We start from the raw sequence: 72,089 nt of genomic DNA, 5'->3' as shown, positions 1-72,089 counted from the left end.
TTTCCATCACTCAAAAAGGTTGGCATGTTCTTCCCTTGGATGACTTAGGCACTGCATGACAACATTTCTGTTCCTTAGAATTTTTGTTCTTTTGTTCCGAGAAATAAAAAAAGAACAGAAACCCGTTTGCTAATGCCAAGTTGTTTTTCTATTTCCGGGAATAAAAAGTTAGCCCGGGAATAGATTTGGAGTAGAAATGAAAAGCAAAAAAAAGTTGTATCATGTTTCCGAGAACAATTTCTAAAAATAAGCTAATTTTCTTTTTTATTTTTCTTTTATTTCTCTCTCGTGCTGCAGGCACCTTCAACCGCTCAAAGCCACCGCCCACCGCTGGCCACCGCCGCCGCCATCACCACCGCCGGGTCACCGACCGCCACCACCAATCACCAATCGCCGTCTGCATACGGTCGCCGCTGATTAGTCGCTGCCTGCCGCTACCAGCCACTACTGCCGCCGCTCGCCACCACGCGCCTCCGCCACTGCACGATTGCCAGCTGCCAACCGCCGGCCATCAACCACCACTGCACAGCCCATCGACCACCCCCTCCTGACGGCCAACGGCCAACCGTCGTTGGTGGCCGATGGGCTATGCAGCGGCGATCGACGGTGACGGTTGGCGGCCGTGGTCGTGCAACAGCGGCGACGGACAGCGGACAGCGGCGGCAATCCGTGAGCAAGAATAAAAATGAATAAATATAAAAAGAAACTGTTGCGTTACCAAACGCATTTCTATTCTTTTTTTTATTCTAAGAGTAGAAATTTTGTGTAGTTACCAAACGGATTATTCTACTAAAAATTGTTCCCAAAATAGAAATATAAAAGAACTATTTCTAAAAAAAAAACTCTTCCCTAGCCAAGAAGCGTTATCATTTGCACCCTTAGCATGATTTGGTGAACATGTGATTGGATTGAAAAAGAAATTCCAGATTGGCGGGGCTCCAAAATGGGAAGCCTAAACTTGCTCGCTTGGAAGACAAACCCTTGCCAATGGAGGCTCCTGGACCTCGTGATTGCTGGAGGGGGAGGCGAGGATGGTAGGGCGGTGGCGGTGGCTGCGGTGGCGGCAGCGACTACCATGAAAGAGGGGAATGGAGTAGAGGAGGAGGAGGAGGAGGAGGAGGAGGAGGAGGAGGAGCACCGGACGAAGAAGCACTTGGGACGAGAGGGAGCAGCCAAGCTGAATAGGGAGAGAGAAAGAGTTCGACAAGAAGGAGCCGCGTGGGTTCCTGACTGTTGCGATCAAGCGAGCAATCGAACAAAATATAAATAGAAAAAGAAAATAAATCGGACACCAGATTTACGTGGTTCAGTCGTAAAGACATACATCCACGGGGAGAGTATCAACGAATTTCACTATAGATCAAGCGATATAAGGAAATTACACACTCAAGTCACTCAAATACTTTCTCGGTATTTCTCAAGCCCCAATTACACCCAATACGCCAATCTTTTTTGGATGTAAATCACGAATAAGCTTTGCCGCACGAGATACATGAAGACCCCCTATCAAGCACCCAGCGCCTACGGACGTCTCTCACAAACAGAGAATACCCATGGCACTCAGAGTAAACAGCGCTTCAATATTTGGCTTCGCTCGGCTAGCGGCTTCGTAGGATTTTTCTCTCTTTCATGGCAAGCTTCATTTCTCTCGAGAACATGCGGCAACAATACACCGAAAAGAAGAAACCCTTGAAGACGAAGACCTGCAAAAATATTTGCCTTTTATACGTGTACCCATCAAGGGCCCACCTGCTCCTTGCTTCACGTACAGAAGCCCACTCCTGAAATACGTGTGTGTGTGCCCAAAGTCAACACTTTGACTCTGGGCGCACCTATTTTCCATTCACGTGTAGAGGCTTCACACCAAAGGATTTCGGTAGCGCATGGGGCTTCGATAGCTTCGTTCCAAAGAGAAAAATTCCACATTTAATTATTTCTTCTTTTGTGCAATTTTAAGGAATCCAGCGAATCGTGTTTTATAAATGCTCAAACTTGAGACATAATTTAACAATTCTCCACATTGGCTCGACGTTTGAGCCAAATTACAATCGCTTCGTAAAAATTCAAATTCTGCCGCTACTCTTCCGTAGCCCCCAATGGGCTCAATCGCCATAGATATTATCCAAGTCCAAGCCTCATTTGAACTTCACCATAACCGAGGATTTCATCAGAATACCAACTCCACATGCACCTTTAACTGCTCTGCAAGAATTTTTTGACATAACCTCCTCAACCACAGATAAAGTAAAACCATTATTGCATCCATATTTGTTTGGAGATCGAATACATACCTTGTTAATTTCAGCAGTTACAGCAACCGTTGGCTCTATAAGCTCCACCTTGTTACGAGCACCATCTATGCTGATTACTTTGCAAGTACTCATACTCATTACCTCAGGAGTTTCTAGTCACAACTCTACCTCAAGCTGAACACCGTCCAGATCCATATTAATATTGCCACAAACACTCCTAGCCAGAAGTATCGAAGACTTGTCAAGGGTAACTTCTCTATTGTCAACAAGTGAATTTATATATGGGCACCACAACTAATCGCCCCACTCATCTTATGCATAGACATGGAATATGCACATTGCCCTCCAATCGAGCTTACCATCATTCACTCAAAAATAATACGAGCAACCAAACATTCTAAGAATAGAATAATTAGCAACGTTACCTGACTACACTTCTTCAAGAATTTGCCATTTAATAGCAATTGATGGGGATCTATTCACCAGGCAGCTTACCGTACTAAGCACATCAGCTAGGATTCTCTTAGCAATACCAGCACTAGAGATAATTTTTCGGGTCGTCTCTAGTAATGTTCTGCTCATCAATTCTGCAAATTGTTATGATTTGCCGACACTAGTGCGATGTTTCACTATGCCCTCTTTCATGTAGAATTTATTTGGTAGCTCCGAGTAGAACTCCATGCTATTATCAGTCCGCACATGCTTGATCGACTTACCAGTCTCTGTCTCGATCAAAGCTCCTAACCGTGAGATCCTGACATCAGCATCAAATTTGTTCCTTGACACAAACACCCAGGTCTTCCTCAAACAGTCAATAAACTCTCGAACAGATGCATCTGACGTCTCTGCAGGAAAATTTGTCACTGTCTCACCTTAAAGTTTATACAAGCCTCCATGCTTGATTCATTTGTAATCACCAAGGCACCTCGAACAACCTTCAGAACTCTACCTTTTGAAGAATAGCTGCAACCAGCTAAATCTATGGCACCCAAGGAAATTAAGTTCTTTTTCAATTCTAGAACATGTCTTACTCCAGTCAATGTCCTCATAATACAATCATGCATTCTGATTTTAACATCACCAGCACCCACAACATCGCACTCAGCGTTGTTCCCTAATTGAACTTTACCACTACCTATGCACTAATAAGTGATAAACCAGTTTCTATTTGGTGTGATATGAAAAGAACAACTAGAATCCATAATTGATCCATCAAACAATGAATCATTAGCGACAAACAAGATATAATCGACACTATCTGCTACAGTTGCAACATTATCTGCAAAATCAACCATAATTCACTTACCCTTCTCATTCTTCAACTTAAGACAATCCCTTCTAAGATGCCCCTTCTTGTCACAGCTCCAACAGACAACATTGCCAGTCCTAGATTGACTACACTTGTTTATATTAGTACTACTATTACCCACACGAGTTATAGATATTCCTTTATTTTCACCTACTAGAGCAATAGATACAAATTCGCCAAATTCTCTTCTACAAATATCATCGCTCAAAATTAAATCTCAAACCCCATCAAACGTCAAACTTGTTGATCCAGAGGAATTACTAACAACAGTAACAGTAGTATTCCAACTATTAGGTAATGAGGATAGCAGAATCAAAGCACATACCTCATCTTCAAAGTCAATCTCAATTGAACTCAATTGACTAACAATCACATTGAATTCATTAATATGATTTACAACTGACGCACATTCACTCATCTTCAAATTAAACAAACGTCACATCAAACAGACCTTGTTGATCGCAAAGGGCTTCTCGTACATATCCACTAGGGCTTGCATCAAATCAGCAGTGGTCTTCTCCTTCAAGATGTTAAACGCGACGTTAATAGCAAATGTCAGCCGAATAACACCCATAGCTTGTCTATCCAGTAAATCCCAATCAGCTTGCTTCATTGTCTCTGGATTCTCCCCAGATAAGGGCAAGTACAGTTTCATTTGGTAGAGATAATTTTCAATCTACATCTTCCAGAAACTAAAATCCTTCCCATCAAATCTGTCAATTCTCACTTTTACTTCTTCTGTCGCCATCGATTTGCTTCAACTTAGTCAAGCCTAGCTCTGATACCACTTGTTGCAATTAAGCAAGTGATTGAACAATAATATAGAAAGATGAAAAAAATAAATCGGACACCAGATTTACGTGATTCAGTCGTAAAGACCTACATCAATGGGGAGAGCAGCAACGAATTTAACTATAGATCAAGCGATACAAGGAGATTACACGCTCAAGTCACTCAAATACTTTCTCGGTGTTTCCCAAACCCCAATTACACCTAATACACCAATCTTTTTTGGATGTAAATCACGAATAAGCTTTGCCGCACGAGATACACGAAGACCTGCTATCAAGCACCAAGCGCCTACAAACGTCTCTCACAAACAGAGAACACTCATGGCACTCAGAGTAAATGACACTTCAATATGTGGCTTCACTCGGCTAGCGGCTTCAACGAACGTGTGCGGCTTCGTAGGATTTTTCTCTCTTTCATGGCAAGCTTCGTTTCTCTCGAGAACCTACGGCAGCAATACACCGAAAAGAAGAAACCCTCAAAGACGAAGACCTGCAAAAATATTTGCCTTTTATACGTGTGCCCATCAAGGGCCCACCTGCTCCTTGCTTCACGTACAGAAGCCCACGCGTGAAATACGTGTGTGTGTGCCCAGAGTCAACACTTTGACTCTAGGCCCACCTATTTTCCATTCATGTGCAGAGGCTTCACACCAAAGGATTTCGGCAGCGCATGGGGCTTCGGCGGCTTCGTTTTAAAGAAAAAAAATTCTTCATTTACTTATTTCTTCTTTTGTGTAATTTTAAGGAATCCAGCAAATTGCGTTTTATAAATGCTCAAACTCAAGATATAATTTAACACCAAAAAAGAGAGGGCTTGCTCGTCGGAGAAAATATTAGTTAGGTGGATTCATGTAGGGTTGCAACGTTGACATCCCTCGGTACTTTCTATGCCTGATATCCCTACAGATCATGAGGGACTCTGTGACGACCGTGACGGGCATATCCTACGAGTGCGAGAGCATCGAGAAGTGGCTGTCCAATGCCCCATAACCAACCAGTCACTGCCGAGGGCTTCTGGCCTCACCCCGAACCACACGCTCCTCTGGCTCATCTAGGCATGGTGCGCCAGCAACGTGAAGAACCTGTCGCGACCTCTTTTTTTTCTCGACGCCCGCAATCGGGTACGAGCGCCTAAAGGAGGTTAATGGCTCGGCTAATTATGCCCGGACTTTCCCAAGTCCACCAATTCACGACTTTAATAGTTTGAGTTTTTAACCTATAAATCAATTTTTAAAATGGAGTCGCCACTAATCGATTTGGAGTGGGTCGATTAGAAACCCAAGCGAAGTATCGGGAGAAATACTCGCTCCTGTGCAACCAGAGAAATTAGGATCGGAGACTTGATTACACTAGTTAATCACTAATGCCCTTTCGGTACCTAATCTTGTTTAAACCCTAAGGCTTTTTGGATGTTTAAGAGATTTTCCATGCATTTTTGGAGGAAAACATTTTTTTTGAGTCATTTTCTAATTTTGGACGCAAAAGGGATTTTTTGGGATTTTTTTTTGGAAAAACACAAGTCTTTTTGGCTTTTTTGAATTTTTTTGGCTTTTTCATGAATTTTTGGCTTTTTTGGGTTTTTGGCATATTTTTTGATTTTTTTGGAAAATAAAATATTTTTTAATATTTTTGAAAATATTTTGGGAAATAAATTATTTTTTATTTTTCTCGATTTTTTAGAAAATAAAACATTTTTCGACATTTTTTTAAAATATTTTTCGATTTTCTGGAAATTAAAACATATTTTAATATTTTTTCGAAAATAAATTATTTTCGATTTTTTTTAAAATAAAATTTATTATTTATCATTAAAAATATTATAAAAAACTGACCTCGGGTCGGATCCGCGGGTTGATCCGACCCGGTCGGCGACCCGCACGCGGCCCGACTCGATTTTTCTCCCTTTTTTCTTTTTTTTTTTAAGCCCATGAACTAACCAAGGCCCATTTATGCACAAAAACAGCCCACACAACCGGGCCCGACCTGAATGGGAGAAAACCCTACCCGGATGGGGGTTTCTCCGACCCGATTTTGACCCTAAGCAGCGCCTCTCTCCCTTCTTTTGTCTTCGCGGCGCCGATGAAGGATGACCGGAACGTCACAGGGCGGTGACACGGCGACGGTGGCGTCGCGGCAGGTGACGGCACGGTGACAGTGTGAGGTGCGACGGCGGCCGAACACCACAGGGGTCTCGGCGAATCGTCGGGACCGCGTCGGGGTGGAGAGCGCCACAACGACGATGCAGCAGGTCGTTGCTGGTTTGGGGACAACATCGGGGAGGATCGCAAAGACGGCTCGGCAGCGATCCGGTGTAGCGACGGTGGGTGCAAATGACGGCAACGAAACCCCTACCTTCCGAACCCATTCACTCGATCTAGACGGCGTCGGGCACGCCGGGGTGGCGGTGGTGGCTTGAGTGCCTCCTTTCTCCTCGTATCCGGCCTCGCTCCTCCTCGCATCCGGGCTTCCTCTTCGCCGTACTCTCTCCCTTCGGCCAGATCCGAGCCTCCACCGGCCGGATCGACCGCCTCGGACTCACTGGCCGGCAACCTCCCCAAAGTCTCTCGGGGAGGTCAGCCCGAACTCGCGACCCGAGTTCTCTCTCACTCGCCTTCCTCTCGCTCGCTCTTCAACCTCCTCCGAAGTCTCTCAGGAGGAAGCTTCCAAGCTCGCAATTTTCTGGCGTGTCCCTTCGACAACGGAAACGGGGGCCTATTTATAGGCGAGGGAGCAGCCGGTCGACGGAGCTTCGACCGCCGGTCCCTGTGCGCCAACCGGCGTCCCATCCGGCGCCAGCTGCCCCTCCCACGTTCTGATCCGATGCCAGCCGCCCCCTGCTCCACGTGCGCCATTGTTGCTTCTCCCCTCCGCTCCGACTTCGCCCTCGCGCGTGCGCCGCAACCGCGTGAGGAAGAAGAAGAAGTGGGGGTCAAGGAGATGAAATGGGCCGAGGGCCCATACAAAAGCTGCTCTTTTTTGTTTTTCTTTTGCTTTGCTTTGCTGTTTTTATTTTGAAAAAGAGACAAGATAAATAAAATAAAAACTTAATTAATAAGATAAAATAAACTTAATTAAAATTTGAGGCGTCAACCTGCCCTCTTTGAAGGTGAGTTCGTAGAGGTTGCATTCAAAGATGATCGATGCCTAAATTTTATCTACGCGTACGTAGCAGATTATATTTTATTTAGGACCTATTACTCTATGCAGAAAAGAGCAATATAACTTTACACATACTAAGACAGATAAGAAGATACCTGTAGTTACTTACCGGGAGTGAGTGAGATAGGGTGTGAACCCCGAGTTTTGGCAAGTATCAAGGCGTCATCTTACCTGGTGATATGAGGAGGTTGCTTTTCCAGGGCTCGAACCATTCTTCGGTCACCTATTAAAACAATCAATGATTTGTCTAGGACCCGAACCTTTTTTTCGGTCGCCTTGACGGAGATCGCTCTTCCAGACCCGAACCATTCTTCGGTCGCCTGCTGGAGTAATCGGTGGTTTGTCTCGGACCCGAACCATTCTTCGGTCGCCGTGACGGGAGACTGCTCTTCCAGGATCCAAACCATTCTTCGGTCGCCTATTGGAGTAATCAGATTTGTCTAGGACCCGAACCTTTCTTCGGTCGCCTTGACGGGAGATTGCTCCTTCAAGACCCGAACCATTCTTCGGTCGCCTATTAAAACAATCCAAGATTTGTCTAGGACCCGAACCTTTCTTCGGTCGCCTTGACGAGAGATGTACTGACCTTTCTCAGGGCATCTCATTTGTGGGTGCCTGATTTGTATCAAGGACACCGGTTGGTACCCGACCTTTCTCAGGAGATGCGCCGATCTTTATCAGGGCATCGATTTGTTGGGTGTCTGACTTCTATCGAAGACACCAGTTGGTACCCAACCTTTCTCAGGAGATGCGCCGACCTTTCTCAAGGCATCGATTCATGGGGTGTCTGACTTCTGTCGAAGACACCAGTTGGAACCCGACCTTTCTCGAGAGGATGCGCCGACCTTTATCAGGGCATCGATTTGTTGGATGTTTGACTTCTATCGAAAACACCAGTTGGTACCTGACCTTTCTCGGGAGATGCGCCGACCTTTCTCAGGGCATCGATTCATGGGGTGTCTGACTTCTGTCGAAGACACCAGTTGGAACCCGACCTTTCTCGGGCGGATGCGCTGACCTTTCTCAAGGCATCAATTCTAGAATATACCTGGGCATTCACAAGCATATCAAAGAGTACCTGGATATTCACAAGTACTAACATGAAGGATATTTGGGCCTTTGCAGGCGTCGAAATGGGTATTTTGTTGATCATAGGCAATGGACGGGTACTTGGATGATCACAAGTGCGAACTCTTGGAGGATACCTGGACGTTTGCAAGTATCGAAGGGGTACCTAGACGATCATAGGTACAAACTCTTTGGAGATATCTGGATGATCACAAGTATCGAAGGGGTACCTGGACGATCACAGGTACAAACTATTTGGGGATACCTGGATGATCACAAGTATCGAAGGGGTACCTGGACGATCATAGGTACAAACTTTGAAGGAAGAATCAAAGCATACCTGAGATATTTGTGTGGAAATATCGAGGATGGGTCTTGCATATACGTGAAGGTTTCTCACCTCCTGGTAGTGGGAATATCGAGGATGTACATAAGATATTCGTGAATGTCTCTCACCTCCTGGTAATTGGGAATATCAAGGGTGTACCCGTGATATCTGTGAAGGTCTCTTACCTCCTGGTAAAGGGGAATATCGAGGACGTACCTTGGATATTCATGAAGGTCTCTCACCTCCTGGTAATTGGGAATATCAAGGGTGTACCTGTGATATTTGTGAAGGTCTCTCACCTCCTGGTAACATAAACTTGAACGTAGCACTAGGCTTACCTGGATGGCCGTAGGTACTTAAAAGGGGTGGAACATCTGGATAGCCACAGGTGTACAAAGTACTGGAATACTTGGATGAACACAAGTATTTAATGATACAACCTGGGACCACTCAGTTGGTCCAAGTGTAAGGAAGCATACCTGGGTAGGTGCTGGCACACAAAGCAGTGGAGTGCTTGAACAACTACTATATCATTTGGGGACAACTCGGGCAAGTTGAGTGTCATGAAAAGGGGGTATCCGAACAATGGCCGGTACTCAAAGACAAGAGGATACTTGGACAGTCACAAGCATCCAAACTCAAGGGACGACTCGAATAAGTCGAGCGTCAGAAAAAGGGAGTATCCGAACGGTGGCCGGTACTCTAAGACAATAGGGATACCTAGACAGCAGTAAGCACCCAAACTCAAAGGATGACCCAAATAGGTTGAGTGTCAAGAAGAGAGTACCTGGACAGTGATAGGTACCTTAAGACAAATGGGGATAGAGATATGCTTACCTGGCAATATCTCTGATCTCTAAGAGTATGTCTGCTATTTACACACAAGATGCACACATGATTGTATATGCTGTAAATTCATGAGTTCAAATGAGATTCATGCATGATAATTTTGTCATTCCGCATCTTTTGATTTCCACTGGGAAGATTTTGAAAGACAACCTTCATTTAGAATGTAGATGTCTTGAGCATGCCAGATGAGGGACTTTCAGTCTAAAAGGACTTTCCGCTCACTCTCATGGAAAAGGCTATCTTGACCATTGATGCAGGATTCATAAGGACCACACTATCTCACTGTCATCATGTCAGCAGGGGTCCGAGTATTCTCGCAAACAGTACGACTTTACCAATGTGAGAGGTCTTTGTTGAAACTATGATGAAGTCTTGGCCAGTGGCTCATCGAAGGGGACCGTCGAGGTCAAGGCTCATGAACAAAGTGCCGCACGATCATCTCCGGGTTTGCAAGTCAAGAGTCCTGCGAAAAGAGATAGAATAGTCTTGCTCGTACTTCTTCGAGCGATGCTTATAGACATATGAAATCCTACGTTAATTGAAGTGCCCCTAGTCTGAAGAGACTTTTGCAATGGGATGCAATGTAGGCTTGATTCATGTGTAAAAAGGTAAGAGCTGGTGATTGTCTTGGCATTTGTCACCAGTCTTTCTTCTCACTGTCAAATGGAGGTTCTATGGACCACAACAGTAACATTTTCTTGGCTGCATTTTTGACTGGGGGACATTGGCCTTACTTTTACCAGGCACACTACTTTTTTCATGCCCCTATTTTTATTCCAGTTCTTCATTTATGGGCATTGACCTTGCTTTTACCAGGTACACTGCTTTTTTATGCCCATGTTTTTTCATTCTTTGTTGCTTGAGAGCTGATCTTGACAAGTTCAAGCAAACGCCTTTGTTAGACTATTGAGTCTTCATCTTTTGCCGGCGCTTTTGATTATGCTACTCAAACGGCAGTAGTTTCTGCTTTGCCTCCATGTGAGGGTGAATTTACAGACTCAATTGAGTTGTACAATAGATACAAGTGCGTAAAGAAAGAATTGCTCTTCATGACTCTAGGGCACTTAAATTAACGCGAGTGTTCATATGCAATAAAGATACTCGAAGATTGATGCAAGTGCAAGCAAGAAAATTTATGTCCCCTTTCTCACCTTGTGATGCTGACTTGCTTTCGACTTGCCCCAGTGTGGGGTGGTTCTTTGACGGGAGTATAGCATAAATTTGTCAGTGTATGAGGCTCAATGGGGTGAGCGGTGGAATGCCCCTCACTATTTTGGTTATCGTACCATTCGCGAGAGAACTCTTTACCCTGCAGCCATGGAATCTTCTGCACTCATCTCACAAGTGTATAGATGGGGGACTGTGTGTAGGATATGGCTTGCCTTCCATCATTCTGACGCGCCTCATCCAGCATGCTTGATTAATCTTGTATTCTTCATTTAGCTATCTATTCTAATAATCCTTAGTGGAATCAGTGACTTAGACAGACAAAATCATCATGCAGAATTCATTTGGAAACGACATGCAACATTTTGAATATGATGGAGTTTGAACTCTTCAAAACAAGTGAATGGTTTTGACTCGAAAAGACCTTGTTGACAACTTTAGGAGTTAACATAATGGTGCTTCCAAATATGTTAAATTTTGAACATCAAAAGAGTTATTCGCAAATGGGTGTCGATGGTTGTCCCTATTGATTAGGAATATGACACATGAATGATCAGTCGGGGTTGGGAATCTGATCGGGCATCTCTGCTTTTGCCCCTGCAGAAGAGAAGATGTACAAGTAGATCAATTAGTCTGGCCAAAATCAAATGTGAGTTGAGGCCTGAAGATTTTCTGTCATTTGCTTTGGCGATTACTCAAGACGCCATTTCGCTTAGGAGAGTTTGTCATGCCTCTCATTGATTTGTTATCTTTGCTTTTGACAGTCAGTTAATCCTACAACAAACAAGACATGCTTCTCATTGATTCGTTATCCTTGCTTTTGACAAATGGTGATCCCGCAACAAACAAGAGGGAATGTGTTAGTCATGAACTCTTTCAAGAGTCAAATAACTGGAATCGATACAACTTTACCCTTCACTGGTTTGCAGATGATTGGGTGAACCTGAAGTGAGAGGGGGACATGAAGTCCTATGTCCCTTGCTTCATTAGGTCAATTATTCTCTCGAATTAGCTCCCGGATGACATGTCTTTTTACACGAAAACCAGTGTGAATTTGACGTGGGTCATTTCCACGTACTAGCTTGGCCAATATTGATTTGCCTAACCATTAAGTTTGGTTCTTGAGTTGTGATGCTCCCCGTCAATAGGGGAATATGTCAAAAGTGAATTCAAAGAAGGGGGAGTATTGGAAACGATACCAAATGACTCTTCTCCAAAGTTTGTATTTGCTGACTCCTGATGATGTTTGAATGTCGATGACAGCCTTTTCATCTTGGCATAGTTTGACATTTCTTTCGATTGGCCTTCCTCACTTGTGACCATGTATGCATGATTGATGGTCGTTGATTCATCTTCAACGCCTTCCTTCTGTGGAATTTCTCCTTCGTCTTTAACTATAGCATCATTGGGCAAAGGTCATGTACCTCAAGCTTCTATGGAATCTGAGATGGACAATCAAAACCTCTAATTCTCTGATGGCAATTAGTTCTTGCGAGAACATGCGTCTGAATAGGAAGTCGGGTTTCTAGGTCCTCATTTTGAATACGGGCTAGAGACCGCTTCAACTGTCTGGATTTCTTCCCTGTTGACAGTAGCCAATTCAAAGAGAGAGAAAAGATCCCCTCCTTGTGCTTCTGGACTTGTCGAAGCTAGAAGTCCTGTTGATGGACTCACGACATCCTGCCTAGAGTTATCATGCTATGCATGCTTCAAGTTTGATAATATGCATGTGCCTATTACATCCCATCCTTCGTCTCCTGTAGATGGAAGAGAGAGGATGTCATTTTCGATATTATGTTCGGGGAATAGGACTTACCATTTTGAAGCGTGATGATCCTTTCTGTTTGCCCTCACTTTCTTGGAAGAGTGCTTTTTAACTTGGCGAGTTCACATGATGTGCCAGGTTCAAATGTCCCTTGGTCACACTAAGTCAAAGGGGGTGAGAATGATCTTTTGAGACATGAAGTGAGAGGGTTAGAAAGACAAATGTGCTTAAATTTATCATCTTGTTTTGACAAAAGCTTTTCGGTGATGAAATATTGTTTTTATTTTCAAAGTGCATCTTCGGGGGGAGGAAAGCATGAGGAAGCCCAACCCTCAGTATTCTCCTTGGATGATATTTTTTTTTTTTTTATGGTTGGATAGCATCACCGAGCTGGTTTGGAGTACCGCCTCATGTTCTTAAAACAAAATATTACAACTGTACAATAGAGTACTTGAAATGGAAAATACAACCGTAGCATACTAGATAAGATGAGAAACATGAAATTATAAAAACAAGTAAAACCCATGAAAACTCCTGTGTAAAGGAGCGCTTTGATAGTGCTGGTCTTGAAGCTAAGCGTCTTTGAAATCCTCGCCTCCAGTAGACTCGAAGTATTCGCATGCGGTGACTATCTTGTTGAAGTTACGGAAGTGTAACCCATGCAGCCAACAGCGCTGCTTGCAGGACAAAACCTCTATGAACTGCTTCATTAACTCCTCTTCAGCCAGTTGAGGGTGGGTTTGCATCATGAAAGCCCTCCACCTCCCCGCGCGTATGATCGGAAATCTTCCATTGGTTTTCTTGTGAAGTGAGCCAAGCTCTCACAAGGCGTTCGGTCCGATCTGGCTTTGGTACTGATGCAAGAATGTGGAAGTCAGCTCATTCCAATCCTTTAGAAGATAAATGTTTGCTGTGATAAACCATTGCAATGCAAACCCCGTAAGAGTTTCTTGGAATGCCTGAGTTGTGAACGACATCGGGCCATAGTATCGACTCATTTCTGCATGGAGATACTGCAAGTGGGCCACGGGACAAGCTGTGCCGTTATACTTGCGGAGATTGGGTATCCACATTTCTATGGGGCTCATGATCCTACAAGGGCCAGACGGGCTTGATGTATCTTGGTTAGGCCAATGGTTTTCCCACTGCATATCTGTTGTAGTGGTGAATTTTTCTATTTCAGGAAAGTTGGATTCTACCGAGATTATCCCATTACTTTCTTCTTGGTCAAGATTTCCGAATGAGGATGAAGTATTGAAACTATTCTCATGGCCAGAGGATGAGCTCAATACTTCATTAGGATAGTAGCGGATAAAGACGTATGATTCTTCTCCTGACGGGCCTTCATCCCCGGATGAGAGTAGGAAACAGTTATACGATGAATCGTCGGCTTCATTGTTGAAATAACGTTGGAAGTCCTTGGGATTGTATTCTAGGGCCAGGAAGTCTTCAGGGTTGTACTCTTGGGAACGCTCGAAGCTTTGGTGCGGTGGCTCGTCAGTAGATGCTGTATTGATCTGCTTAGGCTTCCTTTTCTGGGCCCCTGGTCCAGATCTTTTGAGTAAAGCCCTTCGTTTTGCCAGCTCAATTCTGTCAAAGGAAGTGAGAGACATTGGAGTTTCACTATCTGATTCACTTCCCAAGTTGATAGGGGTTGGTATTCTTTGGACCTTAGCTCTTGGAGTAAGCTTGGGGAGTTGTCTTGTCGTGCCCCGGTCTTGAACAGGCTCTGTGTCTTTGATCCCGTACAAAGGCTCCTTGCCTTTCCTAGTGGGAAATTTTCCAGTAACAGGGTGTTGTTCAGCTGCCCATTTATCATGCAAGGCTTCATTGACATGCTCTTCTCCTATCTCAGCGACTAACGGTTCCTTGTGCTCCGCGATCATCGACTCTTCGTAGGGTAGGATGATGTCAAGATTATACTCTTGGTAAAAAACATGAATTAGTTCCCTCCAGGTTTTAAGGGGACTAATCTTTCTGACAATGTACCATCGCAAGGCAGGGCCAGTCAAGCTCGATTGGTACGATTGAATCATCCTTCGAACCAGGTAGGCCTGTAAGTAAGTCTCTGGACCGGGGGTATCAGCATACCTTTCGCATTCGGGTACTTTGAGTTTTTCGGGGATCTCAATGCCGGCGTAATTGGACAGGTCCATGGGATTCTGCCCCTGCAGCTGACTTAACTTTTTAATGATCTTTTCAAACTGTCTATGGTACCGCTATTTTCGGCAAATTTGCAGTGTCATGACGGTGTTTGAGGCAACTATAGAGTTGGGCTCAGCTTGAGTGGATTTCATTTGTCTCGAGAGTTGTTGAAGGACAATGGACATCTGTCCTACGCCGTCTTCAATGTTAATGAGGCGATTTTGTACATCATTCTGATCGGGCCCAATTGTATGAGGCCATTCGCGAGTGATTGGTGGCTGGCGATTCATAGTTACCTGTTTGTTGCGAAAACAATGAATGAGCATGAAAGTAAACAAAGATTGACCCATGGCAATGGTCTAACTGCTTTTTTATTTATCAAAAGAGGATTTTATAGACTGCAGACTTCTGACATCTAAAACTTGAAATTGAAATAACATAATGAAATACTAGATATTAAACAAAAGTCCCTAAACAATGGGACGAAACTTTCACACTATTAATACTAAGGGGCACATGATTGCCAATTTATATGTGATGGGGAGCCTTGTTCTTGTGAGGACGCCTGCTTCCTTGGGCTAGCTCTGAGGTGTGCATCCAATCCATTCCCAAATCCCTCTCCATGAGCTCTACTTGCTCGTGTTGGCTGCTCTCGCTGATCGAGTGAGGGACTAATGGCTTCCATCTTTTCGGGATGCGATGGTTATGGATGTAGGACATGGAGGCGTGGTGGGCTTTTTCTTCTCCCTCAAGCCCTTTAGGTACCACAATCCTTTTGCGATGGCACTTGTCCCAAGCTTCCTGAGCGGTAGAAACTTCGAATGCGTAGTCACTGCTTGTGTTGAAAAGAACTGAAGAGATCTTCCTGATGAAAGGTGGTGGGATTTCCTGAAGGGCTCCATATTGTCGTGCCACTCGATAAGGGTGATAGAGGATGGCGCCGGTGAGGCCGAGCAACGGAATTGAAAGACAGCGCTTGTAAGCGAAGCGAGCTCTCTTTTCATGGAACCAACCAGCACACCATTGGAATGCCTCAGGAGTCGGGTCTCTTAGGAAGCTTACCCAATTTAAACAGCTTTGATTGGGAATGTATGGTCCTAAAACCATAAATTTTTGTAATGGGTTTTTCGAAAGCATTCGTTTCAGATGATCGCATGAAGTCTCGAAATTCGCTTAGGTGAGAAAAGAACCAGACTTGTAAAATTTCAGGAGATGCTCGCATGATTTTTTCCGAGTTGTCTTTAAAACGATAAAAAGACAAGAATGTTTCAGTTAAAATCATGTTGACATAATTCCCTCCTCTCAAGATTTGATCAACTATCCATGCCATCTCAGGACTTATGGCATTTCTTTGATGGGGAAAAACGATGAGCCCGAAAAAGGCCAGGAGGAAAATCTCACTTTTTCGGGTCATAGGCTGGTTTTGAAAACATGCATTCACGAATTCTAAAGGGCATACATTATGGTTGTTTTCAAGAATTTGCTTCATGACATGGATTTCAGTTCCTAAAAGTCGCGCCAACCCGCGCCACGGGAGCGCGCCGGTTGATGGCTTGACGAGCTTTTTCTCAAGAGGCATTCCAGTGATGATGCTGTATTCTTCCAGGGTTGGGGTTAGCTCAAACCTACCGAATATAAAAGTAACCGTCTTCGGGCACCAGAAATGTGCCATGGCTTGTATGACTTTAGGGCAAACAGTGATTCGGATCAACGATAGGAGATGACCAACTTTGGCCTTCACACACTCTTGGGCAAACTGATCTAATTGACCCCACCATCTGAAGAGCTCCGCCTTGGGAGTAGGAATGAACTGGATATCGTCTTTCCCTATCGCATATAAACTGGGACTTGAAAATTTTATCCTAAATTGCCATGGGCCAAAATAAAAAGACTGAGTAAAAGTAAAGAAATCACTTTGCTTTTAAAGAAAAATGGCAAGCACAAAGGATATCCGCCCGTCGTAGTCTCGCGTTAGCAGCATACCCTCCTAACCTCGGCTAAGAAATTCAGGGAAAAGAAAGGCAACCTCTACATCACAGTCTCGCGTTCGAGGTCGTATCTTTCTTAACACCATCCTAGAAGTCCTATGGCGGCCCAGGTCCGGCGGCCGGGTTGTGTGTGTTATGTGTAGTGTTTAAAACAGTAAAGCATGCACAACAGTTTATGATCACAAAAACATTTTATTTTAACAGAATAAAAAAAACTTTAAGCTATTACCCTGCATAAAAGAAAGAAAACCAAGTCAGCAAAGCATTTAAACAAAGATAAAATGGCCTAAGTCCTCAAAGTCCCCAGCGGAGTCGCCAAGCTGTCGCGACCTCTTTTTTTCTCGACGCCCGCAATCGGGTACGAGCGCCTAAAGGAGGTTAATGGCTCGGCTAATTATGCCCGGACTCTCCCAAGTCCACCAATTCACGACTTTAATAGTTTGAGTTTTTAACCTATAAATCAATTTTTAAAATGGAGTCGCCACTAATCGATTTGGAGTGGGTCGATTAGAAACCCAAGCGAAGTATCGGGAGAAATACTCGCTCCTACGCAACCAGAGAAATTAGGATCGGAGACTTGATTACACTAGTTAATCACTAATGCCCTTTCGGTACCTAATCTTGTTTAAACCCTAAGACTTTTTTGGATGTTTGAGAGATTTTCCATGCATTTTTTGGAGGAAAAACATTTTTTTTGAGTCATTTTCTAATTTTTGGACGCAAAAGGGATTTTTTGGGATTTTTTTTGGAAAAACACAAGTCTTTTTGGCTTTTCTGAATTTTTTTGGCTTTTTCATGAATTTTTGGCTTTTTTGGGTTTTTGGCATATTTTTTGATTTTTTTTTTTGGAAAATAAAATATTTTTTAATATTTTTCAAAATATTTTGGAAAATAAATTATTTTTGATTTTTCTCGATTTTTTAGAAAATAAAACATTTTTCGACATTTTTTAAATATTTTTCGATTTTCTAGAAATTAAAACATATTTTAATATTTTTCGAAAATAAATTATTTTCGATTTTTTTAAAATAAAATTTATTATTTATCATTAAAAATATTATAAAAACTGACCCGGGTCGGATCCGCGGGTTGGATCCGACCCGGGTCGGCGACCCGCACGCGGGCCCGACTCAGATTTTTCTCCCTTTTTTTCTTTTTTTAAGCCCATGAACTAACCAAGGCCCATTTATGCACAAAAACAGCCCACACAACCGGGCCCAGAAGACCTGAATGGGAGAAAAACCCTACCCGGATGGGGGTTTCTCCGGACCCGGTTCTGACCCGGCAGGCGCCTCTCTCCCTTCTTTTGTCTTCACGGCGCCGATGAAGGATGATCGGAACGTCACAGGGCGGTGACACAGCAACGGTGGCGTCGTGGCAGGCGACGGTGGCGTCGCGGCAGGCGACGGCACGGTGATAGTGTGAGGTGCGACGGCGGCCGAACACCACAGGGGTCTCGGCGAATCGTCGGGGACCGCGTCGGGGGTGGAGAGCGTCACAGCGACGATGCAGCAGGGTCGTTGCTGGTTTGGGGACAACGTCGGGGGAGGACTGCAGCACGGCTTGGCAGCAGTCCGGTGCAGCGACGGTGGGTGCAGCGACGGCAACGGAACCCCTACCTTCCAAAACCCATTCACTCAGATCTAGACGGCATCGGGGCACAGCTCAGGGTGGCGGCGGTGGCTTGGAGTGCCTCCTTTCTCCTCGTATCCGGCCCTCGCTCCTCCTCAGATCTGGGCTTCCTCTTCGCTCGTACTCTCTCCCCTCGGGCCAGATCCGAGCCTCCACCGGCCGGATCTGACCGCCTCGGACTCGCTCGCCAGCAACCTCCCCCGAAGTCTCTCGGTGGGAGGTCAGCCGAACTCGCGACCCGAGTTCTCTCTCACTCGCCTTCCTCTCGCTCGCTCTTCAACCTCCTCCGAAGTCTCTCAGGAGGAAGCTTCCAAGCTCGCGATTTTCTGGCGTGTCCCTTCGACAACGGAAACGGGGGCCTATTTATAGGCGAGGGAGCAGCCGGTCGACGGAGCTTCGACCGCCGGTCCCTGTGCGCCAAGCGGCCTCCGCCGGCCGAACCGGCGGCCCATCCGACGCCAGCTGGCCCTCCCACGTTCTTATCCGATGCCAGCCGCCCCCTGCTCCACGTGCGCCATTGTTGCTTCTCCCCTCCGCTCAGGCGTCGCGCCCTCTATGCGTGCGCTGCAACTGCGCGAGGAAGAAGAAGAAGTGGGGGGGCTGGGCTGAGACGAAATGGGCCGAGGGCCCATACAAAGGCTGCTCTTTTTTGTTTTTCTTTTGCTTTGCTTTGCTGTTTTTATTTCGGAAAAAGAGACAAGATAAATAAAATAAAAACTTAATTAATAAGATAAAATAAACTTAATTAAAATTTGAGGCGTCAACAGAACCGCATCAACTGGATCCCGACGTTGAAGTTGCCCCTCGATAGGGGTCACATCCTGAAGCTGGTGAAGGAGCTTGCGGCCGATTACTCGATCGTTGAGGCGATCAAGGAGTTGGAAGAACTGGCGGAGGAGAACAAGCGAAATCGGGCATGCATGGTTGAGGCTATAACATCGTCAAATCGAAGACCCAACGAGTAATGAGTGAGCACCGGAGTAGAGAGCGAAGAAGTGACACCCGAGCATCGAAGAGATCGAGGATGAGGGAACTAAGAGAGACAAAGCATCAATCTTCCTCCTTCAAAAGGAGAAAAAAGAGGAGAGAGAAAGGGAAATGACTCACCGCGTTTGGCACAGCAGTGCGACCCTATTATTAGGAGAAAAAATTTTAAATAAAAAAGAAGAAATGCCTATTTTCCAATTGTAACTTATACGCTAACCGGTGCTCTAGGATCACTTAATATTTTCTCTGCTGGTCGAGTCTCGCTAGAAATCTAGACCCATTTAAAACACACATTTAATTGGGATTTATAATTTAAACCCATAACAATCCATTTTTTGAAATTCAGCTAATCCAAAGGTAGGCCTAACCCATTTTGACCCCTTTAATTGCATACGGAGGTGTAGATTTCAACCATATTAAGGTTAAATGAATTAATTAGTAGTGCGGTTCAAATACAAATTATTGATCAAATCATATCATTATGTGAAGCAATCGAGATCACAATATCAATAGTTGTGCATTAGAAAAATGGATCCGTTAGGTGACCTAACGCTATAAAATCAATAATCTGACAAGAAGCCTTGGACGCTAACTACATGAATGAATCTTGAGTCGTGCTTCCAAATGAATGACTAACGTAATATGGATGCGCACTTTTATGATTTGCAAATGCAACATCGAGTACTTAATTGTGGTAATAAACTACATTCAATCACTTGGAGTGGAATGGCAAATGTCAATATAATGATCAACCTAAATACAAATCCTTTTAGTAAGATTTCCGACACATCGAAACGAAAAATTAATCAGATTATGTATGTTGGATATAGAATCGGGCAAGTGAATATGGATTGATTTTAAGGACATGCATGGAAAATTTCTATTTTTCATTAAAAATGATTATGTTTAGGGCACTACGTTTTATCTTGTCCTATATATATTGAATATTGAATTATACTATATATATATATATATATATATATATATATATATATATGTTTATGTATATTGAATTGGATTGTTATTGCTATTGTAGGCAATAATTGAAGATAGCGTATAATCAATATTTATAATATATTTGTGTGTGTGTGTGTGTAATCAATAGTTAGACGTGACAAAAGTGGTTTATTAAAACTGAATTAAAATAAAAGTTCTTAGATGTCCAAATATCATATTTAGTTAGAAAACATTTTTATACATAAAATAACGTATATGGATTTACTGTCTATAAAAAGAAAATAAAAATAAACGAAACAAAATGTCCACTTACTAATCATGGAAATATATTCAAAAGATCTATTGATACCTATTTTTGCTATTCCTTTTAATCATTTATCAAATAAGAAAATTAAGTGTCGAACACTGCCCCTAAACAAAATTTCATTGACACGATCACATTTGTATTACAAGCACTAAAAACATTTTCATTTAATAATAACATGTCCACATAAATTTCATTTGAGTCGGTCCTACCGTAAATTTCCTAGGAATTATCTCAAAGTGTTGCTTGGGTTTGAGGAGAGAGGCCCAAATTTTGTTCGAATTCTCAAGAGCAAGAGCAAGCTCGTTTAATTTCAGGATTGATGATATTCGGCCAAAGCCCATTGATACCCTTTGAGCTAACCGAATTCCGTGAACTAAGAAAGTGGGTTCTCTTATCAAATTTGGAAAGGAAGAAGGCATATCCTTCGCGATTTTCGGACAATAAATGGGGTTTCGCTTTTGCTTGCTTTAAGCTTTCTAGGTTCTTTAATCTTTTCAGTAATTTATTTAGTGTTTTAATTATTGTCACATTATTGTTTGCTGCCCACATGATCATCTCTCACGTGTTAAGGGTTTAGGATTAAAAGACCCATTAAACTTATGAAATAAATTTCTCATTGATGTATTGTTTCATGAAGATCTAATCCAACTCACGATGTCATATCGACAACGATTGCACACAAAACATTTTCAAATTAGAGGAAGTATATCAAAATGGCATTAGATTAATCCAACGTAATTAAATCCTAATAAAATGTATTTTTGCATTTTACTTATGTGTCTAATTGAACTATAAATAATTAGTGATGACTCCAAGGCATATTAAATTAAGTTACGATTGGTATTAACTTGAGAGAATCCACGTTAGGTGATGGCAGTGGCACCATCTCTTTAATGATCTATTTGCGCTTGCTAGTAATCTCGTAGCTTTCCTTCGATAATTCATCTCGAGAAAAGTTATGACCAGATAAATATAAGAAAAGAACCATGTATATTATTGAAGATTTCCCGCAACAATACTGGGACGGTTTTTGGACTTTCGTGGAAGACAAGCTTGCCGGCTACGTAAAAAATTTAAAATTTCTTAGAACTTTGACTTTGAATGAGGAAATATTAAATTGATTGAACATCGTATGTAGAATCCTTGTACTATTATAACTGCTAATTTTATTGGTCTAACTCAGTGCGGAAATAAACATACGAGAAATTATAAGATAAATACGCATGGGGAATCAATGTTATAATATTGTATTTTCCAGGCCTAATCCTCAATTTGGACCGGAATATGGACCGTACCTTCGCGCGGTAGCCTGCAATCGAATGTCATTTCTTTTACAAGTTAGCAAATTTCATCTTTAAGACGAGATTTGAGATGACCAATGCTGACGATTATAGACAGATATTATTAGTGCGGCATGCGTGGAGTGGCGAAATTAGCGTTTGGCATGACTTCGTAATCAAAGCGGTGGTTCCAAAAGCTTTCCATCATGCATTTGTCTCTGAGGAATTTTCCCAAACACCTGAGGGTTCCCGAAGTAAAGAAAGCATAGGCTCACCAGCCGAGACTAATTATTTATACGTCAGAAAGAGAGTTTGTGTGTGTTCAAGAGTTTATTTGGACCACTTACATTCTACCAAGTTCAGTTGCCCGAATTCCGGGGACAAATCTGGGCCCTCAAAGGGTTCTTCATCACGACTGTGAACTCCAGCTTCTCCGACAGGTCCACCTCCTCGCCCGCCACCGCCCGCCATTGGAACAGCCACACCAAGTTCGCCACGAAGTACTCCAGATGCAGCATCGCGAGCCCGGACGCAGGGCAGATCCTCCTCCCCGCCCCAAACGGCATCATCTTAATCTCCCTGCTCCCCGTGACGTCAAAACCGCCCGCTTCTCTGCCGCCATCACCGCAATTTAAGAACCTCTCGGGCTTGAACGCCATCGGGTCCTCCCAGACTTTCGGGTCCCAACCCATCTCCGCCACCATGAAGTTTATGGTCCCTTTCTTCGGAATCACGTATCCGCCCAGCTCCGTGTCTTCCGTCACCGTGTGCGGCAGCACGAAGTGCCCCGGCGGGTGGCGGCGTAGCCCCTCCAGCACTACCGCCTTCAGGTAGCCCATCCTCTGCAAGTCCTCCTCCTGCACCAGCTCCGCCCCTTGTCCCACGACTGATTTGATTTCATCGTAGAGTCTCTCTTGGATTTCTGGGTACTTGACCAGGTTGGCCATGATCCATTGCAGCGCTGTGGACGTCGTGTCGGTGCCGGCGTCGAGGAACTCCGAGCAGAGGCTCACCATTTCATCCTCCTCCAGCTTCCTCTTCTCCCCCGGCAACTCCAGTTCCAGGAGCGTGTCCACGTACGACACGATCCAATCGCCACGATTCTCGTCCTCCTTGGCTTAGTTCAGTTGCTTTCGCTTGGCCTTGGATCGAGCCCTGATGAGCGGGACAAGGATGCGATTCCGATATTCGATGAGCTCGTAGAACTCCTTCCACCGCTTGCGGAGCACGATCTTGGTCACCCGCGGCCAGAAATCGAGCACGCTGAACCGTTGGAAACCCAACAGCAACCGTCGCTGAACCTCCTCAATCTGCTTAATCTGCTTCTCCTCGAGCCTGTCTCCGAAGCACATGAGGACCAGCAAGCAGAACATGGCGTACTGGAAGTGGTCGACGACGCGGACCACGCCACCTGGCTGGGACTTGAGCTCTGCCACGAGGATGTCAAGGACCCACGCGCGGGCGCGGGAGTAGGAGCGCAGGCGGGAGGGATGGAGGATCTCCGCCGTGAGGTTCCGGCGGAAGAGGCGCCAGGTGGGGCCGTAGGAGAAGGAGCTGACCTTGTGCTGGTTGGCGGAGAGGACACGGTCGGCGGTGAGGGGCGGCGGGCGGTCGGCAAAGACCTCGCCGTGGCGGACGAGTGCCTCGTGGGCGAGGGCCTGGGAGGCTACGAAGATGGTGGGGCGGGGGCCCATGTGGAGGGTGACCATGGGGCCGTGGCGGGCGTGGAGGGAGCGGAGGGTGGGCTCCATGTCCGCGAATGACTTGCGGAGCCATAGGAAGTTGCCGACGACCGGGAAGGCGGGAGGGCCCGGCGGGAGGTTCTTTCTCTTGGCGGTGGAGGAGAGGAGGTTGAGGGTGGCTCTGAGGAGGGCGGCGACGGAGAGGGTGACGAAGACGAGGAACCAGAGATCCATCTTTTGCCAAAACGACTTTGAGTTTTTGAGTTGGAACAAATGGAGGATTTGCAGAGGGGAGGTGGCGAATTTTTTCGTTTAATATAAGATTGGAGATTGGATGATGACCTACCCAGATGAAAACGTGATGCAAGTCAGCAGAGGATTTTCTCCGGGAAATGATATTTCCGCGATTTATCCAATTTTACTTTTTCATTGGACTAATTTTTCTGAAAAGCTCATCCTTGATTTCTATAAAAACATAAAGGCAATTGTACCCTTTGCCAAATTATGTAAATAATCAGAAAAGTCTAACTTACCTCTTCCGTTTCTGCCATTTCCCATTTTTCATGTTTTCATTACATTACAATATTCAAGTGAAAGGATTTCCTTCATATATCAATGTCATATCTTAATGACTAGCGATTACTTTTCGTTGGATGTTGAATATAATTCATGATATGCAATTATTGAAGAAAATAAGATGAACTAAGGAATCACAATATCGATTTGAAATTTTGAAAATGTCATTTTATTAAATTTTCTCAAAGGTTTTTGTCTAGTTGCATGTGATAGGATTGTCTCTATTTATATTCCGATCATGTGAACTTGTAGTTCATTTTTGGGATGAAGCATCTGGGTTGGAAAACAGTAGTTAATTCTTCTTTATACTATTTTATTCCATTTTTTTGTCATTAAGCTATGTTAGATCACATGCCAGCATGTGGATAGAAAGTCTTCATTGACTAGCATAGCGATATCTCTATAGATGAGCTAATGCTATAAAGTTGACATTTTCACCGAAACCTTGGACCCTAATTTCGAGGACATGATTCCAAATTAATTACTAAAGTAAAGAGGACGGCTATTTCTATGATTTGCATATGCACCATAAAAAATAGGTAATCGTGGCACGAAATGTCGATTGTTGAAGTAACGCCCGATATAAATGTGAATTAATTTAATAAGCTTTCATACACATCCTAAGGACAAATTAATTAGATTACAATAAATCATGCATAAATTAACCTAGAGTACATAAATGATACATTTCTACTTTTCATAATTACAAAAGGGTAAAAAGCCACCAAAAATCATAAATTTTGCCTACTGTGATACATTTATCCTAATTTTTTTATACAAAAAAAACTCTTAAACTTATACTAATGTGGCATATTTACCCAAAACTTGTATAATATGACATATTTGCCTCAAATTTATTTTTTGTGACACCAAAAACTCCAAACTTTTTTTCGGTGACACATTTACCACATTATAATATAAGTTAAAACTCTACTAAGCAGAATCCATAGAAAACCTTAACCGTTGAGATGCAAAGGACGTATGGGAGCTGCCAATGGGGCTTTGATAGGCGATAGCGGGGCTCGGGAGACGATGGTGTCGACGACGTCGATGGTGTTGGCATTCACGAGCGGGGGCACTTTGCGGAGAAAAGAAAGAGAGAACAGTCTGAGGTAACGAGGATGAGGGAAAAACGCAATGGTGGGTCGGGGAGGCGCCGGCGGAGGCAGAGGCACGTTGGCATTGACGTAGGCAATCTCTAACAAATTCAACACTTTGTGGAGGGGAAAGAGAGCAGATTGATTCAACGCTGAGGTGTGGTGGCTCGAGAGGCGATGGCAGAGGCAGAAGCACGTCGATGTCGTGGTTCGCTAGCAGATTGCCTCGACACAGTGGCTCGGGAGACAACGATAGAGACAACTGATGGAGGCGCGTCAGCGTCATGGTTCATTGGCAAATTCAGCACTTCACGGAGGAGAGAGAGAGAGAGAGAGAGAGAGCAAATTACTTCAGTGTAGAGCCGGAGGTAGAGCCGTTGGCGTGGCAACTGGGGACGGCGGAGGTGGAGGCATGGTGGTTCACTAGCAGTTTCAAAGATCGGGGGAGTGGATTAATAAAGCGCAGAGTGAGGGGCAGAGAGAGCGCGGAACCATTTTGAATGAAGGAAATTTTTTTTCACTCCGTAACAGAACGGAGTTTTTTCGACCAAAAAAACAGAACGGAGTTTAACGAGAAGAGGGGAGAGAGAAGATAGAGAGGGTTTGCAGAGGAGAGAGGGCGTCAAGTCAGAGTAGCTGCAATGATGGGCCAGAGCTTTTGAAGAGAGAGACAGAGGAGAGAGAAGATCAAGAGGAGAGAGACGCGACTTTGAACTGAGATGATGTGGACCCGCCGAGACATGTGTCAATCGCCGAATGGTTTAAAATAGGGATGACGTGGAATTGTTAAGATACCCAATATTTTCTTTGAAATTTTGAATTCACAAGAGAAAAGAAGGGAGAAAGCATTGGTCTTCCTCATTAAGAAGGAGAAAATGGACGAAAGCGAAAGGGAAATAGAAATAGAAAATACGTCGTTCTCTCAATGCAATTTTGTGCTGAGTTAGAAATAGAAAATACTTCGTTCTTTTCCTCCATAGTGTATCACCAACAACTTGGTTCTCTAGATTCTTCCTTAGATTTTGAGGATTCCTTTTCTAGTCATAGCAATGCATTTTATTTTATTTTTTGTCAATTTCATCGAGAATAGTCATGTCTTGCAAGTTTTGTGCCTACGGTCGAGTAACCTATAGTAATCTTGATGTTTTTAATAGTTGTTCTTCTTATGGTTGAGTTCATTGTGGGGGCTAATACTGTCTTGGCTTGGGTTCGAAAGCAAGAAGCAAGGCATTGAGCAACTTGTGCGATCAATCCCTTCATTCATTCCTGCCCTTCATTCAATAGATCGCTGTCCAACGATGATGTGTTAAGCATATTAACCTTAATCCAAACTCTCCAGTCCACATCTTTCTTGCTTCAGCCCATTTTGTGTAGTACTCTGTGGCTGTGAGAATGAATATCGGTCTATCATTCATTCATTTGTTTACCCTCTCCTTTTGATTCAATAGCATCTCCTTTCAAAAAATATTGGGGAAGCTATAGCCATTGGGAGAAAGAGGAAGAGGGGCTATGTCTTACTATCACCCAGAATAGGCCAAGAGAGAGTCCTCAACCTACATTTCTGCATATGTAAGCACCAGTCCGTAGGCCGCATCTATCTAATAAGACTTGTTAGGCCAAACCTGCAATCTTCAAGTCATGAGCATGATGAGTTAACCATTCCTCTACCCCATTTCTTCCCCTTCTCTTTCTTTCATTATTCCCACCACATCGTGAGCTTTAATGCACTTGTCGTCGAATCCCCCTTCAAGTAGAACATCCAGTAGATTCAATCAAATTGGATGAGGTCGAAGCTTCTCTTCTTATGATCTACTTAAATTGTGATCCATTTGGACAGTCTATGGAAAATTGCATATTTAAGTCTGGGGATCGTAGTCTCAATCCTAATCTCATAGCTTTTAAAAGCTTAGTCCTTACAATTTTAAGGGTAAAGGGAAGAATCAACAAAATGTTATAATAACACTATGAGAGAAGAGGGATGACAGCTTCTTCCCCCAAAAGCAAGAGTGGGAGTACTCAAGCAACGACAACATTCACAACAGATGAAATAACTTCATATTATTTCACAAGAACCATGGCATGAGGTATCCAAATCCTGCGAGTAAGAACTCGTCTCTTTCTTCTGGTATGTTGATGTCCAAGTAATCAATATGTATAGGACATCTTGAATCACTTGAGCCTTGATACTACTAAGCTACTTGTAGTCCACGTGTCCTTTATGCCCAGTCGACGAGGATTTTTATTTAAAGCCTACCCTATCACTATATCTTTATAACGAACTAATATCCTAAACAATGGGCGTGGAGAAGAGCATGCCTATTTCCTACTTTGAGGAGAAAGCTCTGGTCAAGCACTACGATGACAAGTAGTCATTTTCCCATACGGTTTTGAGTAATCATACCATCTTTGTCTAAAAATAATTACTCTTTTCTTAGAAGGAAAGATAAAGACTACAAGGGGATAAAGCTACTTACTAGTCTGGATCTCCTATGCGTCAAATTATAAGGAAGGCAAATGGAAGAAGGTTCGAAAGACCAATGAGTTCGCCCAAGAGCTACAACAAGGACAAAAAACTACTTCCTAGGAAAGGGATAGTCTTACCTAAGAAAGGAACTAGTGGGGTGGAAGATGAAAAGCTAGATGCCGTTAGCTTTATGAGTGAAACTAAGAGAATGAGACAAGTAGGGAGCTAGTTGAAGTGTAGGAAAGTCTATAATAGGGTTGGCGGCTAGGAGTTCTACTCAAGGATGATGTTGATGCTGGACCAGCTTCTTTACCTAATGATCCAAAGAGATTCCAAAAAAAACTAGGACCTGAGAGAGTTCCCCTGTTGGAAGGCAAATGAGAGATCCGGTTTTTTCTACTTGTGGTGCGGATGACCCAAACAAGGAGATGTCTAGCCAATCAGAGGAGTTGTTGCACAACGTCCAGGGGCTTCCACTCTAGGAAAGAGAATCACTCAACAATTGCAGTACCACGTCTCGCCCTTATTTTCTTTTCTTGCTTGCTTTTCCAACAAAATAGCAGATCTCATAAGGGAAAAGATTCAAGACAGATATTGAATTCATGGAGGTAAAGAAGGTAGACACATCTAAATAACACGCTCATACATCTCTATTGATAATCTTCTTTCACCCTTAGGTGAGCTAAGAGGTGTAGCTTTGGCCAAGACATTCCGCAATGGAGAGTATCAGCCTCATAGGGACAACTCGTGTCCATCTTTTTTTCTTTTTTCTTTTGTCTAGTTTTCTTTCTTTTGTGCTCTACCTCGCATTGGATCTTCTTTTGTAATTCTTGCTTCCTTCGCTTACTGCCTTAGAAAGGAATAAGCTTAACTCATACAAGCCTCCTTGCACTGGGAGCTCCATTCATCACCCCTAGCATATTATTGTAATGAATGAAAGGTTTGGAAAGTAGGGGCTAATTCTCGGACTCTTTCTTCCACTGAGTCTATTATTAACTTGAGCTGTGGAACTTATTCTCATCTCTTAGCCACTCATCCCAAAGCTTTCCCTAGTAGCTCATATCTGCCTACTTCTACTTGATTTCCTTAATCCCGGGCAAAAGCTTAAGCCATTCTTCATGGCCTGAGCTAGATTCCATTGGGGATAGCACCCAGTGCCAAATTTTTTCTGGAAAAGAAATGGAATCATCATGTTTTCCGGCAGAGGTCCTCATATCCTACCAACTCCCTTTCCATGTGCAAGGATCCAGAAAAATGTTTTAGCTCGGCTGTTACCTGTCTGGATTGTGTTCTAGTCTACTTCATGACTCTTCCTTCCCTCGCCTTTATGTGAAGGCTACATTCAATTTGGAATTGAGAAAAGGCTAAAGCCCTAATTTCACTATATCAAGAATCAAATTGAAAAAGATTTGGAACCCAAACTCTAAAGGAAGGGCATTTTCAGGGACTAGCTTGCTTCCACTTTCTACCGGCGGGGAATGAAACAAATCTTATCTTTTATGTATATTCTCAATGTATGCATCCCAATCCAAGGAAAGGGGAAGTGAGCTCAACCAGCGCTACACGGCTTCATACGCAGACTGCTTTTACACGAGCTACTTTAGAGGACTTGCCTTAGACGAACTGCCTTTATACGGCTTCAGGCTTCTATTCCTAGTGGTGCAGTCATTCATCACGTTGTAGTGAATTCATTTTGCAAATGTTCTATAATTCTCCACTTCTTGAAATGGTTCATTTGATCTACGCAGAGGAAATAACCAAAGAAAAAGGCTCAGTGAAAAAGGTGCAAACAATTTATCCGAGAACATCTATACCAGGACAAGTGGCAGAAGCAAAAGCAAAAATACTAGCATTGAGAAGTGGTTGTCCAAGTCCTCAGGCGACAGTGCCACGGCCACATGCCCCATCACCAACCAGTCGCTACCAAGGGCTTTCGGCCTCTCCCCAAACCACATGCTCCTCCGACTCATCCAGGCATGGTGCGTTAGCAACACGAAGAACCGCATTGACTAGATCCCGACCCCAAAGTCGGCCCTTGATAGGGGTCGCATCCTGAAGTTGGTAAAGGATCTTGAGGCGATCACTCGATTGTCAAGGCGATCAAGGAGTTGGAAGAACTGGCAGAGGAGAATGAGCGGAATCGGGTGTGCATGGTTGAGGCTATAACGGCATCAGATTGAAGACCCAACGAGCAACAAGCGAGCGTCGGAGCAGAGAGTGAAGCGACACCCAAGCGAGCGCTGGAGCAGAGAACGAGCACCGAAGAGAGCGAAGATGAGGAAACCTAAAATTTTGAATTCACGAGAGGAAGGGAGAGAGAAAGCATCGGCCTTCCTCCTTCAAAAGGAGAAAAAGAAGGAAAGAGAAATGGAAATGACTCACTACAGCAGGTCTAGTGCGGTAGTGCAAGCCTATTACTGGGGGAAAATTTTTAATAAAAAAGAAGAATTTCATATTTTATGACTGTAACTTATACATTGACCGGTACTCCGGGATCACCTAATATTTTCTCTGCTAGTGAAGTCTAGACCCATTTAAAACACACATTTAATTGGGCTTTACAATTCAAACCCATAACAATCCATTTTTTGAAATTCAGCTAATTCAAGGTCTATGATCCATTTTGACCCCTCTAATTACATACGGAGGCATAGATTTCAACAATATTAAGGTTAATTAAATTAATTAGTAGGGCGGTTCAAATACAGATCATTGATCAAATCAGATCATTATAAGAAGCAATCAAGATCACAATATCAATAGTCGTGCACAAGAAACATGGATCTATTGGGTGACCTAATGCTATAAAATTAACAATCTGACAATAAGCCTTGCACGCTAAGTACATGAATGAATCTTGGAGTCCCCCTTCCAAATGAATGACTAACATAATATGGATGCATACTTTTATGATTTACATATGCAACATCGAGTACATAATTGTGGTAAGAAACTACACTTAATCACTTGGAGGGGAATGGCGAATGTCGATATAATGATTGACCTAAATACAAATACTTTAAGTAAGATTTCTAACACGTCAAAACGAAAAATTAATAGTTAGACATGATGAGTTAAATCATTATGAGTGGAAGGATGCTGAGATGTAAAAGAGCTAAGCAGCTAGAAAGCTACACGCCTATAAAAAATCAATAGTTAGACATGACAAAAGTGGTTTAATAAAACCAAATTAAAATAGTTCTTAGATGTCCAAATATCATATTTAGCTGGAAAACATTTACATACATAAATTAACGTATATGAATTTACTATCTTAGGGATAAGTGCATTAGAAGTCCTAAAATTTATCATGAAAATGCAATTGAGTAATAAAACTTTCAAAAAGTGCAATTAAGTCCTATAACTTGTCACGAAAATTCAATCAAGTCTTAAAACTTTCAAAAGGTTCAATAAAGTCCTAAAACTTATCTTGAAAGTGCAACTGAGTCCTAAAAATTTCAAAAAGTGTAATGAATGGAAGGACTTAGATTAAACCACTCTAACAAGTTTTAGGACTTGATTGCGCTTTTTGAAAGTTTTAGGACTTAATTGCACTTTGTAACAAGTTTTAGGACTTAATTGTACTCTTTGAAAGTTTTAGGACTTAATTGCATTTTCATGACAAATTTTAGAACTTTTAATGCACTTATCCCAAGAAAATAAAAATAAACGTAACAAAATGTCCACTTACTAATCATGGAAACATATTCAAAAGATCTATTGACACCTATTTTCACTATTCCATTTAATCATTTATCGCATAAGAAAATTAAGTGTCCAACACTGCCCCTAAACAAAAATTTCATTGACACAATCACATTTGTATTACAAGCACTAAAAACATTTTAATTTAATAATAACATGTCCACATAAATTTCATTCGAGTCGGTCCTATCGTAAATTCCCTAAGAATTATCTCAGAGTGTTGCTTGGGTTTGAGGAGAGGCCCAAATTTTGTTCGAATTCTCAAGAGCAAGCCCGTTTAGTTTCGGGATTGATGATATTCGGCAAAAGCCCATTGATACCCTTTGAGCTAGCCGAATTCTGTGAACTAAGAAAGTGGGTTCTCTGATCAAATTTGGAAAGGAAGAAGGCATATCCTTTGCGATTTTCGGACAATAAATGGGGTTTCACTTTTGCTTGCTTATGCCTTCTAGGTTATTTAATCTTTTCAGTAATTTATTTAGTGTTTTAATTATTGTCAATTATTGTTCGCCACCCACGTGATCATCTCTCACCCGTTAAGGGTTTAGGATTAAAATCGACAAAGATTGCATGCAAAACATTTTCGAATTAGAGGAAATATATCAAAATGGCATTAGATTAATCTAAAGTAATTAAATTCTAGTAAAATGTTTTTTTGCATTTCACTTATGTGCCCAATTGAACTATAATAATTAGTGACGACTCTAAGGTATATTAAATTAAGTTGTGATCGGTATTAACTTGAGAGAATCGACGGTAGGTGATGGCACCATCTCTTTAATGACCTATTTGTGCTTACTAGTAATCTAGTAGCTTTTCTTTGATAATTCATCTCGAGAAAATTTATGACTAGATAAATATAAGAAAAGAACCATGTAGATTATTGAAGATTTCCCGCAACAATACTGGGGTGGTTTTTGGACTTCCGTGGAGGACAAGCTTTGCTGGCTACGTAAAAAATATAAAATTTCTTATAACTTTTGACTTTGAATGAGGAAATATTAAATTGATTGAACATCGTATGGAGAATCCTTGTACTATTATTATAACTGTTAATTTTATTCGTCTAACTCAGTGCGGAAATCAACATACGAGAAACTAGAAGATAAAATACGCATGGGGAGTCAATGTGATGGTATTGTATTTTCCAGGCCTAATCCTCAGTTTGGACCGGAATATGCACCGTACCTTCGCCCGGTAGCCTGCAATCGAATGTCATTTCTTTTACAAGTTAGCAAATTTCATCTTTAAGACAGGATTTGAGATGACCAATGCTGACGATTATAGACAGATATTATTAGTGCGGCATGCGTGGAGTGGTGAAATTATCGTTTAGCATGACTTCGTAATCAAAGCGGTGGTTCCAAAAGCTTTCCATCATGCATTTGTCTCTGAGGAATTTTCCCAAACACCTCGAGGGTTCCCGAAGTAAAGAAAGCATAGGCTCACCAGCCGAGACTAATTATTTATACATCAGACAGAGAGTTTGTGTGTATTCAAGTGTTTATTTGGACCACTTACGTTCTACCAAGTTCAGTTGCCCGAATTCCGGGGACAAATCTGGGCCCTCAAAGGGTTCTTCATCACGACTGTGAACTCCAGCTTCTCCGACAGGTCCACCTCCTCGCCCGCCACCGCCCGCCATTGGAACAGCCACACCAAATTCGCCACGAAGTACTCCAAATGAAGCATCGCGAGCCCGGACGCAGGGCAGATCCTCCTCCCCGCCCCAAACGGCATCATCTTAATCTCCCTGCTCCCCGTGATGTCAAAACCGCTCGCTTCTCCCCCAACATCACCGCAATTCAAGAACCTCTCGGGCTTGAATGCCATTGGGTCCTCCCAGACTTTCGGGTCCCAACCCATCTCTGCCACCATGAAGTTGATGGTCCCATTCTTTGGAATCACGTATCCGCCCAGCTCCGTGTCTTCCGTCACCGTGTGCGGCAGCACGAAGTGCCCTGGCGGGTGGCGGCGCAGCCCCTCCAGCACCACCGCCTTCAGGTAGCCCATCCTCTGCAAGTCCTCCTCCTGCACCTGCTCCGCCCCTTGTCCCACGACTGATTTGATTTCATCGCAGAGCCTCTCTTGGATTTCTGGGTACTTTACCAGGTTGGCCATGATCCACTGCAGCGCTGTGGACGTCGTGTCGGTGCCGGCGTCGAGGAACTCCGAGCAGAGGCTCACCATTTCGTCCTCCTCCAGCTTCCTCTTCTCCCCCGGCAACTCCAGTTCCAGGAGCGTGTCCACGTACGACACGATCCAATCGCCACGATTCTCGTCCTCCTTGGCTTTGTTCAGTTGCTCTCGCTTGGCCTTGGATCGAACCCTGATGAGCGGGACAAGGATGCGATTCCGATATTCGATGAGCTGGTAGAACTCCTTCCACCGCTTCCGGAGCACGATCTTGGTCACCCGCGGCCAGAAATTGAGCACGTTGAACCGCTGGAAACCCAACAGCAACCGTCGCTGAGCCTCCTCAATCTGCTTAATCTGCTTCTCCTCGAGCCTGTCTCCGATGCACATGAGGACCAACAAGCAGAACATGGCGTACTGGAAGTGGTCAACGACGCGGACCACGCCACCTGGCTGGGACTTGAGCTCTGCCACGAGGATGTCAAGGACCCACGCGCGGGCGCGGGAGTAGGAGCGCAGGCGGGAGGGATGGAGGATCTCCGCCGTGAGGTTCCGGCGGAAGAGGCGCCAGGTGGGGCCGTAGGAGGAGGAGCTGACCTCGTGCTGGTTGGCGGAGAGGACACGGTCGGTGACGAGGGGCGGCGGGCGGTCGGCGAAGACGGCGCCACGGTGGACGAGGGCCTCGTGGGCGAGGGCCTGGGAGGCGACGAAGATGGCGGGGCGGGGGCCCACGTGGAGGGTGACCATGGGGCCGTGGCGGGCGTGGAGGGAGCGGAGGACAGACTCGATCTCCGCGAAGGACGTGCGGAGCCATAGGAAGTTGCCGACGACCGGGAAGGCGAGAGGGCCCGGCGGGAGGCTCTTCCTCTTGGCGGCGGAAGAGGTAAGGAGGTTGAGGGTGGCTCTGAGGAGGCCGGCGACGGAGAGGGTGACGAGGACGAGGAACCAGAGATCCATCTTTTGCCAAAACGACTTGGAGTTTTTGAATTGGAACAGATGGAGGATTTGCAGAGAAGAGGTAGCGAATTTTTTTCGTTTAATAGAAGATTGGAGATTGGATGATGAACTAGCCAGAGGAAAACACAATGGATGACGTCCTAGTGCTAGTTGTGGATTTTCTCCGGGAAATGATATTTCCGCAATTTGTCCAATTTTATTTTTTCATTGGACTATTTTTTTCTGAAAAGCTCATCCTTGATTTCTATAAAAACTTAAAGGCAATGATACCCTCTGCCAAACTAGGTAAATAATCAAAAAAGTCTAACTTAACTCTTCCGTTTCTGCCATTTCCTATTTTTCGTGTATTCATTACGTTACAATCCTCAAGTGAAAGGATTTCCTTCATGTATCAATACCATATGTTAATGAATAGTGATTACTTTTCAGTCAACGTTGAATATAATTCATGATATGTAATTATTTAAGAAAAAAATATGTACTAAGGAATCACATTATCGATTTGAAATTTGAAAAATGTCGTTTTACTAAAAAAAAATTGAAGGTATTTGTCTAGTTGTATGTGATAGGATTGTGTTTATTTTATTCTGATGATGTGAACTTGTAGTTCATTTTTGGGGAAGAAGCATCTGGGTTGGAAAACAGTAGTTAATTATCCTTAAAATTATTTTATTCCATTTCTTAGTCATTAAGCTATGTTACATCACATGACAGCATGCGGATTGAAAATCTGCATTGATTAGCATCGCGATATCTCTAACTTATAGTAATAATAAAAAAAAAAAAATCAATGAACTAATGCAATAAATTTGATATTTTGGTAATCGTGGCACGAAATGTCAATTGTTGATGTAACACCCGATATAAATGTGAATTAATCTAATAAGCTGTCATACGCATCCTAAGGACAAGTTAATTACATTACAATAAATCATGCCTAAATTAACCTAGAGTAAATAAACTATACATTTCTACTTTTTATAATTACAAAAGGGTAAAAGCCACCAAAAATTAAAAACTTTGCCCACGGTGACACATTTACTCTAAATTTTTTTGACACAAAAAACTCTCAAACTTGTATTCATGTGAAACATTTACTCAAAACATGTACAGTATGACACATTTGCCTCAATTTTTTTTTTTGGTGACCCAGGGAACCCACGCATCGTACCAACACGGACAGCCTGAAAAGCCCGGGGTAACAGGGGGTAAATCCTGAGGGCAACACGTGCTAGCTACCACACACGTGCCATCAACACGGACAGCCCGAAAGGCCCGGGTAACGGGGGGTAAACCCTAGGGGCAACACGTGCTAGCCACCACACACGTGCCACCAAGTAAGTCACCTTGCGACGCCCGGGAATTGAACACCTCCCTTTGCGTTAGGAGGAAAAGCTCACCGCCAGCAACGCCACCCAGGTGGGTGGTGCCTCAAATTTATTTTTTGTAATACTAAAAACCCCAAACTTTTTCGATAACACATTTACCACATGTCAATTAATGAATGAATTGTTTTTTTGTCAACTTGGAAAGTCGTGTCTCCTAAGAAAATGAGATTCTGAAAAAAGAATTTTCAAATATTACAACAAAATTTTCAAAAGATTCAAAAACTTTTAGAGCACGTCCGTTCCATACAAATTCCTTATAATAAATCCAATTTGGATTTTAATAAAGAAAGCGATCTTTTGATTGATTTTCCAAAAGTCAATGAGAGTCTCAAACAGGAGACCTCCTAGACTTGCTTACAGAATTCATTTTCAGAGGATTTTCACAAAGTCTGTTGGTCAAAGTACTCTTAGATGTTCTAAGTATGAAAACTCAATATATTTTGAAAATGAATATTTTTGCGTCGGGAGATCTATTATGAATGATTGGACAAAAATAATCTTTACGTCTAACTCTTTAGGACCCAAGAAAATTTGGGTCCCAAAAAAAGTTTAAGACTATTCTTTGATTGCAAATTACCATAAAAAGGAATACTAATGGATCGTTTGATTCGGCTTTGGAGAAATGGCCTTCAGAAAATACAAATACCTTTGGAGTAAAGGGATTTTCCGAAATCCATTTGATAAATTAAAACTTCAAACGACATTGGAAAATAGTATTAGCATAAATATTGTTTTGTAAAACGCACATTTATAATGGCCTTTTGCTATATTTTTCTTTTGAAGTCTAAAAATTAAATCCGATAGGTCAATCGCCAGCCAACCGCTGGACAACCATTGCACGGCTAGATTTTGGCCACCAAACAACCAGACTTAGTGACCTGAGGTCGCACAACCTTAGGCATTGCCTGAATCGCAACAACTAGGTAGCGGTGACGGTCGTTGAAGAAGCCCTCTTAAGCTACAAATCAAGAAAGATGAACAGTCGTGATGAATGAGGAAGAAGATGAACAATGATGGATGAATAGTAGACTTAGTATTTCCAAAATGTTGGAAGCCTAAAGTAGGTCCCCACCTGCATTGGGCTTTCAGCATTTGGAATGCTAACATTTGCCCAAGGGAGTCTCAACAATACTTGTCAAATGCTTTGTATTTTTCCCAAGGAAAGCCCAAAACCCCTTGCAAAAGCTGAACCAAACAAAGCTCAATTGATACTTAGATAATGGATGCTCAAGGCATATCATAAGAAATTGAAGCAATTTCATCAATCATGAAAAACAAAAGGGAGGAAGTGTTTCCTTTGGAGGAAATAGCGAATGAAGAATTATTGAACATGGAACTGTGAAGATTGGAAGTTTAATCAGCAAAAATGTTTCCTTGGCAAAAGGTCTTAATTACAATCTTCTAAGTATTAGTCAACTGGGTGATACAAGATTCAGTCAATCAAGACTTCTCTCAATCTTTCACCGATCGAAGGCATGGCAACACATACCTTCTAGACATAAATCCGAAGAACTCTCAATGTGATGCAAGCCTAGGGTAGGCTTTCTCAAACAATAGGATCGGGAGAGTGACTCGCACACGAAAACTGGACAAACAGGAATTTCAGCACTGCGCGAACTCAGGAGAACAGTCGTATCTTTGTCGATACAGATCGGATCGACCTGATTCCAAAGCCAAATGAACAAAGACTTCTGGATCTACAATTTCTCTGTTTTGGGTTTTCTGAAATAAGCACTGTAAGATAGTCGAAATTAGGTTGGAAGTAACGAACAGAATAGGAAAATATAGGAACTTCGTTGGTTGCTCTTCTAGGCCTCCAAGGAAGTTGAAAGGGACACCAATTCTTCTAGATCGATGACTGCAACTCTTCAAGGATGCAGATTTCGAAAGCTCCGACTCTTCAAGGACGGAGTGAAAACTCTTCTAGGTTTTCAAGGAGATGAACTCTACAAGGTTCATGATACTTGCTTCAAGCAAAGTTTTCTTTCATTCATCAAAAGCTGTCTGTCTTCTACAAGGGATTGGCTTATATCATCAAAGAAATAAAAACAGAATGTTGAAACTAGGAGAAATAAAGACAAAGCGTTGAAAACTAGGAGAAATAAAAACGGAGCATTGAAAATAGGAGAAATAGTAAAGAGCATGGAAACTATAAACTAGTAAAAGCGTCACGCGAGCTTCCAAGGTGTCTTTCAAGCTTCCGGGATGGACTCAAGATGTCATTATGGCTTCTCGGTTTCGTCGAGCTTTAATGCGGGCCGATCTTCTTGGTCGAGAGAGACGGTCTTCAATGTGGGCTGCATCATCCTCCCCATCTTTAAAAGAATTTGTCCTCGAATTCTTGTCATCATCATCAAAAGAATCTCCCACCCTACTAGGTGCCAACGTAATCTTCTTGCCTCCAACTTCAAAAGAATATGTATTTCGATAACCATCATGCATAGTCCTCTTATCGAATTGCCATGGTCGACCAAGAATAATGTGACTAGCATCCATCGGCAGAACATCACACCATATTTTGTCACTATAAACAGAACCAATGGATAGATTAACAAGACATCTTTTTGAAACAGTTACCTCAGCGCCTTTCTTCAACCACAACATTTTATAAGGCGTAGGGTGCGCTTTTAATTCCAACTTCAACTTGTTTGCCGCTACTTCAGAAATTATATTCTCACAACAACCAGAGTCAATAATTAATTGACATACCTTTCCCATGATTGTGCAAGCAGAATGGAAAATATTGGTACGTAGCCACCTATCTCCAGTGTCATCTCGAGGAGTAGGAAAATTTTTCCTCACCATTAGAAGTTCGCCAGTGTCAGCATGCACTATTTGTTCATCATCCGCAGCTTCTTCATCATTTTTCAACTCCTCTTCAAGTGGATCCTCAGCGTTCTCATCAGAATTATTATCCACCAAGAAGGCTTTACCGGCTGGTCGATTCTTATTGATTCGACAATTGCTAGCACGATGACCCAACTCCCCACAAGAATAGCAACGTATTTCGGATGTAGCAGGTTGCTTCGAATCATGAGGTTGAGTAGAAGGCTTACTAGCAGATTGCTGTCTCCGAGAATGAGAGCGCTCCATTTTGAGTGCCCGTTGGTGTGCATCTCCTAAGTCCCAAATGTCGAGGACTTCCAAGGCGTCTTGAATGTAAAATTGAAGACCGTTCAAGTATTTGTTCACAAGCACCTCCTCCGGATCTTGGATATTGTTACGAATCACCAACTCATTGAATTCATTGGTGTATTGGTCCACCGTTCGCGTACCTTGTTTTAGATTTTGGTACCGTTGGTAGAGCTCTCTCTTATATCCTTTGGGAAGAAAATATTTTTGAATCTTGCCCTCCATCTTTCTCCACGAAGTGACTTGTGCTTTGCCAACGGCTTGGCGAGTTTGTTTTTCACGTCTCCACCAAGCAATCGCCTTGCCTCGGAATCGCATAGCAATGATCCCAACGCGACGATTCTCCGGAACATTTCGATGCTCAAACACCTCATTCACAAGTGTTAGCCAATCAACAATTTCATCAGGAGACTCATTACCTGTAAATTCTGGGACATCTTTCTTGACTTCCTTTTCCCAATCTGGCTCACGAATATGTTGTAAACGATGTCGAACATGCCTCCGACCGTGAATAGATTGAACACTCTCCGAAGAGGAAGAGTCACCATGGGAATTTTCAGTCCTGGAACGGGGTGGAGAATTATTTGCTTCAGCCCTCAAACGCTGAACTTCTTGCGTCAATTCATCAATTTGTTGTTGCATATTCTCAGCGAGTGTATGCAATTCATTGAGGGGAACGGTTCTGCCGCCACGACGCCTAGCTTGTCTTGGAGGCATTGTCCTCTCCTCCAAAGCTCTGATACCAAATGATGCAAGCCTAGGGTAGGCTTTCTCAAACAATAGGATCGGGAGAGTGACTCGCACACGAAAACTGGACAAACAGGAATTTCAGCACTGCGCGAACTCAGGAGAACAGTCGTATCTTTGTCGATACAGATCGGATCGACCTGATTCCAAAGCCAAATGAACAAAGACTTCTGGATCTACAATTTCTCTGTTTTGGGTTTTCTGAAATAAGCACTGTAAGATAGTCGAAATTAGGTTGGAAGTAACGAACAGAATAGGAAAATATAGGAACTTCGTTGGTTGCTCTTCTAGGCCTCCAAGGAAGTTGAAAGGGACACCAATTCTTCTAGATCGATGACTGCAACTCTTCAAGGATGCAGATTTCGAAAGCTCCGACTCTTCAAGGACGGAGTGAAAACTCTTCTAGGTTTTCAAGGAGATGAACTCTACAAGGTTCATGATACTTGCTTCAAGCAAAGTTTTCTTTCATTCATCAAAAGCTGTCTGTCTTCTACAAGGGATTGGCTTATATCATCAAAGAAATAAAAACAGAATGTTGAAACTAGGAGAAATAAAGACAAAGCGTTGAAAACTAGGAGAAATAAAAACGGAGCATTGAAAATAGGAGAAATAGTAAAGAGCATGGAAACTATAAACTAGTAAAAGCGTCACGCGAGCTTCCAAGGTGTCTTTCAAGCTTCCGGGATGGACTCAAGATGTCATTATGGCTTCTCGGTTTCGTCGAGCTTTAATGCGGGCCGATCTTCTTGGTCGAGAGACGGTCTTCAATGTGGGCTGCATCATCCTCCCCATCTTTAAAAGAATTTGTCCTCGAATTCTTGTCATCATCATCAAAAGAATCTCCCACCCTACTAGGTGCCAACGTAATCTTCTTGCCTCCAACTTCAAAAGAATATGTATTTCGATAACCATCATGCATAGTCCTCTTATCGAATTGCCATGGTCGACCAAGAATAATGTGACTAGCATCCATCGGCAGAACATCACACCATATTTTGTCACTATAAACAGAACCAATGGATAGATTAACAAGACATCTTTTTGAAACAGTTACCTCAGCGCCTTTCTTCAACCACAACATTTTATAAGGCGTAGGGTGCGCTTTTAATTCCAACTTCAACTTGTTTGCCGCTACTTCAGAAATTATATTCTCACAACAACCAGAGTCAATAATTAATTGACATACCTTTCCCATGATTGTGCAAGCAGAATGGAAAATATTGGTACGTAGCCACCTATCTCCGAGTGTCATCTCGAGAGTAGGAAAATTTTTCCTCACCATTAGAAGTTCGCCGGTGTCAGCATGCACTATTTGTTCATCATCCGCAGCTTCTTCATCATTTTTCAACTCCTCTTCAAGTGGATCCTCAGCGTTCTCATCAGAATTATTATCCACCAAGAAGGCTTTACCGGCTGGTCGATTCTTATTGATTCGACAATTGCTAGCACGATGACCCAACTCCCCACAAGAATAGCAACGTATTTCGGATGTAGCAGGTTGCTTCGAATCATGAGGTTGAGTAGAAGGCTTACTAGCAGATTGCTGTCTCCGAGAATGAGAGCGCTCCATTTTGAGTGCCCGTTGGTGTGCATCTCCTAAGTCCCAAATGTCGAGGACTTCCAAGGCGTCTTGAATGTAAAATTGAAGACCGTTCAAGTATTTGTTCACAAGCACCTCCTCCGGATCTTGGATATTGTTACGAATCACCAACTCATTGAATTCATTGGTGTATTGGTCCACCGTTCGCGTACCTTGTTTTAGATTTTGGTACCGTTGGTAGAGCTCTCTCTTATATCCTTTGGGAAGAAAATATTTTTGAATCTTGCCCTCCATCTTTCTCCACGAAGTGACTTGTGCTTTGCCAACGGCTTGGCGAGTTTGTTTTTCACGTCTCCACCAAGCAATCGCCTTGCCTCGGAATCGCATAGCAATGATCCCAACGCGACGATTCTCCGGAACATTTCGATGCTCAAACACCTCATTCACAAGTGTTAGCCAATCAACAATTTCATCAGGAGACTCATTACCTGTAAATTCTGGGACATCTTTCTTGACTTCCTTTTCCCAATCTGGCTCACGAATATGTTGTAAACGATGTCGAACATGCCTCCGACCGTGAATAGATTGAACACTCTCCGAAGAGGAAGAGTCACCATGGGAATTTTCAGTCCTGGAACGGGGTGGAGAATTATTTGCTTCAGCCCTCAAACGCTGAACTTCTTGCGTCAATTCATCAATTTGTTGTTGCATATTCTCAGCGAGTGTATGCAATTCATTGAGGGGAACGGTTCTGCCGCCACGACGCCTAGCTTGTCTTGGAGGCATTGTCCTCTCCTCCAAAGCTCTGATACCAAATGATGCAAGCCTAGGGTAGGCTTTCTCAAACAATAGGATCGGGAGAGTGACTCGCACACGAAAACTGGACAAACAGGAATTTCAGCACTGCGCGAACTCAGGAGAACAGTCGTATCTTTGTCGATACAGATCGGATCGACCTGATTCCAAAGCCAAATGAACAAAGACTTCTGGATCTACAATTTCTCTGTTTTGGGTTTTCTGAAATAAGCACTGTAAGATAGTCGAAATTAGGTTGGAAGTAACGAACAGAATAGGAAAATATAGGAACTTCGTTGGTTGCTCTTCTAGGCCTCCAAGGAAGTTGAAAGGGACACCAATTCTTCTAGATCGATGACTGCAACTCTTCAAGGATGCAGATTTCGAAAGCTCCGACTCTTCAAGGACGGAGTGAAAACTCTTCTAGGTTTTCAAGGAGATGAACTCTACAAGGTTCATGATACTTGCTTCAAGCAAAGTTTTCTTTCATTCATCAAAAGCTGTCTGTCTTCTACAAGGGATTGGCTTATATCATCAAAGAAATAAAAACAGAATGTTGAAACTAGGAGAAATAAAGACAAAGCGTTGAAAACTAGGAGAAATAAAAACGGAGCATTGAAAATAGGAGAAATAGTAAAGAGCATGGAAACTATAAACTAGTAAAAGCGTCACGCGAGCTTCCAAGGTGTCTTTCAAGCTTCCGGGATGGACTCAAGATGTCATTATGGCTTCTCGGTTTCGTCGAGCTTTAATGCGGGCCGATCTTCTTGGTCGAGAGAGACGGTCTTCAATGTGGGCTGCATCATCCTCCCCATCTTTAAAAGAATTTGTCCTCGAATTCTTGTCATCATCATCAAAAGAATCTCCCACCCTACTAGGTGCCAACGTAATCTTCTTGCCTCCAACTTCAAAAGAATATGTATTTCGATAACCATCATGCATAGTCCTCTTATCGAATTGCCATGGTCGACCAAGAATAATGTGACTAGCATCCATCGGCAGAACATCACACCATATTTTGTCACTATAAACAGAACCAATGGATAGATTAACAAGACATCTTTTTGAAACAGTTACCTCAGCGCCTTTCTTCAACCACAACATTTTATAAGGCGTAGGGTGCGCTTTTAATTCCAACTTCAACTTGTTTGCCGCTACTTCAGAAATTATATTCTCACAACAACCAGAGTCAATAATTAATTGACATACCTTTCCCATGATTGTGCAAGCAGAATGGAAAATATTGGTACGTAGCCACCTATCTCCAGTGTCATCTCGAGGAGTAGGAAAATTTTCCTCACCATTAGAAGTTCGCCAGTGTCAGCATGCACTATTTGTTCATCATCCGCAGCTTCTTCATCATTTTTCAACTCCTCTTCAAGTGGATCCTCAGCGTTCTCATCAGAATTATTATCCACCAAGAAGGCTTTACCGGCTGGTCGATTCTTATTGATTCGACAATTGCTAGCACGATGACCCAACTCCCCACAAGAATAGCAACGTATTTCGGATGTAGCAGGTTGCTTCGAATCATGAGGTTGAGTAGAAGGCTTACTAGCAGATTGCTGTCTCCGAGAATGAGAGCGCTCCATTTTGAGTGCCCGTTGGTGTGCATCTCCTAAGTCCCAAATGTCGAGGACTTCCAAGGCGTCTTGAATGTAAAATTGAAGACCGTTCAAGTATTTGTTCACAAGCACCTCCTCCGGATCTTGGATATTGTTACGAATCACCAACTCATTGAATTCATTGGTGTATTGGTCCACCGTTCGCGTACCTTGTTTTAGATTTTGGTACCGTTGGTAGAGCTCTCTCTTATATCCTTTGGGAAGAAAATATTTTTGAATCTTGCCCTCCATCTTTCTCCACGAAGTGACTTGTGCTTTGCCAACGGCTTGGCGAGTTTGTTTTTCACGTCTCCACCAAGCAATCGCCTTGCCTCGGAATCGCATAGCAATGATCCCAACGCGACGATTCTCCGGAACATTTCGATGCTCAAACACCTCATTCACAAGTGTTAGCCAATCAACAATTTCATCAGGAGACTCATTACCTGTAAATTCTGGGACATCTTTCTTGACTTCCTTTTCCCAATCTGGCTCACGAATATGTTGTAAACGATGTCGAACATGCCTCCGACCGTGAATAGATTGAACACTCTCCGAAGAGGAAGAGTCACCATGGGAATTTTCAGTCCTGGAACGGGGTGGAGAATTATTTGCTTCAGCCCTCAAACGCTGAACTTCTTGCGTCAATTCATCAATTTGTTGTTGCATATTCTCAGCGAGTGTATGCAATTCATTGAGGGGAACGGTTCTGCCGCCACGACGCCTAGCTTGTCTTGGAGGCATTGTCCTCTCCTCCAAAGCTCTGATACCAAATGATGCAAGCCTAGGGTAGGCTTTCTCAAACAATAGGATCGGGAGAGTGACTCGCACACGAAAACTGGACAAACAGGAATTTCAGCACTGCGCGAACTCAGGAGAACAGTCGTATCTTTGTCGATACAGATCGGATCGACCTGATTCCAAAGCCAAATGAACAAAGACTTCTGGATCTACAATTTCTCTGTTTTGGGTTTTCTGAAATAAGCACTGTAAGATAGTCGAAATTAGGTTGGAAGTAACGAACAGAATAGGAAAATATAGGAACTTCGTTGGTTGCTCTTCTAGGCCTCCAAGGAAGTTGAAAGGGACACCAATTCTTCTAGATCGATGACTGCAACTCTTCAAGGATGCAGATTTCAAAGCTCCGACTCTTCAAGGACGGAGTGAAAACTCTTCTAGGTTTTCAAGGAGATGAACTCTACAAGGTTCATGATACTTGCTTCAAGCAAAGTTTTCTTTCATTCATCAAAAGCTGTCTGTCTTCTACAAGGGATTGGCTTATATCATCAAAGAAATAAAAACAGAATGTTGAAACTAGGAGAAATAAAGACAAAGCGTTGAAAACTAGGAGAAATAAAAACGGAGCATTGAAAATAGGAGAAATAGTAAAGAGCATGGAAACTATAAACTAGTAAAAGCGTCCACGCGAGCTTCCAAGGTGTCTTTCAAGCTTCCGGATGGACTCAAGATGTCATTATGGCTTCTCGGTTTCGTCGAGCTTTAATGCGGGCCGATCTTCTTGGTCGAGAGAGACGGTCTTCAATGTGGGCTGCATCACAATGCCTAATCTCAATTCAAAATGAAGCAAACCTATGGCATCGCAAGTTAAGGCACGTCAACATGAAGCAAATTGCCAAGCTATCTTCTAAGAAGCTGGTGCATGGTCTTCCAAATATTTATTACTAGAAGACTAAGCTTTGCATTGCATGCACTTTAGAAAAAGAAGTTAGGGGTTCATTTAAATCTGTAAACCATGTTTTTACTAATCATGCCTCATAGCTCCTCTATATGGATCTTTTTGGACCTACTAGAACTCAAGTATTTGAGATGAGAAATATTGCCTGGTGATTGTGGATGATTACTTAATATTTACTTAGGTCTTCTTTGCAAATAAAGCGGGAGCTTTCTCTTATTTTTCAAAGTTTACTAAAAATGTTCGAAATGAGAAAGGCTGTGTTATTTCAAGTATTAAATAGATCATGGGAGAGAATTTGTAAATCGAGATTTTATGAGTTTATGTGATGAAAATGATTTTCAAAACATTTTCTCATCTCCCTATACTCTAGAACAAAATGGAGTCGTAGAAAAGAAAAATCGGTCTTCCTAGGAAATGGCTAGAACTTTGTTGATTAAAAGCAAAGTCTCTTCTCACTTCTAAGCAGTTTCAATCTCAACTGCTTGCTACATAATTAACATAATCTTTCTAAACATGGTGTGCCAACAACACGAAGAACCGCATCAATTGGACCCCAACGTCAAAGTTGCCCCTTGATAAGGGTCACATCCTGAAGCTTATGAAAGAGCTTGCGGCCGATTACTCGATCACCGAGGCAATCAAGGAGTTGGAAGAACTGGCGGAGGAGAACAAGCGAAATCGGGCATGCACAGTTGAGGCTATAATGGCGTCAAATCGAAGACCCAACAAGCAATGAGTGAGTGCTAGAGAAGAGAGCGAAGAAGTGACACCCAAGCAAGCATTAGAGCAAAGAGCGAGCATCAGAGAGAGTGAAGAGGAGAAACCTTGAAATTTTGAATTCACGAGAGGAAGGGAGAGAGAAAGCATTAGTCTTCCTCCTTCGAAAGGAGAAAAAGGAGGAGAGATAAAAGGGAAATGACTCACCGCAGCACATCTGGCGTGGCAGTGCGAGCCTATTATTGGGGAAAAAATTTTAAATAAAAAAAGAAGAAATGCATATTTTCAACTATAACTTATACGTTGACTAGTGCTCTTGGATCACCTAATATTTTCTCTGTCGGTCGAGTCTCACTAGAAGTCTAGACCCATTTAAAACACACATTTAATTGGGCTTTACAGTTCAAACATATAACAATCCATTTTTTAAAATTCAGCTAATCCAAAGGTAGGCCTATGACCCATTTTGACCCTTTTAATTACATACGGAGGTGTAGATTTCAATCATATTAAGGTTAATTGAATTAATTAGTAGTGCGGTTCAAATACAAATCATTGATCAAATCATATCATTATGTGAAGCAATTGAGATCACAATATCAATCGTTGTGCACAAGAAACATGGATCCGTTAGCTAACCTAATGCTATAAAATTAATAATTTGACAAGACGCCTTGGACGCTAACTACATGAATGAATCTTGGAGTCGCGCTTCCAAATGAATGACTAACATAATATGGATGTGTACTCTTATTATTTGCATATGCAACATCGAGTATTTAATTGTGGTAATAAAGGGAAATTGTCCAAAAAGTCCTAAATCTATTGCACTTTTACCAATTCAGTCCTAAACATTTTCATTTCTTGCCGATTCAGTCCATCTGACCAATTTTGGACGGAAAATGCCGACGTGGACGCCGGCGATGCCACGTAGGACCTTCAGTGCTGACATGAACAAGTTTAATAATATTTTAACATTTTTTGAATTATCATTATTTTTTCTGTTTTTCCCTTTTTTTTTCTCTTCTTTCTTTTCTTTTTGGCTTTCTTTGCCTTTTCCGGTGGCCGACTACCGACAACCGGCCACAGCCAGCCAGTTGGCCTCACCTGCCACAAGTGAGGCCCAACCAAGCGAGGAGGAGCCCCGGTGAGGGGAGCCCTCGCTCAAGCGCGGCCCAGCAAGGGCTGCTTGGGCGAGGCCAACCTGCGCCCAGGCCAGGGTGGCCTCGCTAGCCGTCGGCCAGGCAACAGTGATGCCGGGTGAGGCCGCCCTAGCCTAGGCAAGGGCCGGCCTCGCCAAATCTGGCAAGGGGAGACCTCATCAGGGCTCACCCTTTCCCAAGCGAGTGTTGGCCTCACCTAGACCAGATCTAGCAAGGGCGGGCCCCAGCGAGGGCTTCCCTTCTGGGCGAGGCCGACACTTGCTTGGGCGAGGGCAAGCCCCGAGGGCTTCCCTTCAGTGAGGTCGGCCCTCGCCCAAGCCAGGGCGGCCTCCCCTAGCGTCACCGTCGCTCGGCCGACAACTAGCAAGGCCACCCCGGCCTAGGCACAGGTCGACCTCGCACAAGTGACCCTTACTGAGCCACGCATAGATGAGGGCTCCCCTCGCAGGGGTTCCTCCTCGCCTATGGCAGGTGAGGCCAGCCGGCTGGCTGTGGCTAGTGGCCGATTACCGGAGAAAGGCAAAGAAAGCCAAAAAGAAAAAAAAAAAGGAAAAATAGAAAAAAAAAGTAATAAAATTCAAAAATTATCAAAATATTATTAAAAATTATCCACATCAGTACCAGCGGTCTTACATGACATCGCCGGCGTCCATGTCAGTATTTTCCAGCCAAAAATAGGTCGGATGAACTGAATCGGCAATAAGTGAAAAGGTTTAGGACTGAATTGGCAAAATTAAAAGGTTTATGACTAAATTGATAAAAGTGCAATAGATTTAGAACTTTTTGGACAATTGTCCATGGTAATAAACTACATTCAATCACTTGGAGTGGAATGGGAAATGTCGATATAATGATCAACCTAAATAGAAATCCTTTTAGTAAGATTTCTTACACATCAAAACGAAAAATTAATTAGATTATGTATGTTGAATATAGAATGAGTGTGTGTGTGTGTGTGTGTGTGTGTGTGTGTGTGTGTGTGTGTGTGTGTGTGTGTGTGTGTGTGTGTGTGTGTGTGTAATCAATAGTTAGACGTGACAAAAGTGGTTTAATAAAACTGAATTAAAATAAAAGTTCTTAGATGTCCAAATATCATATTTAGTTAGAAAACATTTTTATACATAAAATAACGTATATGGATTTACTTACTAATCATGGAAATATATTCAAAAGATCTATTGACACCTATTTTGGCTATTCCTTTTAATCATTTATCGAATAAGAAAATTAAGTGTCGAACACTGCCCCTAAACAAAAATTTCATTGACACGATCACATTTGTATTACAAGCACTAAAAACATTTTCATTTAATAATAACATGTCCACATAAATTTCATTCGAGTCGGTCCTATCGTAAATTCCCTAGGAATTATCTCAAAGTGTTGCTTGGGTTTGAGGAGAGAGGCCCAAATTTTGTTCGAATTCTCAAGAGTAAGCCCGTTTAATTTCAGGATTGATGATATTCGGCCAAAGCCCATTGATACCCTTTGAGCTAGCCGAATTCCGTGAACTAAGAAAGTGGGTTCTCTTATCAAATTTGGAAAGGAAGAAGGCATATCCTTCGCGATTTTCGGACAACAAATGGGGTTTCGCTTTTGCTTGCTTATGCCTTCTAGGTTCTTTAATCTTTTCAGTAATTTATTTAGTGTTTTAATTATTGTCACATTATTGTTCGCCACCCACGTGATCATCTCTCACCTGTTAAGGGTTTAGGATTAAAATCGACAAAGATTGCATGCAAAACATTTTCAAATTAGAGGAAATATATCAAAATGGCATTAGATTAATCTAATGTAATTAAATTCTAGTAAAATGTATTTTTGCATTTCACTTATGTGCCCAATTGAACTATAAATAATTAGTGACGACTCCAAGGTATATTAAATTAAGTTGTGATTGGTATTAACTTGAGAGAATCGACGTTAGGTGATGGCACCATCTCTTTAATGACATATTTGTGCTTAATAGTAATCTAGTAGCTTTTCTTTGATAATTCATCTCGAGAAAATTTATGACTAGATAAATATAAGAAAAGAACCATGTAGATTATTGAAGATTTCCCGCAACGATACTGGGGTGGTTTTTGGACTTCCGTGGAGGACAAGCTTTGCTGGCTACGTAAAAAATATAAAATTTCTTAGAACTTTGACTTTGAATGAGGAAATATTAAATTGATTGAACATCGTATGGAGAATCCTTGTACTATTATTATAACTGTTAATTTTATTGGTCCAACTCAGTGCGGAAATCAACATACGAGAAACTAGAAGATAAATACGAATGGGGAGTCAATGTTATAGTATTGTATTTTCCAGGCCTAATCCTCAGTTTGGACCGGAATATGGACCGTACCTTCGCCCGGTAGCCTGCAATCGAATGTCATTTCTTTTACAAGTTAGCAAATTTTATCTTTAAGACAGGATTTGAGATGACCAATGCTGACGATTATAGACAGATATTATTAGTGCGGCATGCGTGGAGTGGTGAAATTAGCGTTTAGCATGACTTCGTAATCAAAGCGGTGGTTCCAAAAGCTTTCCATCATGCATTTGTCTCTGAGGAATTTTCCCAAACACCTCGAGGGTTCCCGAAGTAAAGAAAGCATAGGCTCACCAACCGAGTCTAATTATTTATACATCAGACAGAGAGTTTGTATGTATTCAAGTGTTTATTTAGACCACTTACATTCTACCAAGTTCAGTTGCCCGAATTCCGGGGACAAATCTGGGCCCTCAAAGGGTTCTTCATCACGACTGTGAACTCCAGCTTCTCCGACAGGTCCACCTCCTCGCCCGCCACCGCCCGCCATTGGAACAGCCACACCAAGTTCGCCACGAAGTACTCCAGATGCAGCATCGCGAGCCCGGACGCAGGGCAGATCCTCCTCCCCGCCCCAAACGGCATCATCTTAATCTCCCTGCTCCCCGTGATGTCAAAACCGCCCGCTTCTCCCTCGCCATCACCGCAATTTAAGAACCTCTCGGGCTTGAACGCCATCGGGTCCTCCCAGACTTTCGGGTCCCAACCCATCTCCGCCACCATGAAGTTTATGGTCCCCTTCTTCGGAATCACGTATCCGCCCAGTTCCGTGTCTTCCGTCACCGTATGCGGCAGCACGAAGTGGCCCGGCGGGTGGCGGCGCAGCCCCTCCAGCACCACCGCCTTCAGGTAGCCCATCCTCTGCAACTCCTCCTCCTGCACCAGCTCCGTCCCTTGTCCCACGACTGATTTGATTTCATCGTAGAGCCTCTCTTGGATTTCTGGGTACTTTACCAGATTGGCCATGATCCATTGCAGCGCTGTGGACGTCGTGTCGGTGCCGGCGTCGAGGAACTCCGAGCAGAGGCTCACCATTTCGTCTTCCTCCAGCTTCCTCTTCTCCTCCGGAAGCTCCAGGTCCAGGAGCGTGTCCACATACGACAAAATCCAATCGCCACGATTCTCGTCCTCCTTGACTTTGTTTAGTTGCTCCCGCTTGGCCTTGGATCGAGCGCTGATGAGCGGGACGAGGACGCGATTCCGATATTCGATGAGCTCGTAGAACTCCTTCCACCGCTTCCGGAGCACGATCTTGGTCACCAGCGGCCAGAAATTGAGCACGTTGAACCGCTGGAAACCCAAAAGCAACCGTCGCTGAGCCTCCTCAATCTGCTTAATCTGCTTCTCCTCGAGCCTGTCTCCGAAGCACATGAGGACCAGCAAGCAGAACATGGCGTACTGGAAGTGGTCAACGACGCGGACCACGCCACCTGGCTGAGACTTGAGCTCTGCCACGAGGATGTCAAGGACCCACACGCGGGCGCGGGAGTAGGAGCGCAGGCGGGAGGGATGGAGGATCTCCGCCGTGAGGTTCCGGCGGAAGAGGCGCCAGGTGGGGCCGTAGGAGGAGGAGCTGACCTCGTGCTGGTTGACGGAGAGGACACGGTCGGTGGCGAGGGGCGGCGGGCGGTCGGCGAAGACCGCGCCGCGGCGGACGAGGGCCTCGTGGGCGAGGGCCTGGGAGGCTACGAAGATGGTGGGGCGGGGGCCCATGTGGAGGGTGACCATGGGGCCGTGGCGGGCGTGGAGGGAGCGGAGGGTGGGCTCCATCTCCGCGAATGACTTGCAGAGCCATAGGAAGTTGCCGACGACCGGGAAGGCGGGAGGGCCCGGCGGGAGGTTCTTTCCTTTGGCGGTGGAGGAGAGGAGGTTGAGGGTGGCTTTGAGGAGGACGGCGACGGAGAGAGTGACGAGGATGAGGAACCAGAGATCCATCTTTTGCCAAAACGACTTTCAGTTTTTGAGTTGGAACAAATGGAGGATCTGCAGAGGGGAGGTGGCGAACTTTTTCGTTTAATATAAGATTGGAGATTGGATGATGACCCAGCCAGAGGAAAACGCAATGGATGACGTACTAGTGCTAGTGGTGGATTTTCTCCGGGAAGTGATATTTCCGCGATTTGTCCAATTTTATATTTTCACTGGACTAATTTTTCTGAAAAGCTCATCCTTGATGTCTATAAAAACTTAGGCAATGATACCCTCTGCCAAACTAGATAAATAATAAAAAAAAGTCTAACTTTAACTCTTCCGTGTCTGCCACTTCCTATTTTTCGTGTCTTCATTACGTCACAATCCTCAAGTGAAAGGATTTCCTTCATGTGCCAATACCATATGTTAATGAATAGTGATTACTTTTCATTCAACGTTGAATATAATTCATGATATGCAATTATTTAAGAAAATAAGATGTACTAAGAAATCACATTATCGATTTGAAATTTGGAAAATGTCATTTTACTAAAAAAAAATTGAAGGTATTTGTCTAGTTGTATGCGATAGGATTGTGTCTATTATATTCTAATGATGTGAACTTGTAGTTCATTTTTGGGGAAGAAGCATCTGGGTTGGAAAACAGTAGTTAATTCTCCTTAAGATTATTTTATTCCATTTCTTAGTCATTAAGCTATGTTACATCACATGTCAGCATGCGGATAGAAAATCTTCATTGATTAGCATTGCGATATCTCTAACTTATAGTAATAAAAAAATAAAAAATCAATGAGCTAATGCTATAAAGTTGACATTTTGGTAATCGTGGCACAAAATGTCGATTGTTGATGTAACGCCCGATATAAATGTGAATTAATCTAATAAGCTTTCATACGCATCCTAAGGACAAGTTAATTAGATTACAATAAATCATACATAAATTAACCTAGAGTAAATAAACGATACATTTCTACTTTTCATAATTACAAAAGGGTAAAAGCCACCAAAAATTATAAATTTTGCCTACTGTGACACATTTACTCTAAATTTTTTTGACACAAAAAACTCTCAAACTTGTATTCATGTGACCCATTTACTCAAAACATGTATAGTATGATACATTTGCCTCAAATTCATTTTTCGTGACACTAAAAACCCCAAACTTTTCTCGGTAACACATTACCACATGCCGATTAATGAATGAATTGTTTTTTTTTTTTTTTACTTGGAAAGTCTAGTGTCTCCTAAGAAAATGAGATTCTGAAAAAAGAATTTTCAAATATTACAACAAAATTTTCAAAATGTTCAAAAACTTTAGAACACGTCAGTTCCATACAAATTCCTTACAATAACTCCAGTTTGGATTTTAATAAAGAAAGCAATCTTTTGATTGATTTTTCAAAAGTCAATGAGAGTCTCAAACAGAGACCACCTAGACTTGCTTACAAAATTCATTTTCAAAGCATTTTCACAAAGTCTATCGATCAAAGTACTCTTAGATGTTCTAAGTATGAAAACTCGGAATATTTTGAAAATGAGTATTTTAGAGTCGGGAGATCTATTAAGAATGATTGGACAAAATCAATCTTTACTCTTCAGGACCCAAGAAAAGTTGGGTCCCAAAAAAAGTTTGAGACTATTCTTTGATTGCAAATTACTAAAAAAAGGAAGAGCAATGGCTCATTTGGTTCGCTTTGGAGAAATGGCCTTCAGAAAATACAAATACCTTTGGAGTAAATGGATTTTCTGAAATCCATTTGATAAATTAAAACTTTAAACAACATTGGAAAATAGTATTAGCATAAATATTGTTTGGTAAAACGCACATTTATAATGACCTTTAGCTATATTTTTCTCTTTAAGTCTGAAAATAAATCCGGTAGGTCAATCGCCGGCCAACCACTGGACAACCGCCGATTGGCTGGATTTGGCCACCAAACAGCTAGACCTAGTGACCTGAGGTCGCACAACCTTAGGCATTACCTTAATCACGACCACTAGGTAGCGGTGACGGTCGTCAAAGAAGCCCTCTCAAGCTACAAATCAGGGAAGATGAACGGTCGTGATGAACCAGGAAGAAGATGAACGATGATGGATGAATAGTAGACTTAGTATTTCCAAAATGTTGTAAGCCTAAAGTAGGTCCCCACCTACATTGGGCTTTCAGCATTCAGAATTAACATTTGCCCAAGGGAGTCTCAAAAATACTTGTCAAATGCTTTGTATTTTCCCCAAGGAGCTTTAAAAGCCGAAAGCTCATTGCAAAAGTTGAACCAAACAGAGCCCAAATGGTACTTAGACAGTGGATGCTCAAGGCATATCATAGGAAATTGAAGCAATTTCATCAATCATGAAAAACAAAAGGGAGGAAGTGTTTCCTTTGGAGGAAATAGCAAATGAAGAATTATTGAACATGGAACCGTGAAGATTGGAAGTTTAATCAGCAAAAATGTTTCCTTGGCAAAAGGTCTTAATTACAATATTCTAAGTATTAGTCAACTATGCGACACAGGATTCATAATCAACTTTTAAGAGAATGTATGTTCTGGAGTTAGTCAAGACTTCTCTTAATTTTTCACCGATCGAAGGCATGGCAACATATACCTTCTGGAAATAAATCTAGAGAACTCTCAATGCCTAATCTCAGTCCAAGATGAAGCAAACCTATGACATCACAAGTTAAGGCACATCAGCATGAAGCAAATTGCCAAGCTATCTTCTAAGAAGTTGGTTTGTGATCTTCCAAATATTTATTACTAGAAGACTGAGCTTTGCACTACATGCACTTTAGAAAAACAGGTTAGGGATTCATTTAAATCTGTAAACCATGTTCTACTAATCATGCCTCATAGTTCCTCCATATGGATCTTTTTGGACCTACTAAACTCAAGTATTTAAGATGAGAAATATTGTCTGGTGATTGTGGATAATTACGTAAGGTTTACTTAGGTCTTCTTTGCAAATAAAGCAGGAGCCTTCTCTTATTTTTCAAATTTTACAAAAAATGTTCGAAATGAGAAAGGCTGTGTTATTTTCAGTATTAAACAGACCATGGGAGAGAATTTGTAAATCAAGATTTTCAACACATTTTCTCATCTCCCTATATTCTGGAACAAAATGGAGTCGTAGAAAAGAAAAATTGGTCTTTATAGGAAATGGCTAGAACTCTGTTGATTAAAAGCAAAGTCACTTCTCGCTTCTAAGCAGAAGTAGTCTCAACTACTTGCTACATAATTAACATAATCTTTCTAAGGCTCATTTTAGAGAAAACCCCCTATGATATTTACAAATGCAGAAAACCAAATATTTCTTGCTTGTATATCTTTAGTTGTAAATGTTTTATTTTGAAAAATGCAAATGATCGTCCAGGCAAGTTTGAAAAAAAGTCAAATGAAGGGATATTCCTTGTATACTCTACTACAAGCAATGCATTTAGAATCTTCAACAAAAATACCTAGGCTATTGAAGAATCAATGAACTTTAGATTTCAAGAAGTTAACCAAAATCAGCAAAATTAGACTCAACTTGAAGAATCTGAGTTAGTCTAAGACTTAACAAAGTCTGAATCTCCTAAATAGAACCTACATCTTGTTAAACAAGATCAAATTGAAGGAAAACAGGAAGAATCTTCTCAAACTTAGGAGACTCTTGAAGAAAATGACAAATTCAACAAAAATTGGATACACAAATCAAGTCATCATCAGGATCTCATAATAGGCAAAATAGAAGAAGGAAATCACACTAGATCTAAAGAGCAAGGAAAACTCAAATGCTCTAGCACTTATCTTTGAGGTAAAGCCAAATGAAGTAAAAGAAGCCATGTCTGATGAAAGTTGGATGCAAGCAATGCAAGAAGAACTTCAACAATTCAAAATCAATGATGTATGGAAGTTAGCTCCCAAACCAAAAGGAAAGTCTGTGATTCAAACTAAGTGGGTGTTCAGAATTAAGATGAATGAAAAAGGGAGGTAATTGGAAACAAAGCAAGGGTCATGGCAAAAAGATACACACAAGCAAAAAGAATAGACTATGATAAAACATACACACCGATAGCCAAGTTAGAAGCTATAAGGCTATTAATTACTCATGCTTGTTTTCATAACTTTAAGCTATTCCAGATGGACATCAAAAGCACATTCCTTAATGGATTCATCTAAGAAAAAGTCTATGTGGAATAACCATCAAGATTTGAAAATCTCAGAAAGACAAACTTTGTCTATAGACTGAAGAAAGCACTATACGATTTGAAGCAAACATCCCGTGCTTGGTATGAAAGATTAAGTAAATTTCTAGTGAGTAATGGATTCGAGAAAGGTAAGGTAAAGACTTCTTATTTGTCCAAACATATGTAGACAATATAATCTTCAATTCTTCTAATGAATTTCTATGCAAAAAATTCTCTAAGTCTATGTAGGTAGAATTCAAAATAAGCATGATTAGAGAATTGACATTCTTTTTGGATCTACAAGTCAGATAATCCAAAGAAGGGACATTCATCTATCAAGAGAAATATGCTGAAGATATTGTTAAGAAGCTTGGAATGGAAAATTACAAAAAAAAACTAAGACTCCTATGTCAAGTTCCTCCAAACTTGATAAGGATGAAAGTGGTAAGAAAGTAGACCAAAAAACCTAAAAGTATGATCGATTCTCCACTCTATCTTACTCCTTCTCATTCTAATATTCTAGAAGAAACGATATTCCAGAAAACGCTCAAACTAAGGTACATGTGTTCTTGCAATTCAAATTTTGGTGCATAAGTTTCATTACTTTGTCAAAACGTGTATGAATGTCTTAAATTTATTCTAATTTTTTCTTTTTCCTTTTATACTTTCTTGAATTTTTGTCTATTTTGAATTATTTCCTATTTTTTGGTTTTTAGATTAAAAAAATTCCTAAATTTACAAGTATTTTTTTTAAATTTCCTTTTGATTGTGTGTGTTCATTTGCCCCCGTTCATTTTCTTTAAAACCCTAAAACTCTCTCTCTCTCTCTCTCTCTCTCTCTCTCTCTCTCTCTCTCTCTCCAACCCCCAATATGCTTTGAGCAATTTTTCTCTCTTCCTTGAACAAATTTCCTCTCAATCGTCCTCAAATCCTCTCTCGCCACCATGTCGTCAAAATCTTCCAAGTCTATCTCGGTTTCCTCTTAGTGGAAATCCTCTCTTATTGCAAGCAGAGGACCTCGATCCACTAGAGACAAGCAAACCCAATTCGATCTCACCGGCGATGAGTCTCGAGGAGTTCAACTCAACCATCAGTGGAAGAAGAAGTCACTCAAACAGCCAAAACTCCCTCTTCCGATAAGATGGCAACACACGAGATGGCAACAGCCCATAAAGATTTATCGAAATTCAGGTTCCCAAATTTTGGGGACAAATCTAAGCCCTCAAGGGGTTCTTCATCACCGTGGTGAACTCCTTCTCCGACAAGTCCACCTCCTCGCTAGCTACCGTCCACCACTAGAACAGCCACAACAAGTTCGCCACGAAGTACTCCAGGTGCAACATCGCAAGCCCATACCTGGGACACATCCTCCTCCCAGCCCCAAACGGCATCGTCTTTATCTCTCTACTCCCCATGATGTCGAACTTGCCAGCTTCTCCTTTGTCACCCCATCCACAATTCAAGAACCTCTCAGGCTTGAACGCCATTGGGTCTTCCCAAACTTCCAGGTCCCAACCCATTTCTGCCACCATGAAGTTGATGATCCTGTCCTTGGGGATAATGTCCCGCGGTGGACAAGGGCCTCGTAGGCAAGTGCCTGGGAGGAGACGAAGATGGCAGGGTGGAAGCCCAGGTGAAGGGTGACCATCGAACCGATGCGAGCGTGGAGGGAATGGAGCATGGGCTCGAGCTCCGAGGAGGACTTGCAGAGCCATAGGAAGTTGCCGATGACTAGGAAGGTGAGAAGGCTCGGCGGGAGGCTCTTTTTCTCAGGGGAGAAGGAGAGGAGGTTGGCAACGCTGAGGAGGGCGGCGACGAAGAGGGTGGTGTGAATGAGGAACTACGGATCCATCTTTCACCGGATCAACTTTTGAGTATGACCAAATTAAAGTTTTGCATGTTGGATATATTATTAATATAGTCCAAAATAATATGTTCACATACAAACCCAATAGGTAAAGCCATGGTTATTTGGGTCTATATGGGCCGAAGCCCAATAACTTTCATATAAAAACTCTAGGGTTTCCCTACGCTGGAGGTAACACTGTTGAGCGTTCTAAACTTGACGTCTCTTGGTGTAATACTTCAAGCAACTATCTTTTCTCTCTCAAACTTATTACCTCCAACAATCTTGAAGTATTATGTTCGTGTGTCGGATTTTAGCGAGTAAAGTGTCTTCTTGAAGATTTCGTCAAGAGGAACTCGTAGCTGTAATTTACTTTCGATTTCGACATTGATATTGGCCAAGATCTGAGTTTGAAGATTTGGGTGACCGAAATCTTTGATTCAAAAACCCAAAAAATTATAGCCAATTTTAGAGGGTGAAACCACTTGGGCTTTGTTCTACTCATCGATACGAACGTTTTGAGTGGTCACTCGCATCAATCGGAGGTCGGACGGAGAAGTTACGGCATCCGGAAGTTTCCATATGAATTTCTAGCGAATTTCGGGGGCGAAATTTCTAGCGAATTTTGTGGGCGAAATTTTTCAGCGAGTTTCAGCGACAAGGGCAATCCATCTTAAGGTTTTTGGGTGCTCCAGATCCATTTTTGGGGTTTGTTTTGGAAAATTCCATCCTTACAGAGCGGTTTGATCAAGGTTAGGGGAGTTATTCAACTTTGTTGCTTTGAGGACTTCAAGGTGCACTCTTTCTAACACTTTGCTTTGATTAAAATGGCAAAGCGTAGTTCCTATGATATTATAAAGTTGCAATCTTTTAATGTTACTGAATTTCATGGCTGGAAATTACATGTTCAATTTGGCATGAAAAAACGTGACATATTCTATATTGTATTGAGCAATTTTGCATCTACCACTGAAGATGTGAATGAATATCAATGGAACAAAGATGAGGATTTTTGTAGAGATTACTTGTTGAACTCTCTAAATCTTAATCTGGCTATGACTTGTAGTGAGTATAAGACGGCGAAAGAGATATGGGATCACTTGAACGCTCAGTTCCAAAAACAAGAGAGGCTATCTAAAACTCTCCTAGCGGATAAATTCTTTGACTTTAAATTCACTATGAATTCAAGCATCACCTCTCAGTTAGTTGAATTTGAGAACATGAGGAACAAGCTGAAAGATGATAATTTTGATATGTCCGATAATCTCTTTGTCGGTCTTGTGTTGAGCAAACTACCAACTGAATAGAGTTCTTTCAAGACTGAAATGCACAGACTGAAGGTACAGATGGGACTGGATGAATTAAAGAGGTATATTCACATTGAGGATCAAAATATCACTAGGAAGAGTTTGGAACAAGCGGGACAACAAAAGTCAATTGCCAACTTAGTTTCACACTCCAATAAACCTCAAAAAAAGTCCAAGTCACCAAAAGGTGAATCCTCTTTACAGTTAGAGGTCAAAAAGACTATCTTCAAAAAGAAGAAGAAGGGCAAGTGCCATAATTGTGGAAAGTGGGGTCACTGGGCAGCAGAGTGTAAGTCGCCGAAGAAGTCAAATAATGACACACCACATAATGAAGCCAATATGCTAATTAGAGGATCTGAGCCTCGAGCCTTCATTGGAATGATGAAGAATGAAAAAGCCAGCGTCTCTTCTGAGTGGTGGTTGGATAGTGGCGCTACTTGTCATGCTACAAATGACAAGAAATTACTCACTGATGTCACAGAATTGAAAGATACTGTGGAAAATTGCAATGGTGGTGAGGCAAAGGTGACTCATGCTGGAACTGCAAATTTGGTGCTTTCTTCAGGTTGCCGCACTCCAAGTTGTCCATGATATCTTATGAGATATGACATAAGCGCCCTTGTAGATATGATACTCTTAAGACTTGGGGTTGTATTGCTTATGTAAGTATACCAGATCCTAAGAAACCTAAGGTAGGATCTAGAACTATTACTTGTGTATATCTAGGTAGTGCAGAAGATAGCGCTGCAAATAGGTTTTTAGATCTATCTACTAACACAGTGATAGAATCTAGAGATGCAGTGTTCTTTGAAAACAAGTTTATCAGAGATCAAGGCTTGAATGTTTCTGGATCTACAAATATGATTTCAGAATCTCTTGTAGAATCTGAAGCAGGCCCTTTAGACACTAATTCCACACAGTTGGCTATTGAACCAACTCCAGTTAGAGTATCCATAAGAAAGAGAATTCCCAAAAGTTTTGGTGAGGACTTTGTTGCTTACCATCTTGAGGATGATCCATTCTCCTATCAGGAAGCAATGAGATCTAGGGAATCTCTACTGTGGGCAGAAGCCATAGATGATGAAATGAGCTCTCTGCTGCAGAATCACACTTTAGTAGCTAGTAAATTTGCCAAAAGGGGCTAAAGCTATAGGCTGTAAATGGGTGTTGAAGAAGAAACTGAATAGTGATGGATCAATAGCCAGATACAAAGCACGTTTAGTAGCTAAAGGCTATAAACAACAAAGTGGAATAGACTATTTTGATGTCTATTCACCTGTGTATCATCTATCAACTATAAGAATTCTTCTTGCTTTGGCATCTATTGAACACTTTGTAGTGCATCAAATGGATGTAAAAACAGCTTTCTTAAATGGGGATTTAAATGAGGAAATTTACATGGAACAACCGGAATGATATGTTATGAAAGGTCTTGAGGACAAAGTTTGTAAATTAAATAAATCTCTATACGGTCTTAAACAAGCACCTAAGATGTGGCATCTTAAATTTGATGAAGTGGTAAAGAGTTATGGCTTTCAGTCTAGTTATTCAGATAAATGCATTTACCACCGTTCTATGTCAAATAAGATAGTCATCATTTGCTTGTATGTTGATGACATGTTAATTCTTGGTTCCGATCATTCTGTAGTGAGTGACGTGAAAGCTACTTTAGCTAAAGAATTTGACATGAAAGATCTTGGTATTGCTAATACCATTCTTGGTATGAAAGTAAGCTTTGAATGGCAAGTCATCTCCCTTAGCCAGACTCGTTATATTGAGCAGCTACTTTCTACTTGAGGATACGATAAGTGTAAACCGAGTGAGACACCATGTGATTATAATAATAGACTGAGTCCTAATGAAGGGACCAGCGTGGATCAGTTAAAGTACTCGAAACTGATTGGTAGTCTCATGTATGCTATGAGTTGCACTAGACCCAACATAGCCTTTACAGTTGACATGCTGAGTTGTTTTACTAGTAATCCTAGTAAAGAGCATTGGGATGCCCTCAATAGGCCTAATGAGATACCTTAAAGGTACTAAAGATTATGTTATTTATTATTCTGGTTATCCTCCAATTGTGGATGGATATTATGATGCCTCATGGTGCTCAGATATTGGAAATAGTAAGTCCACTAGTGGGTATGTATTCACTTTGGGTGGAGCTACTATTACTTGGAAATCCAAACGATAGACTTGTATTGCATTGTCGTCTATGGAATCGGAACTTTTTGCTTTAGCCTCAGCCGGTGAAGAGGCAGAGTGGATAAAGAATCTGATTATGGATATTCCTTTTACTCTACTAAAGATTAATTTTTTAAGCCTATTTTGTGATAATCAAGCAACTGTCCAAGTCATCAAGAATTCTCTCTTTAATTCAAAGAGAAGACATGTGAGACTGAGACATGCGTTGTTGAATTATCTGATAGAACAAGGGGTTATCACCTTGATTGATGTGAGATCGAAGGATAACATAGCCGATACTCTCACCAAAGGTATGCCTAAAAATCGATTATTCAAAACAGTGGGGGAACTGGGGTTAAAGACTATATAGGCAAGTCTTAACCACCATTTACTTACCTTCTAATTGTGTGTTTTGAATTATCGAATCTTTCTTTATTAGCTACAATGATAAGCACAATTTATATGTTTCATTGATGTTCACAGTTGCTAACTAATTTGAAAATGGTAAGTTATCTCATTCCAAACTTGATGAAGATGACTTTAACCTAAATCAAATGTTCTATCTGGGAAAATTGTGTCATTCCAAACTTGATGATACAATTCAACTAGATTGGACTATCCTTTTTGGTTAAATGATCTCATTCCAAATTTGATGCTAGATTATTTGACTTTAAGGAATCAGTAACTGTGACATTCCAAACTGAAACATAGAAACAATTGTTTACATAAGAAGCCTGCTGGTCTTGTTCTTAATTGAAACTTGATATTACATGACTAGGTTATTGTAGGTGACTTGACTATTGGTCATGTTCTTTGAAACTAGACAATAGTTGTTCTCCTACAAATAAACTTAAGTCGATGACTCTTTGTAAATTACATTTTACTATTTCTATTTTGTGAACATTATTATGCTTGTTTCTTATATTTGTAAGGCCTTAGACTATTTTGACCGGCCTACTTATACTTGATTAATATGCATATATTGGTTGTGAACTGAATCTGAGATTTATTTTGGGATTTGGATTTTTAATCTCACAACAAATTCATGATAAGAATGATTCACTTATTTAGATTGCACATGATGATTTAGTTTAATACTTTCCTGTTGGAATACTCTTTGACCGATCCGAGTTGATTGTCTTGGACTATGTGGATGATTCATGTTTGTATGAACATTACACTGACTACCTTATTGGATTGTGTTGTATGGTGAACAGAGGAGGAGATTGTTGGATATATTATTAATATAGTCCAAAATAATATGTTTACATACAAGCCCAATAGGTAAAGCCATGGTTATTTGGGTCTATATGGGCCGAAACCCAATAACTTTCATATAAAAACTCTAGGGTTTCCCTACGCTAGAGGTAACACTGTTGAGCGTTCCAAACTTGACGTCTCTTGGTGTAATACTTTAAACAACTATATTTTCTCTCTCAAACCTATTACCTCCAACATTGCAAAGAAAGGCGGAACCATTTAGGGTCTAATGAGCACCTAAGCACACATAATAAGTAATCCAAAATAATTTTTTTCAATTTACGAATCTCGATGCCGATTTGAAATTTGAAAAATGTGTTTTTTATCATAGTTTCTCGGAATTGTATATTATGTGGCAAGTATGATGTCTGGCCTACTCTCTCCTGGGGCCGTATAGATGAGAGAGGAACGTCGGATCGTCGTTACAACTTACATCGGGGTAACGCTGACTAACACGAGCTGAATTCATCGACTTAAGGTTTATCCAAATCTATTTGCCTTTTAGTATATATAGAAGCCTTTCATTGCGGAACCGTACGCTTTTCCATCACTCGAAAAGGTTGGCCTGTTCTTCCCTCGAATGACTTAGCGTGATTTTGTGAACATGCGATTGGATTAATAATGAAATTCCATATTGGCGGGGCTTCAAAATGGGACGCCTAAACCTGCTCGCTTGGAAGACAAACCCTTGCCAATGGAGGCTCTGGACCTCGTGATTGCTGGAGGGGGAGGCGGGGATGATGGGGCGGTGGCAGCGGCGGCGGCGAAGGAGGAGGAGCACCGGATGAAGAAGCACTTGGGACGAGAGGGAGCAGCCGAGCTGAATAGGGAGAGAGAAAGAGTTCGACAAGAAGGAGCAGCGTGGGTTCTCGACAAAGAGAGGACTTGCTCTTCGGAGAAAATATTAGTTAGGTGGATTCCTGGAGGGCTGCAACGTCGACATCCCTTGGTACTTCCTCTGCCTGATATCCCTACAGATCATGAGGGACTATGACGACCGTGACGGGCATATCCTACGAGTGTGAGAGTATCGGAAGTGGCTGACCAAGTCCTCAGGCGGCAGCATGGTGGCCACGTGCCCCATAACCAACCAGTCGCTGCCGAGGGCTTCCGGCCTCACCCCCGAACCACAAGCTCCTCCGACTCATCTAGGCATGGTGCGCCAGCAACGCAAAGAACCACATCAACTGGATCCCGACGTCGAAGTTGCCCCTCAATAGGGGTCACATCCTAAAGCTGGTGAAGGAGCTCGCGTCCGATTACTCAATCATCGAGGCGATCAAGGAGTCGGAAGAACAAGCGAAATCGGGCGTGCATGGTTGAGGCTATAACGGCGTCAAATCGAAGACCCAACGAGCAATGAGTGAGCACTAGAGTAGAGAGCGAAGAAGTGACACCCAGGCAACCGTCAGAGCAAAGAGCGAGCATCGAAGAGAGCGAGGATGAGGGAACTTTATATTTTGAATTCACAAGAGGAAGAGAGAGAGAAAGCATCAATCTGCCTCTTTTTTCTTTTTCTTTATTGACAAATAAGCAGGATAATATTACTACGTAATAGTCTGAGCAAATACAGCAGGTACATCAGTACAAAGTAAAGCAAAAAGATAAGAGGGGGATTTTTGACCCAATTTCTAGGAAGAAAATTCTTACGCTGGGCTTTTGCTAACCAGTCAGCCACTCTATTGGTGTTTCGACTACAGTGGGCTAAAGTCAAACCGGAGATAGTCTTCATTTTGTGCTTGGCCCGATCCACAAGAGGTTGGACTGACCAGTTTAAAGCAGATGAGGAGAGAACACTTTCCACCAGCATACGACAATCAGACAGAATTTCTATTTCTTTTTCTGGGGAATTTGGGATGAGCTCAGAGGAGATAAAATCAAGGGTTTCCACTAACGCTACTGCTTCCGCTTGTTCAGCTGAATTTACCTCAACATTCTTTGCGAACCCAACTCTTATTCGGCCGAAGGAATCTCTGCAGATACACGCCACAAATGCCCGATTTTTGTGTCTGCTCTGTTGAGAAATGAAAGGAGGCCCAGTTGTTGCTCTGGTCGGGTCACCGTGTGCTGCCGAAACAGAGTGCCGTTCAAGAATGATGTCAGTGAGATCTGGCCCAGGTGGAGAGACAGAGCCTTCCTCTGCTTTGCTACAGGACCGGTAGGTTGTTTTCCTTTTCCCTTTTTCTACTCTGCAATTCGTGTCATGGTGGGCACCAATGGTCATACTTAGTTTCTTCTGCTATTTTGGAGTTTCGGATCTATCAGATCTGAGATCCTGTGTTGATGCAGCAAATCCAGAAGGGTTTTGCTCAATGGTATTGTTGTTAAGAAGGAGATTTTCACAATTACGATTGACGCCTCTGCTGTGCGACTCAAGCGGGCACGCGTTACTGCAGTTTTGGAACAGGTGGGGTATCTCCATTTGGTCAGACCCATCCTCATAAGTTCTGCTGATTTGGAGTGATCTACTCATGTTATGATTTTTTGCTCTTTCAATTTTAGATGGTGGATGTGCTCGGTTAATCCTCCTGCTCCATGGTTGTATTCGAGATTCAACATTTTTAGATCTGAAATGTTGATTGGGTTCTGTAGTTGACAGAGGGCTGGTATCATGATTCGTGGGTTGTTTCCCGAAGATTTGCACTTGATCTCCACTGGGCTTCTTGGATGTGCCTATGTGTGTATACCTTCGAGTCGGGCTAGGTTTCTCTCGGCTTGCCGTTCTGTTTTGTCTGGTTAAATGTTTTGTCCTGGCTAAATTTCTCACTTCTTCTCAAGGCATCTTAGCTCTATATATGCTGTCCTTCCTGACAGTTCTATTGGCCTTCAGATTTTGCATTACATCATAATCTTTCTCAGAAACGTCTATATTCGAAGATGGCGAGGGACTTGGGGGGCATGCTGGTTAGCCGAATAATGTCGCAGTTGGAAGGTAGATGCTAGGAAGTATCGGAGGTGTTCTCAATGGGGCGAACAACCACCTCAGGATATTCATCAGGCAAGTTGCTGGCTGTACAGGTACCATCAAAAGAAGCATCAATATTAATTTTTAATACTCCTGGGGGTGGAGGTTGCCACTAATCAGGTTGGTCTTGGCCTTGATTCCCTTTGTGTGATTTTTTATTCCAAGTTGAGAAGCTCTCTTGTGACATTTTAGCTCGGAACAAGGTGTGGTTTGGGTTAAGGGGTTGTTTCTTGAAGATGTAGTGGTTACAATCTTTCCAAATGCACCAAAGAACTGTGGCGACTAGTTCAAAATTATGTGAGTTTCTTTGTCCCACAAAATACTTGCCCAACCAGTCATCAAATCTTGATAAACCCACTCAATGTGTGTGGTCTTGCAGGGTTAGCTCTTTCCAAATGTGTGTTGTCCAGGGGCAAAGTAGTAAGGTGTGCTCGATCGTCTCCAGTTCCAGCATGCATATTGGGCACATTGGGGCAGGTACTATCTTTCTCCTGTAAAGATTATCTAAAGTAGAGAGTGCATTTTGGCTGGCACGCCATAGGAAAATTTTTTATTTTCAGTTGTATTCCGGAGTTCCAGATAAGCTTCCAAATGGCTGGATCGAATTGGTGTGATGTTGTTGCCGTGGTCTCTCGATGCATAACAGATTTTCTGATTTCAAAATAACCACTCTTTACCGTATAGGTTCCGGACTTGTCTTTTGTCCAAACCAATTTATCTTCTGTAGTTGGGAGGCCAAAATGTATTGCATTGATTTCTGACACTAGAAAATCATCGAACAGAGACTTCGATAGGTCTTCCTTCCATTGAACCGCTTCAAAATTAATCAAGTCGGCTACTTTGCTGGGTTCGTTTAGTGACGCAAGCCCTCCTGTCGGTCCTATCTTCACCCACTTATCCTCTTGAATTGAAATTTTATGTCCATTGCCCACTACCCACTTGACTTGAAGAACTATTGCGTCCCTCCCTGCTAGTAAGCTTTGCCAACCCCACGATGGGCGTGACCCTTTCCTTGCTCGCCAAAAGTCACAGTTGGGGAAATAAAGACCTTTCATGAGTTGGCTCCACAAAGAATTCTGGCATTGAGAAATCCTCCAAGCTTGTTTACCTAACATAGCGATGTTAAACACCATTAGGTCCTTAAAACCAAGGCCGCCCTCCTCCTTACGAAGCTTTAGAAGATCCCATTTCCTCTAGTGCATGCCAGCTGTCTTATTGTTATTTCTCCACCAAAAATTAGCAATTTTCTTCTCAATCGCTTTAATAATGGAAATCGGGATTTTAAAGATTGACATAGCATATTGAGGTATTGCCTGAACAACTGATTTAAGAATGATTTCCTTACCAGCTCTTGAAAGCAAGTTTTCTTTCCAGCTCTCCATCTTCGAATTAACCCTGGCAAGTATCCATGTGAATATATCTTTTTTAGAGGCCCCCCAGTCTGAAGGGATTCCTAAACATTTCCCAATTTTCACTATTTCGGGAACCCTCAGCACCACTAATATATTTCTTCGAAGTTTGTCCGAACAGCTTTTGCTGAAAAATAATCCTAATTTGTTAAGATTTATTGTCTGACCTGATGCGTAGCAATATTGGTGAAGAATAGTAGCCAAGTTTTGGCTTTCCATAACAGTGCCGTCTAGGAAGAAGATAGAATTGTCTGCAAACAATAAGTGAGAAAGAGTTAGGCAATGTCCGTTCAGTTTAATGCCACGGATTGTATCTTCTGCGAGTGCTTGCTTCATCATATGTGATAAGACATTTGCTACAATAATGAACAGATATGGGGATAAAGGATCGCCCTGGCGAATACCTCGAGATGACTTGAAGTATGGTAAAGACTCGCCATTAAATTTGATGCTATAGGACACTGTAGTAACGCATTGCATAACCCACTTCACCCATTCATCCCTAAAGCCCATCTTGTATAGACACTCTTGCAAGAAATCCCACTCGATTCGATCATAAGCTTTTTGCATGTCGACTTTAAGAATGGCTTGAAATTTTCTCCTCCTGTCTCTCGTTCTCAATCTGTGGATCACTTCTTGGACAATCAAAATGTTGTCCCGAATTTGCCGATTCCCCACAAACGCACTTTGTTCCTTAGCAATGATATCTGGTAATAAAGGTTTGAGTCTATTCGCAAGGATTTTAGAGATGATCTTGTAAACAAAGTTACACAAGCTTATAGGCCGAAATTGTTCTAACCTTTATGGGTTTTGGTTTTTGGGGATAAGAGTAATTTGGGTTCTATTCAGGGCTGGGTTAAGGGTTCCAGACTCAAAGAAAAGCTTCACTTCCCTGAGAATATCCCCGCCGATGATGTTCCAGTGTTGCTAAAAAAAGAGGCCATTCAATACATCCGGTCCAGGAGCTTTGTTGGCGCCCAATTGGTGAGTAGCCTCATAAACTTCTTCCATAGTCACCGCTTGAGTCAGTTTAAGATTCATATCAGTATTGACTGATGACGGAATATAGTTTAGGATAGGCTGGAAATTCCGAGGGCCTACTGAAGTATATAGGTTTTTGAAGAATTCCACCACCATGTTCTTGAGAGTTTCATTATTCCTTACCCAGTCTCCTTCTGTGTTCATTAGCATGGAAATGTGATTCCTATTTCTCCGTTGTATAGTGGTGGCATGAAAAAAATTTGTATTCATATCCCCCCATTTGAGCCACTTGATTCTAGATCTTATAGCCCAAAACATTTCTTCTTGACGCCATAAAGATTCAATCTCGTTGTGGATATTCTGAATTCTGCACTGATCATATGGCAAAGTAGTGTTATTCATTCAAGACTGGAGTTCTTTTCTAAGCTCTTCAATTTTCTTATAAGCGTTAGGAAATCGTTTTCTACTCCACGCCACTAGTTGAATAGCCACTAAGTTCAATTTCTCAGCCATGTTTTTCCTGTGTGAATCCTCCCAAGTTCGCTTGATAATTTTCCTACAGTCTTCATCCTCTGCCCAATATGGCTCATATTTGAATTCTCTTCGCTTTCGTGTCAGAGTGGGCGTAATTGACAAAATGAGAGGGTTGTGATCAAACCCAATGGCTGGCAGGGCTGTAACTTCGGCGTTTGGGTAAGTTATTCGCCAATCCATTGTACATAAGGCTCTGTCTAACCTTTCTCTGACATTTTCAGCACCCTCTCTTCTGTTTGACCAGGTGAAGGCGCACCCCTTACTCTCCAGATCCATTAGTGAACATGCATAAATGAAGTCCCTGAATGCAGTAAGTCTAAATTGCTCTGCCATCCTCTTTCCCGCTTTTTCCCAATGATATAAAATTTCATTAAAGTCTCCGATACACATCCAAGGAAGGTGATTAGAGGTACTAACTCTGTGATTCTTCCCATAAGATAATTATGTCATGAAATGCATTAGGAGCGTGGAGAAAAGTAATACGCATGTTCTGATTACACTCATGGAGAAAGCACTGCACGTTGATAAGAAATTCAGAGTGCGAGTCGATGGATATAGAGACCTGATCATCCCAAAATAGAGCTAAACCACCCGATAACCCTTCTGGGTTCACCAAAAAACTATTAGGAGTCTTCAGTCTTCTTCTTAGACGATGCACTGTTTGTTCTTGGTTCTTAGTTTCCATAAGAAAATTAATGTTGGGCTTTTCTTGAGTCACAAGGACTCTAAGAGCCTAAATTGTTAGGGGAGAGCCCAACCCCTGACAATTCCAACTAAGAAGTTTCATGGTTGCACCGGTGGCTTATTAGGGCTAGCCACCAAAGCCCGTTAAATTGATTTGTTCTCCTCTGTGACAGGTATTTCTATTAGCTGCGGGTTATCAGTAGAGGCTGCCTTTGAGGATTGAGCTCCATAAAGGCAAAATCGCTTATCTTTTTTAGATGTAGGGAGCTTGGTAGACTTGGCTTTGCCCTTAGCTAAACTTCTTTCTGACTCTAAATAGAGCTGCCTTTCTCTTTCCACTTCTTTAATCTGTTCATTGTGTAGGGTTAGCATGGAAGGCGCGTCTAGGCAGCTACTGTCTCTCTTCTATGGGGATTTTCCTTCTAAAATGATTAGAGCTCAGGAGGATACGAGCTGGTCGGCCTGCTGATGTGATCCCTCTTCCGAGGAATGTTGGAATTGGATAGGTAGGAGGGGATGTGCTACTGTATTCTTCACTGGCTGTGATTCATGGGATGTCGCAGCCATAGGAGATTCCGGCACCATTTCTACATCTTCAATGAGCTGGGTTTGTTTCCCATAAAAGACTTTTCCATATGGGCTGAGTTCTCGGACTTCAGCTCGTAACCAGTTACCGAAGTTACCGAGTAGGTCCTCCTCTAACCTTGTAGTTTCGTACGATATATCTTTGCATGCCATGGCGTAATGGCCAATTCGCCCACAAGAATAGCAATAGTGTGGCAGCCTCTCGTATTTAAATTCGATCCACAACTTTTTGTTTCCCAATTAACAACTACCCCTGTTTTAAGGGGTGTAGCTAGGTTCAGCCTGATTCTTGCTTTGCCAACCTTATAATTGCTATTTCCTTTTGCTTCCAGTTTCACCTCTAGGACTTTGCCAATCTTGGAAGTGATCTCTCTAACTACCTCCGTCGAAACTCTGCGAAAAGGTTGTTGGAGAAATCTTTCCAGAATATTTTGAAGCTGACAAAACATTTCTATCAGTCTAAGTCTGGATATCGATAGTTAAAGTCTCAAGATTTTATAGTCTCAAGACTTTGTTATCTCAAGACTCAAGACTCAAGACTCAAGACTCAAGACTCAAAATTATTCTCACCGATTTCTTTCTAATCCAGTGTTGAAGGAAATCCAAAGTCGAGGTTTATGATTGAGGATTTGATCCTATCCTCTGGGATAGATTCTTTGGTTGGATAATCATTTCGGATTCTTTAAATCTTATCTAAGATCGATTGAAGATCCGATGGTCGACGAAATAATCTTGGATTATTCTATTCTTGGAAACCGAGATCCCGATTGTATGGGCGAACAGATTGATGGGCTATCATCGATTCCTTATATAGCTCGGATGATCTTCTTGATTGATTCCGTCCAACGGGTAGATTGGAGGAATTCCTTTGGTAAGTGCCAACGGCTATGATGGCATGAAGGAGTATAAAAGGAAGACGTTCTAGTTGTTTTAAGTGTGTGATCGATAGAAAAATTCCGTAGTCCAAGATCCTTTGATTGTTAGTTGAGACCGAGCGAAATTGTATACCGAGAGTGTTTATACTTGGTGACGCCTTGAGCGAGTGTGGTAGATCATCTACACCTAGAAATCAAGGAAGATCAACACCGTAACAACTCTTTGATCATAGTGGAATCCAGCCAATCGGCCGGTCGAAGAGTGGACGTAGGCTTGAATCAAGCCGAACCACTATAAACCGAGTGTTCAATTCTCTCTTTCCCTTACTCGTCTTGCGATTGAATTTTTAACTGTTGCAAATTCTCTAATTGTTTAAAATATCGTGCAAACATCGAGAAATTATTGTGTATACCTATTCACCCCCCTCTAGGTACTCGTACTAGCTATCTCAATTGGTATCAGAGCCTGTGTTCTTACTTTGTTTGAAGTGTTTTACTTCAGAGTAAAAGATCCATGGCTAGTATGCTAGCACCGGGGCTGATGGAGGGGCAAAGCAATACCAGACCTCCCTACTTCGATGGAAAGGATTACAACATCTGGAAGAACAAGATGAAAGCTTTCCTACGATCAAAGGATCCTCTGGAATGGGACGTAGTGGAAAAAGGAATCACTCCTGCTGCTGCATCAAACACTGAAAGAGGAAAAGAAACCGTTGAAACCAATGGAATGTCTCAAGAAGAAATAAACAAGAGACAAGCACTCGATGCTAAAGCAATTTATTCTTTATATTGTGCTTTGTCACCAACTGAATATAACAGAATATCTTCTTGTGTCACAAAGAAAAAGAAGTCTGGGACAGTTACATATCACTTATGAAGGAACAGATCGAGTGAAGGAGACCAGAATTAACATTCTTCTTGGTCAATATGAATCCTTCAAAATGAAACCAGGAGAATCTATAACCGACATGTTTAGTCGTTTTACGATATTGTCAATGGTCTTGAGAACCAAGGACAAAAATTTCTGATCCCATGAAGGTGAACAAGCTTCTACGTGGACTCTCCAAGGATTGGAATCATATAAAGACTTCAATAAGAGAGACGCAAAGAATCATGCCATTATCTCGTAGACGAACCGATTGGAACTCTTCGCCTTACGAAGTGGAACGAATTAATGAAGACGAAGATCCAAGAGGTAAGAAATCTATTGCACTAAAATCAAATGATGATTCCGATGATGCAGATTCTCAAGATGATATGAATGATGAGGAGCTCGCCCTCATGATAAGAAGATTCAGAAAACTGAATAGAAAAGGCAGAAGGTTCATCCCAAAGAAACAAAGTTCTCGAGACAGCAGACCAAGTCTGTTGATGATGAGGAACCAAACAAAGAAGTAGTTTGCTTCGAATGTAAAAAGAAGGGACACATCGACCCAAATGTCCTCTTCGAAAAAGAAAAGAGGAAAAGCTGAGAAATTTCGAAAAGCTCTTAAAGCCGAAACCCGGAGTGATACGAGTGTGAAGAGAGTGATGAGGAATATGCCAACCCGTGTCTAATGGCGCAATCGACTCGGACTGGATCGACTCGAGACATGTGAATTTGAGGTAAGTGATTATAAAATCCCTGTCAAAGTCTCTAAATATATTAATGAGTTATGT

General features: G+C 42.2%; 2 protein-coding genes and 1 pseudogene across 2 annotated transcripts; all 3 read right to left on the bottom strand.

Annotated features, from left to right (window-relative positions):
* Positions 1-22,298: 22,298 nt before the first annotated feature.
* Positions 22,299-23,900, bottom strand: LOC120286854 (annotated as a pseudogene).
* Positions 23,901-32,852: 8,952 nt separating this feature from the next.
* LOC120286849 (cytochrome P450 89A2-like) lies at positions 32,853-34,869 on the bottom strand. The gene has a single exon (XM_039299418.1). It carries the CDS (start codon positions 34,599-34,601, stop codon positions 33,042-33,044), a length of 1,560 nt encoding a protein of 519 aa, XP_039155352.1. The 5' UTR covers positions 34,602-34,869; the 3' UTR covers positions 32,853-33,041.
* Positions 34,870-49,147: 14,278 nt separating this feature from the next.
* On the bottom strand, positions 49,148-51,760 carry LOC120286605 (cytochrome P450 89A2-like). The gene is made up of 2 exons (XM_039298916.1): positions 50,012-51,760; positions 49,148-49,177 (listed from the first exon to the last, which is right to left on the bottom strand). The coding sequence occupies exon 1, from the start codon at positions 51,636-51,638 to the stop codon at positions 50,082-50,084; it is 1,557 nt and encodes a 518-aa protein (XP_039154850.1). The 5' UTR covers positions 51,639-51,760; the 3' UTR covers positions 49,148-49,177; positions 50,012-50,081.
* Positions 51,761-72,089: the final 20,329 nt, after the last annotated feature.

This window comes from Eucalyptus grandis, chromosome 8, assembly GCF_016545825.1.
Source record: "Eucalyptus grandis isolate ANBG69807.140 chromosome 8, ASM1654582v1, whole genome shotgun sequence".
NCBI lineage: Eukaryota > Viridiplantae > Streptophyta > Magnoliopsida > Myrtales > Myrtaceae > Eucalyptus > Eucalyptus grandis.
Note: the sequence above shows the minus strand (reverse complement) of the source record. Positions and strands in the feature narration are given on the sequence as shown.

Coding starts and splice junctions, on each gene's coding strand:
- LOC120286849 (XM_039299418.1), bottom strand. CDS start 34,601: ATGGATCTCTGGTTCCTCGTCCTCGTCACCCTCTCCGTCGCCGGCCTC.
- LOC120286605 (XM_039298916.1), bottom strand. CDS start 51,638: ATGGATCTCTGGTTCCTCATCCTCGTCACTCTCTCCGTCGCCGTCCTC.